The sequence below is a fragment of the Ornithodoros turicata genome, chromosome 2 (genome assembly GCF_037126465.1).
Source record: "Ornithodoros turicata isolate Travis chromosome 2, ASM3712646v1, whole genome shotgun sequence".
Lineage (NCBI taxonomy): Eukaryota > Metazoa > Arthropoda > Arachnida > Ixodida > Argasidae > Ornithodoros > Ornithodoros turicata.
Window position 1 is genome coordinate 46,679,460 of NC_088202.1, and position 72,089 is coordinate 46,751,548.

Below are 72,089 nucleotides of genomic sequence, written 5' to 3' on the forward strand. Positions count from 1 at the left end.
TTTTTCGCGTGTGTGTTGCAGCACATGTTCTGATGGACGGTACTGCTGTGGGGTGTAAGCGTCATTGCAATACAAATGCCTTACTGTACGTGTATCATGCGTAAAAATAAATCACTTCTGTCCTTTATAGTGATTTCTATATTTTAATTAATATAATGGTTAAAAATCAACAAAACATTTAAATTTCAACATGAAAGAGTAATTCCATCCGTCGTCCGTCACGCATCCCGCATTTTCAAATGGGACCGCCGTGGGAAGTAACTGGGATGTTCGAGGAGCTGACAAAACGGTGTCCGTGGGACGTCTTTTGTCCCGCTAGACCCGTTCCGCAGGATGTCATGAGATCTCGTTTAAGACATCCGTGGGACCTCCGTGGGATCAATTCGTTCTGTCTGGGAAGTAGCTTGCAGGTTCCAGAGATATCATTGGATTGAACGTCGCAGGAACGTCCCGTGGACGTCATTTTGAGATATATGGATAAATTTGTGACATCTTGTTCTGACCAACTTTTGTGTGTGTGCTGAGATCAAGGAAAACTACGCATGGGGGAAGAAATAAAATCATTATGTATTTCTATCGTCCGCGTGTTGCTGTCCTTGCAAAACATTTGTGTGTGCACAACTACTCGTCACACAACAGAGGAATTCGATCACTTTTACAGCTCCAATCGGCAGGTAATCACACTATAGACAATAGCTTGAATTAAAAACATGGTATTTGACAAGAAAGAATGCTAGAAACGCTATTGGGTATACCTTGACATTTCAGATAGACGGGTTATTTGCAATATCGCATACCCTCACCGTTACAAATGCTTCACGCCCCAATACACTTAACGAACGTGCTATCAACATCTTGTATTTCAGTGTATGCTCTATCCATTTGCTCTGGTCTTCCTTCAAGTCCGCGTATGTGGCGGATGGGGAGGGTGAGAGCACGTTGGCTAATGCGGTCTGCTTTGATTGACCGTGTTGCGGTCGCAGGCAGTATTGCTTGAAGTACTGTTTGTGGAAAGATTTGTTGAATATCCAAGTGGTTTCTGCCTCGATTAGTCTACTGCCCAATTAGGGGGTGTGGTATGGCACTTAATATGTCCGTTCCGTACAGAGCCCATCAAGCGTTGATTCATGCTCAGGGATTTAACCACATCCTGGGTATATCCAAATATCCTGTGGTGACGTCTATGCAACATTCTTTGAATGTGGAAAACCGTGGGACAAATTAAGTATCCTGGACGTACATTTGACGTCTACTGGCTCTCTGAAATAAACCCTGGGATATCAAAATATCTTTTTCACGATATTGCACGGACATCGCCGGGATATTTGTGGTTTACTGGGCACTGTGTTTCGTACACCTGGAGATTTGCGATGTGTCCAGCTTGCCTTTCGTGCGCAAAAATTAACGTTATCCAACTTCGGCGAGATTCACTTTTCGCCATGGGCTCCCTTGCCTTCCGCGTCATGTGAGCTTAACCTGCGAGAAATGCAGTTTCAAAAACACTGCTACAGCAGCACGTCACTGTGAAGCACGCATCGACGTATACGCATACCTTTACACACAGCGCCTATGGTTGCAGTCTGGCAGCAGCCTTGCATTCTCCCTATCAACAGCCCCATTGCCTGCGAAGACGGGTAAAAGCATGGATAACCACGTACTAGGAACGTGAATGCCTCACACATTGACTACGTACATTGACAATGAATAGAATCTTGAAAATGACGCCCGGATGACGCCACTTTTGTTGGAGATCCATAATTTACATTCATCCGCTACGACGTTTCGACACATCTGTAAAAGAGTCGATAAGCTGCGACACATTCTACTGCCCTGCAAATTATTTATTTAAGGCATTCAGCATTTTTTTATATTCAATGGCACAGCCGTAAAGGCTTTATGCTGCCGTCGAGCAGATGACGAAGTTGCATGGGTGAAGCGTATGCCCCATCTGTTTCGCAGTAAACACAAGTCACTGAAGAGCTCTGCAAATCACTTTTAGCGTAACTTACCTGATCTCTTTCAAGATTTCTGTGATGTATCTTCCCACGTCGTGTGTGTGCTGTCCCAACCGCGTTGTTCACCGCAATGAATATGCCGAAAGCATCTGAAATTCATAGATTAGACATTAGTAACGGGGCCTGATAAGTGCTAGTAGGGTCACGAGTACACTAACCTGAAGGATAAAGCATAAAGTAATAGGAATCAAAAGGGTAATAATCACACTGCTAGCATAAAGTAATAGAACCCACAGGCTAGCAAGGATACCAAACGAAAGTTGCACGAATCTTACAAACACAGAACTAACCTTTAATTCACGAAATCGCAGGGCTTCTTCAGGGATATTGGGAGAAAGGAACGTCGCGCACCTGCAGAACCAACGCTGTTGGAAAGAGCACATCGAGACCTTCATAACGAAGGCGAACATGACCACGTGGCAGCAACGGGAAGGTTTTTTTGGGGAAAAGCCGCTGGTCCCTTGTATTGGGAGGAGTGTGAACGCGGAGTCCTCTAACTCGAGAACTACTAAATATAGAGAGATGCGGTAAAGTTTACCACGTGCTCCGCGTCGAGGACAGTAAGATCTGCAAATATGAACCCTGTCCGAGGCGAACTTCTTTCCAAAATGGGCCCTGAAGTTGGGAAAAACGAATTTTTGCTAACGCGTCTCCGCCTACAAGTTCGAAGTCACTACAGATCAGCTCCTGTGTAATTTGAGCGATCATAGAGCTATTTCAGGCCCGTTTGAACCTGAATTTTGGTCTCGATCCCACTATCGGGGCGGGACTTACAAGACCTGGAAGGTGTCGGAAACACCGACATATTGTTGAATGCAGCAAGAAACATAGGAAGAACGGAGTTGACGCCACGGCAACTTCGTTCTTCCTGTGTTGTTTCTTGCTGCATTCAACAATATGTCAAGATACCAACTACCCCAACTTCGTACACTTGTGGAAGCACCGACGGTGGCTTAGAATTTTCAAATATCTGGACAGCCGTCAGGATTTCTCACAAGCCGCAAGCTGCACGCGAAGGGGGAGGAAAGGGGAATTCGTCACAAGAAACAGCATCCCGATATGACCGCTGCAGGCCAAGATATTAGACACGGGAACCCATCGAGCAACACCGCGATGTCGCTGTAATGGGGTTAAACCATCACTGGATGGGTAAAAGACGCCGGTTTCAACCGCCACCTCAAGTGGCATGTGCAGTGCTCAGTTGGAATCTCTATGTATATCTGATGTGTTCTGATCGATGCTGTCACTGCGGTGCCGTAGGGGACCTGGAGCACATTCTTATTTGTCCATGCTACCAACCTTCCCGAGCCGCGCTCTCTGAGATCCCTAGTCAGTTGGAATTTCACCCCTTCTCTCTATCAAAATTGCTTCGCACCTGGCGAAATCCAGCCCATTAACACTCTGCGATGAGAGCTTTTTCGGTATTTTTTGACACAACAGGACTTCGACCCCTATGGTGAAGGGGCACATTTCATCGCCCCTTATGTCAGCAATGGGGTAGAGTATCCCCCCTAGCGACGAAACACCCCATTATTAACCTTAGAAATAAAGTTGTTGTTTGATTGATACTGTAGGCCAATTCCTTCAATTGGTTTCGCATTCTTTGAACTGGTGCAGTGTGTACGAAACATGTCGGATCATATTAAATCAAGTGGAAATCAGCGTTTAGTATTTATATCCATTAAGCCAATTCATTGAATTGCTTCTTTATTCCGTGGGCGCGGCGGTCTTCGCCACACAGCATAGTGGAACACGATGTCGCGAAGGTAGCTTCTCTGCAAAACCCCTGATTCCTTCACTGAGTAACTTGTACCTGACGGGTACGTAATGAACGAATTGGCTGTCCGATTTGTCTTGGGATCTCGTTGGAATTGTGGCGAGAATTCAATGATGTTATGCCTTCTCGTTCAGGCAGGGAAGCACATCTGGACATGTAGTTTTGTGTGTTCTGTTCTACATGGAGATATTGCAAGAGATATCTGAGGCCTTGTTGGCCTTCCCAACTACCTTTATTGGTACTACAGTAAAAGGAAACAGAAGCTAGAGACTTTGGTACATCTGTGAAGCTCAGACTATGTTGGGAGTTTCTTTGTAAATTCAGTGGAATAATTTTTGTGTTGCCACTTTGGTACCACAGTTAAAAATTAGTGTCACTGTTTTAGTTTCTTGCTGCACGCTGTTGAACCTTATCATAAGGCTGCAAAAATATATTTAGCATCGAAAATATGCTTGTATTCTACTTCTAAATCAACGTCCGATCGGGACGCAATTTCGAACTCCCAGTGATATCATGAAAACACATCCTAGTTAGACAACGCTAGGACGTTTCGAATGACGTCTTTATTTACATCAACGGACATTTCTTGCGGACCAGGACTTTGGGATCATTTCAGGACGTCCATGGGACATCGGTGGTTTACTGGGAAAGTTAAACGATTCCATCATGGTGCGCGCTCAAGATGACGTTGCCCGTCACAGAAGTGCTGCAATTACTTAAGGAGCTGAAAGCTACATCGTGTATAGTCGCTTAATTGGTATAATCGTAGACTGAGGTGAAATAGGGCCAAAATGAACACTTGGACTGGCACAAAACCTGGCGCTTGAGAACACAAGTACCATACGCACATGACAACGAGAGGCAAGAAAGTCCTCGCACTTGGTGTCGCTTTCTCTCTCTTGCTTTAAAGTCGCTCGTCGAGGACATGGTGTATTAGAGATGGCGGTAGATAGTATTCCTATGGATATTGCAGAGATTTATTGCTCCCAGAGATCCTGAACCGTCAGGGTTTCCCTTCTCAATGGTTGTCAGACATTTAGAGACATTGCAGACATTTACTGCGGCGTAGCAACATTTTTGACCTGAACATTCGATTTCTCGTGACACCATCGACCTCGACAAGGGTGTCTCACAGCGATAACTCCTCCATTTCTCAGCCGACAACCCCCATTCTCGCATTAGCCGCTGTCAAACCGCCACTGTACTGGGACCGGGATCCCGCCATCTGGTTCTCTCAAGCGGAGGCCCCGTTCCATTTTCGTGGACCCAGCAAACCACAAACATCCCGACGATGTCCGCGCAATATCGTGAAAAAGGTGTATGGATATCCCAGGGATTATTTCAGAGAGCCTGTAGACGTCACATGTACTTCCAGGAGACTTAATTTGTCCCATGGTTCTCCACATTACAGCAATGTCGCACAGACGTCACTACAGGATATTTGGATATTCCCAGGATGTGGTTAAATCCCTGAGCTTGTGTCAAGGCTTCGTGAGCTCTGTACGGAGCGGGCATAATTAAGTGCTATACCCCACCCCACTCCACTAATTGGGCAGTAGGGTAATCTCGGCAGAAACCACTTGGACATACCAGAATACATCAAGGAAGATATTTTTAGCAACGGTACTGCAAGCTGTTACCCGCTACCGCGACACGGTCAACCAAAGCAGACCGCGGTAACCAAGGTGCTCTCACCCTAGAATAGCAGACTCCCTTTTTGCCCCATCCGCCACATACGCGGACATGGGGCGAGACCAGAGCAAATGGATAGAGCGTATACTGAAATACAAGAAGTTGATAGCACGTTCGTTAGGTTATATCGGACGTGAGTCATCTGTAACGGTGAGGGGGCACGACTTTGCAAATAACCCGTCTATCTGCAGCGTCAAGGTATAGCCAATAGGGTTTCTGATACTCGTTCTTGTCAGGTACCATGTTTTAAATTGAAGCTATTGTCTATAATGTAGTCACCTGATGAGTGGAGCTGTAAAAGTGATCGAACTGCTCTGTTGTGTGACGGGTCTTCGGCACAGACAAATATTTTGCAAGGGCAGTAGCACGCGGACGATAGAAATACGTAACGATTTTACTTGGTGCCCGTGTCTAGCTTTCCTAGCTTTCTCTTGCTCTCAGCACAAGAAAAACGTTGCTATAGGAACAAGGTGTCACAAATTTATCCCTGTCATGCGTTTATCTCCAAACGACGACCTAGCGATGTTCATGTGACGCTAAAGGGATATCTATCAATATCTCGGGGTAGGTTCATTTTAAATCGAACAACGTGTGAAAGTCGTATTCTTTAATTCGCCCAGAAAAAAATGTACGTTAGAGGACTGCTCAAACGACGCAAATCGCGCCACGTGCGACGCTCGTGCATGGAGTAGTTTCCGCGTGGGAGAGGAGGAAATTCTGAGGCTGCTTGAGCGCACTTTATTCTGGACCGACTTTGACGGGGTCTAGCACCGCTGATTTTATGTCTAGGTAGTGGAGGTTTTTTGTGATTATAGGCTGCACCATACACACCGTCCACAGCCACCCACAGAACTCTGAGAGCCACAGATTTTCTGTTAAAAAATGCCAAACTTGGCGTAAACGTTTAAAAAGGCCAAACTTTGATACCTATTTGTTTCATGACGGAACGTCTGAGAACATCGAGCTTAGTGTCATTCGATAGGACGTTGAAAGAGATTTCGTACTGTGTAGAGTTCATTTTTCTCTGCCCAGTAGTTCCTGTGTTATAAGCTTGAGAATCGCACATGGTAGGCGAAAATTGCCAATGTTGCATCTCAATTTTCTCAAAAATGCCACTTTCGATTTCCTTGATTATTTTTGAAAAGGTGGCGTCATGTCTCTACTTTAGACGCAAAGTGAGGCAATCTTTTATTTTTGCCTGAGAGACGCGCAGCGAATTTTTTTTCGTCAGGCACGGTGCACGAGGCTGCGGCCTTGCGCGCCCCACCCACGAGCAGAGGTCGGCACTTTGGACCGCCGCTCACTCATGCTCACTCACCAGCAACTCGACTCATTGTCCGCTCACTCATGCTCACTCACCGGCAGCTCAGCTCACTGCCCGCTCACTCATGCTCACTCACCGGCAGCTCAGCTCATCGCCCGCTCACTCATGCTCACTCACCGGCAGATCAGCTCATCGCCCGCTCACTCATGCTCACTCACCGGCAGCTCAGCTCATCGCCCGCTCACTCATGCGCACTCACTGGAAGCTCAGCTCATTGCTCGCTCACTCATGCTCACTCAACGGTAGCTCAGCTCATCGCTCGCTCACTCATGCTCACTCAACGGTAGCTGAGCTCATCCCTCGCCCACTCATGCTCACTCACAAGCAGCTGAGCTCATTGCCCGCTCACTCATGCACACTAACATGTTCATCGCTCGCTCACTCATGCTCACCTTCTTCAGGATGCTCACTCATGCTCACCTGCACAGGAAAACTTGTATTACACGTAAGTAACGAGGGCCGTGGTCGGAACTGGGGAGATATCGCTCCTTTTGGGGCGGTGGTAATCTTGTGGGATACAGGTTATAGAGCAATGCAGGACACAGGAGTAGCGACGGGGGGGGGGGGGGCTGAAGCCTTCTCTCGAAACCGCACCTTTGGTAGTACATATCGGAGACGTAAGAGAGAGAGAGAGAAATCCTCCCCTCCCACATAAACCTTCCAATTTTTATTTTTTTATTTTTTTGCTACGCCCCTGATGCAGGACGCTTATCACCAAAATGTAATGGGCTACACTCTTAGGAAAAAGCGAGTCAAAAGGGAGTCAAATGGTGCTCGGACTCGGACACCATCGCCTACGCAGAGGGCGTTGCAGCGACTTCCATGATTGTATTTAATTAAGGGTATTGCGTGCACTTCCGTCATGGATGGGTGTTAGCCTCACTCCCCAATGTTTATGACGAGGTTTTCTAAACTATGCAACAGTGAAATCCCGTACTTTTATTCACTTGTTAAAATGAGCATGAGTGAGCGGCGGTCCAAAGTGCCGACCTCTGATGGGGAATAAAATAAGGAGCCCCTTCACAATAACGATCGAAGCCCGATGGTGTCCAGAAATGTCAAAAAAGCTTTGAGTGCAGATCATTGCTGGATTGGATTGGGCATGGGACCAAGCAATTTCGATAGGGAGAAGGGGCGAGAGTCCAGCTGACTAAGGGACTCGGACAGTGCGGTTCGGGAAAGTTGGTAGTGGGGGCAATGAAGAAGAATGTGCTCCAGATCCTCAAGAGCGCCACAGTGGCAGCAGGTGGGAGAGTCAACTCTTTCATCTCAGTTCAGGCAAGCCGGTCCCCTTTGGTCCTCCGATTTCGTTGATTCTTTTTTATGCTAAAGCCACACCTCTATGATGAACAGTGCCACTGGTCCGAAACTTGAGATCGCAGCAGTTGCCGAGAAAAAAATTGACGAGCGTGCTTGGGTGGCGTCGTGCGCTTCACAGAATCTTTCTCGGGTGGTACTTTGAGGCTGTCTTGTCCGCACCACGAAAGCGCTAGAGGAGCGCGAATTTTTTTGCGCGTTTTACAGATGCCGGACTACCAGATAATTTAAAAAAAAACGGGCATTTCCTCTCACGAACTGTTCTATAAAAAATCTCGAAAACGCTCGTGAGCGCGATTTTGCGCACATTTTAAACTTTTATTACGGAAGAAGTACGCATGGTAGAATTACGAACTCTGCACCAATTGAAAGATAATTAATTGCTCTTTCCAACGACGTATTACGCATAAATGTGAGCGTTACTGGAGAATAGGTAGAATGAGACGAACCATGCTCGATCCGTGAAAATACGCGAAGTTCGTAGGTCAATTCCTCAAAAACCCCACCTATAATTTTGGCAAAAAAATTGCATGGAATCCTGATTATATTACCTTTCCAATGGTGTAAAATTTGTGTATTCTAAAAGTTTAGAACCGAAGTGCCAGCGCGCATAAGGAGAGCAGATACAACGCAGCCATGCGGTTCCAACTCCGGCCACCCTCCGGCGTTTGTACTGATCGTCGACAAAGGGAACCTGACTTCAACGTATCTATGCTACACTTCATTTCATCACCGCTTGTGCCTATGATGGAGATTTCATGCCATATCGTATTTCGACTACGGACAGGCTGCAAAGAAGAAACTTTGGTATCAGGTTGCGTGACGCGGAGGCTATAATATCTTTCACCCAAACTTTGTGCCCGCGTCCCATCGCCTTTGCCGGATGTACATACGGATTATAAGTAATAAACAAACCCGCACTGGGGACACCAGACGCCAGACTTCCTAACAAAAATGACCTTGCTGCGGTGTGGACAGGTTCATTTGGTCGCCGTGTGTGGCCAATAATGCACGGAACTGCCGTCGACGATGCAGCGGTTGAGTGAGGTGTCTGAATAACTTTGGGTTCGTCAGCGTTGGAAGTCGTCTCCATGGCTCGGAACATTTATAGTGAGGAACGTGTGTTTTGTGCCGATTATGCACGTCGACATCGGAAAAGGATTCTTCGCCAGAGTGGATTCACAACTGTGTCAAGCCTTGACATCGGCGCGCTGAAGGCGCTTCTCGACCCTGAGCGACGTGATGAATTCAGCGGTGAGGACCAGCTATGTAAGAATTGTGCTGCGCACTTTCGTTCAGCAATTAGTGATCTATCGCAGTCCTCGCCCGTTGCTGTATCTGACACAAACTATGTTCAGAGCAAGAACATTATTGAAGAAATTAATAAGAGTATTTCGACGGAAAATATCGACGTAACTCCGCTGCGGAAGCCGGCGTCTCTCAAAAGGAAACAAATGCCGTCGTATGCGTCAAGGAAACGGAGAGAAGTTGGCGACGCATTGAGCAGGTCAATAAGCCGCAGAATACGTGATGCATATGACGTAGACGAACCGACCACCTCCGGAACAGACTGCACGAGATGTTCTAGCCTTTGCGCAACATCAGGGCCGCTTATCAGAAGTGCACCTCCAATCAAGAAAGATGCCAGATTCTTACGCTTCTTCCTGAAAACATGACGAAAAAAGAAATAGTAGGACTGATCCCGGATGCAACGAAATATGTGATAGAAAAATCAAAAAGTATGAGAGGGAAGCAGGGCGTGTGGGCCGATGCCGGACAAGTATGGTGGGCATGCTGTCAGCGAGAACGACGTACAGGTTGCACTCCGGTACTATCTTGAAGACGAAAAGGACTGTTCTGTCCAAAGTCCCAACAAAAAAGACGTAATTCGTGTCACCAGAGGCGGGAAGAGAGTCGCTGTTGCAAAGCGCTTTATGACTCGTTCAATACGGGAAACGTTTAGCCTGCTCAAGAGCGCTCATCCGGGCATCAATATAGGACTGACGAAGTTCTACACACTTCGGCCTAAGTGGGTTCGCACAGACCCACGTCCGGAACAGTGCGTGTGTTTGTACTGCGCAAACTTTAATTTGATCATCGCGGCCATAAACAGTGCGTCATCCATCCAGCTAAGCAGAGACCAACTGAATGCGATGTCTGTATGTCCTGAGTCACAAAGGACATGCTTTTTGCAAGAGTGTCGCAGTTGTCAAGGGGCCAAAAGGATCAACCTACAGAAGCTAAGGATGGACCGTGCCGACGACGTTGATATGGCTCTCTGGGAATCTGGTGCCCTCATTAGGAAGACGCTAAAGGCATCGGTAATCCTGAAGGCGGTCAGGAAATGTGCTGCTCTATACACCAAGCATGAATATACAGGGTGTCCACGCTAAGTGTGAACAGATTTTTAAAAAATATATCAATCACTTTTTCCGAGATGAAATCAATTGCAATATAGCATATGCTGAAGGGCACTCCCTAGGGGGGCATTAACAGATTCCTAAGGCAATGTCTTAATTAACTTTCAATAATTAACTTTTTAATTATAAAAGCTACGTAGTTGCTCCAATGAGAACATCTGATCTCTTGGGTCACCAGATACCAAAACCGTTTTCAGAACAAAAATCCGTTCGGTAGATCGTCCGCAAAAAATTCGTGAAGGAACGCCATTTTTTTCTTTATTTGGTTTATTGCGCATCTTCAAAGAAGCGGCTTTCCTTTACCCCCAGTGTGAGATTGGGAAGGAGCACAGTGCCGCCTCATGCGTCGAAGATTAGCTTTAACTTGCGGAAACAAAACAAAAACACAAATCTATCGGGTGACTCTATCGCGACTGCCCTCATCTTGGGCTGCATTTTCTGTTTTCTTTTAATCTTTTTCCAGGACGCAAGAGGCGATAGTGTGCTCTTTCATCCTCTCGTATTGGGGGCGAAGGAAAGACGCTTCTTTGAAGATGCGCAATAAACCAAATAAAGGAAAAAAAATGGCGTTCCTTCACGAATTTTTTGCGTACGATCTGCCGAACGGATTTTTGTTCTGAAAACGGTTTTGGTATCTGGTGACCGAAGAGATCAGATGTTCTCATTGGAGCAACTTCGTAGCTTTTATAATTAAAAAGTTAATTATTGAAAGTTAATAAAGACATTGCCTTAGGTGTCTGTTAATGCCCCCCTAGGGAGTGCCCTTCAGCATATGCTATATTGCAATTGATTTCATCTCGGAAAAAGTGATTGATATATTTTTAAAAAATCTGTTCACATTTAGCGTGGACACCCTGTATATACAACATACAAAGAAGCACCATTTGGAACGAGAAGGCCTTCGTGGATCCAAGACATGTCGTCATGCACTTCGATTTTGCAGAAAACTGGAGAGTCAACTTCTCAAGTGAGGTCCAAGGGCGCTATTGGAAGACAGATCAAGTATCCTTATTCACCTGTGTTGTAACCACCATGTCTTCGACAAATAGTTTCGCAACAGTGAGTGACGACCTATCTCACGATACTGCACATGCCCTTCTTGCCCTCCAAAACATAACCGAGGCTATACAAGACATACTGCCCGTGTTTTCCCATGTGATATACGTGTCAGACGGTGCTGCAGCGCACTTTAAGAACAGGTTCCAGCTCTATGAAATGGGGAAAAACAACTTGTTGCTGCGATGGATTTTCTCTGCCAGTGGCCATGTAAAAATGCGTGCGATGGGGTCGGGGGCTCTTTGAAACATAGAGCAAGCTTGGATAACTTGCGATGTCCACCTGCTGAAGCTATTCAAACCGCTGAAGATTTTGTGTGCGCTCTCAAAAAAAAAAAAAGGAACACGCCACGGAACTGCTGCACATTCCGTCGGCTCAGGTTGCAGCCTTTCGAAATTCGAAAAAGGATGAATGGGAACTGGTTCGGCCAGTGACAGGGATCCGTTCATCCCATGCGTGGTACAAAGCATCTGACAGTCATGCAGTATCTGGAGTTCAGCTAGGAAGAACCGCCGAGGACATGTTTGAACCTCGGTTATAGCTGCGATGTTTTCAGCACGTCGAACGATCAGCGCACTACGTCTGGCTGGTGATGTTTTCGAGAATGTGCATACAAATCTGTGTTTTCCAACAGAATCAGTTTGTGATGCCGCTCACACATAGGTGACATTTGTTCCCGATTCCGCTTTCGGAGCTGTGTTTTGTGTTTAAAATGTGTATTTTAAATGGCTCTTTCATGCACCGTAACTACATTTTACGCTTGTTTTAGTGTCTTTGGTAAATTCTCTCCAAAGGTGAGCAATAGCAAATCCAGTCACCAAATAAACCACTCTACCGGCTTGCAATGTTGTATTATTCCTGTACTTCTATGCGTATCAATGTATTAGGCCAGCTGCCCTGCTTCAAGAAGGTAGTTAAATACGGACCACATCTTAAGCGCCTGTCAACAGAAAACAAAAGATTAGAACGAAAGATGGAACCGTCGGACCGCATTGTACCTGCTCTCCTCATAGACGTAACATGATAGCAACGTTTGTTCTTTGCACCCTGTCCTTAGTCGAAATACGATATGGCACGAAATGTCCATCTCAGGCACAGGAGGTGATGAAAGCCAGGTTCCCTTCGTCGACGATCAGTACAAACGCCGGAGGGTGGCCGGAGTTGGAACCGCATGGCCGCGTTGTACATGCTCTCCTTATGCGCGCTGGCATTTCGGTTCTAAACTTTTAGAATACACAAATTTTACACCATTGGAAAGGTAATATAATCAGGATTCTATGCAATTTTTTTTGCCAAAATTAAAGGTGGGGTTTTTGAGGAATTGACCTACGAACTTCGCGTATTTTCACGGAGGGAGCATGGTTTGTCTCATCTTACCTATTCTCCAGTAACACTAACATTTATGCGTAATACGTCGTTGGAAAGAGCAATTAATTATCTTTCATTTGGTGCAGAGTTTGTAATTGTACCGTGCGTACTTCTTCCGTAATAAAAGTTTAAAATGTGCGCAAAATCGCGCTCACGAGCGGTTTCGCGATTTTTTATAGAACAGTTCATGAGAGGAAATGCCCGTTTTTTTTTAATTATGTGGTAGTCCGGCATCTGTAGAACGCGCAAACAAATTCGCGCTCCTCTAGCGCGTTCGTGGTGCGGACGAGACGCTCTCAAAGTACCACCCGAGGAAGATTCTGTGAAGCGCACGACGCCACCCAGGCACGCTCGTCAATTTTTTTCTCGGCAACTGCTGCGATCTCAAATTTCGGACCAGTGGCACTGTTCATCATAGAGGTGTGGCTTTAGCATAAAAAAGAAACAACGAAATCGGAGGACCAAAGGGGACCGGCTTGCCTGAACTGAGATGAAATCAAGAAGTTGTATTCCTGAAGATCTTGCTCACTCATGCTCACTCAACTCGCCACTTGCTCACTCACTCACTCAACTTGCCGCTTGCTCACTCATGCTCACTCATCATGCGCTCAACTCTTTGTTTGCTCACTCATGCTCACTCATCCTCTGCTCAATACTCTGTTTGCTCATTCATGCTCACTCATCCTCTGCTCAATTCTCTGTTTGCTCATTCATGCTCACTCATCCTCTGCTCAATTCTCTGTTTGCTCACTCATGCTCACTCACTCGTCCCCGGCTGTCCATTCGCTCACTCATGCTCCGCTCATTTTCCAAAATGAGCATGAGTGAGCATGAGTGAGCATGCTCATGAGTGAGTTTTGCCGAGGTATGCCCACGAGCACGCGACCTTCAACCTCTTCTTTGCTACAGGTGTCCCGCTGACGGAGAAATCAATGACCACACTGCGTGAGCTTGCTGTAGTGTCCCCAGAGCATCACTTTACGTTTACCCAACGGTCTCCCAGTTCCGTCAGGCTCATTCAAACCGTGGGAGAGTACATGAGTTGCCTGTACGCCCTTGACGAGAAGCCCCAGTTCGACGAACATACCGACTGTTCCGAATTAGCGAAACGAAGTAACGGGGACCACGACTGCTCGCCTTCTTGCCCAACGAAAACCAACAAGTGATTTTATTCCCGTGATCACGCGCCCTACTCAGTTCCTCCTCCTCCTTTCGCAACATCCTCCCGCGCCGCCGATGGCTCTATATCCGCTTCCAGGCGATGCAGTAACTGTACCGGGCGCCGAATTTGCGATCCGTTCGCTTCCCTATGCTCTTTCTATCGAAACATGTTCCCTCATGGCTCTTGAAAGCGTGCCAGCTCAAACCTAGACACATTATCTCGAAGCTTGTATACATTGTTTCCTGAATGACAGCTGATTTGTATACGTAAGCTCATACTTCTCCACATGCTAAGTAGAAGCTCTGAATTTCTCTCAGAATTGGAACTACACCTGTAAAGGTGGTTACAAGTACGCTGCATCCACGGGTTTGGCTCAACAAGTGCACGGAACTTGACCACAGATTCAAGCTTTTTCTTAACCCTCTATTACAAGATCCTCTTGTGGACTACATGGCCACTAAGCATTCCCGAGCATGGCATTTGCATATTGCAATTGTACGAGCTTGTTCTTTTTCCCTTTTACTACGTGTATCTTTTATGTCATTGTTTCAGATAGAATTATTGTAACAGAAAATTCAACTACGCAAAGCCTGTGTGCCTTGTTTTGTATTATTTTTTCGTGCCCTCAATACTTTCTAACAAGAATTTGGATTTCCTCCTCACTACCTTCTTTGTTCCCTTTCTCTAATGTACATCACTATAAATATCTGTACCATGTATGTCTGTATCATGCCTAATGAAGGACAGACTCTATTCGAAAGCTTGTGTTTCAGTAAGACTATTTGGATGTTTCAGTCTCTCATGACTGTGAGTTCTGATAATCCTACCTGTGTCGGTAAAGGGAGCCTGCGACGTTTCTGGTAGGTGTTGTAGGTGAGGTCTGTTGAGGTGACTTTAATATTAATCAGCTCGAATAGCCATGGAACCTGGTCAGCAGCAAATACTACAAGGTGTCATTTGAATCTGTGAAAACAAAAGGCGCTATGAATTGACACCTTGGCTGCACTGGTCCCATAGAAAAGGATTGTGCAGGACAGCAGGATGTTCCCTGCAGCCATCTTGTTCACTTCTGGCCGAAGTTTCCAAAATAAATTGTGTTCACTTGGGCACTCGGCTTTTGTGGTGAGAAGCGTGACGCGAACATCTGTGACCACTTCGTGAGATGCGCCGGAAGTTCTGAATATGATGCACGTTTGATGTACTTCTTCTGGTCTGGTGAAGCAGAGCGCACAACACTGCAAAGTAGAAGAGCTTTTGGTATCTGCAAACTTGTATCAGCAGGCCATTCAAAACTGTTGTCTTCAGATTTCCAGAATTACTCAACAGCTGGTTCCACCAGTGGTGCAGATATTGTCATATCATGCACCTGCAAGGCATGCAGAAGTTAAAATGTTAAACAAATCAAGAGCTTGACCCACCTGTGAGCATGAGTGTATATGGACAATAGGTGTTGAATTCATCACTGGATAAAGGTTGAGAGGTGTTGACGGTAAATCATCCGCTGACACGGTTTTACTTCCGAGTTTCACATTCTTGTCAGTCACGATGGAAGCCTGTGTCGCTGATATGAATGAAGAATGCGGTCAGTGTCTATAGCGCATAATTTATTTGACACTTATGTTCTCCTGCGAGAGCTCAGGATTCCCCAGGGGAAGGGGGATATTGCGTTTGGTACATTACGCAGGGTAGGCATCACAAAAATCTACTTGAATTTCAAGTGAACCACATATATGTATCATTCCTGTGTATCGGTAAATACATACCTCGTCTGCACTGGTGTTCGCATCGTCAGTGTGACGATCGTCAGACGTCACACGTTGAAACACTGGTGTTGGGTGAGAAGTTTTCGTACGTCCGCTGCTACCATTTCGTACAACTCGTCAGAGAAATGGGTTGAGCAAATACGGCGTGGCTCACGAATGTCTTGACCAAGCGCTTGCAACAACTTTCGTTTCCGTGCATTTTCCGTTGGAATCATGTGGTACACAACGTCCCTTTTTGAAAGAGCACACTTGGTGTATCCCCGCACATTACAGTGGATACCTGGCATAACTGTCAGGTGAAGCTTTGTTCAATTTCGGCAGGAAATGAACTTTTTTGCGTACACAAACCTCGCAACGCCGTCGCCGTGCAATATGGTTGGGAGGAGAGCAAAGAGAGGGCGCTGACCGCGCTGACAGTATTTTGGTATACCGTTTCTTCGATATTTTGAAGCATTGTCTCAGTAATTCTTGTGATTCTAAAAGTAGTGTTTATAGGAGATTAGTAGCCGGTCGTAAGTTCATTGTGTATTACTTAGGTATCACGTGACAGGAGTACTCCCATCATGACTTTTTTAGCTGTTACGTGGCGCAACCTACCGTCCGATTTAATTTTTCTAATTTATGTTGTGTAATAATTAACCCGATTTGAGTGCTTAGGCTCTATGTGTGGCATCACACAGGCAAACACTACCAGGTCGCACACAGAAACAGGGGGTCAAATTTCACTTTACAGTTCCTTTAAGAGCTTCTTTGACCGAGCGTATTATCCGCTCCCAACACCCGCCCCACCAGGGTGCCCTTTCGACGATGAACTTCCAACGAATTCGATGATTGGCGGCGAAGTTCTGCACACCAGGTGACGAGAGGACTGCGAGAAGACGGGACAGCTGGTGGAAGGTCCTAGCGTTGTCGGACATGATGACAGAGGGTAGACCACGTCGTGAGATGAATCTGCGGAATGCTGTTAAAAACCGCTCGGTGGACATCTGATGTACAAGTTCAAGGTGAACGGCGCATGTGACACCACATGTGAAGACAACAATGTAGGCCTTTTGTTCGCGAAGTGCGGCATGCGAGACGTAGAGAGGCCCGGCGAAATCAATTCCCACAACATCAAACGGATGAGTCTCCTTGATTCTTTCTCTATAGGCAGCGGGGCCACTGGTGCGGTTTCGGGTGACAGCTGTCTGTACTTGCATGGACAAGTGTGCAGCGTGCGGCGAACTGTTTGACGACCCTTGAGGATCCAGTACCTTTGACGCAATTCGCTGAGGGTGTCTTGAACTCCTGCATGATGCAAACGTTCGTGCGTGTCCAGGATTACCAGAACACTGAATCGGTGCTTCGACGGGAGGAAAATCAGGTGACGAATATCGATGGAGTCGTCCATTTGCTGGAGCCGACCTCCTACGCGAAGCACGGCAGTCTCATGGAGGAAAGGCTGCAAGGTCAGTAGGGTAGAGGTGCGCGATACTGGCGCGGATCTTTGAAGTGCTGCCACCTCCTCAGGAAACGCTTGTGCTTGCGTGTTGCGTACCCCGACGAGTTCGGCTGACGTCAATTCATCTGCAGAAAGTGGACCTGTCGTCCTTGACTGCGGGTAGCGCAGATTGTGGATGTACCTGAGCACGTGAGCCGTAAGCCATAGGATATGCTTCAGTGAATCGGCCAACCGCAGCGGGAGGTCCATTCTGGTCGCGACTGCCACACAGCAAACTTCTTCCGTCGGGAAGACCTCTGCATCAACCACGGGAGCAGCCGCTGAGTCGAACTCCTGCGATAGCCACCGCGGACCTGACCACCACAGCTGGCTGTCGAGCAGAGCCTTCGCGGATACGCCTCTGTTTAGCAGATCCGCGGGATTGTGTTTGCCTTTGCAATGGAACCATTGTTGCGGGTTTGTCAGCCGTCGTATCTCGGTTGTGCGGGCTGCGACAAACGGCGGCCACTTGTCAGTGTCATTCTTGACCCAGTGCAAAGCTATTGTAGAGTCCGTCCAGAAGGTGGCCTGGAGTGCTGCGATGGGCAGGGAACTGATGATGCGACAGAAAATGCGCGCAGCGAGTAGGCACCCGAGAAGCTCTAGCCGGGGTAATGTTAGAGTCTTCAGTGGAGCAACGCGGCCCTTGGCGATGAGCAAGAAAACCTTGATGCGGCCGTCGCTTGTTCGACTGCGAACTTGTGCGACTTGTTCGACTGCGTACACTACGACACCGTACGCCCGTGGGCTTGCGTCTGCAAATACTTGAAGATCGAGCAAGCTGTGCTGGGATCCGAGTACCCATCTTGACTGCCGTACCTCCGAGAGAGTTGCCAGATCGTTCACCCATGCGTGCCATGCGTCCAGCAGTGGTGGCTCTAGAGGAGAGTCCCAAGGCCATTTTTCCTTCCATAAAGTCTGGAACAGTAGGCGCGCAGTAATGGCGAACGGAAAGAGGAAACCCCAAGGATCATATAGTCGAGAGAAAACCTGCAGTACCCCACGTTTCGTGGAAGGGGCGTCTTTAGCGGAGGCCTGGACGGACCGCGCGGGGACCCAGATCCCGTCGAACTGTCTGTCCCACGGCACATCGAGTACCCGAAGAACAGACCCCAATTCAGAGACGTTGTCGTATGCGATTCCATCATTTAGATATTTCTCTTGAAGGACTGGGGAGTTTGACGCCCATTTCCGAATGTCCATCCCTGCCTCTTGCAAGATGGCTCTGGTGTCCTTGTAGAAAGTCTGGGCTTCTGCGACATCCCTGCACCCGACTACCAAGTCATCCACGTAACAGCTGGTGGAAAGTCGTGCAGCAGTGGCTGGGTAACGATGGCTGACAGATCTGAAATGGTGCTGCAAGGTGGCCGCGAGGAGGAACGGGCTGGAGGCAGCCCCAAAGGGCACGCGTGTCATTCTCCACTCCTGCAATGGCGGGTACGGGTTGGAGGCAGATGGAAGGTCGGAAACTCGGAGGAAACGAAGAGCGTCGCGATCTTCCGGCCGAATTAATATTTGGAGATATGCCTTCCGGATATCGGCAGTGAGGGCTACCGGGTGGTTCCGAAAGGTGAGTAGGAGATGCAAGAGGTCACTGTTCATGTTCGGCCCTTTCGACAACACGTTGTTAAACGACGGTTGGCCAGCGATGTAGGATGACGCATCAAAAACAATTCGGATCTTGGTTGTGGCGGTCTCGCTACGTACTACGGCATGGTGAGGCAGATAGTAGAGATTACGGTCGGGATCAGGGCTGGTAACTTGTTCCGCACGGCCTTCTACGAAATATTCTCTTATTGTGTTGTCGTATTGCCGCAGAACCTCTGGTGCGCTGCTAAATCGTCTGTGCTGGGCTCGGAGCCTATGCACTGCCGTGGCTTTGTTGTTGGCATCCGGCGGAAGCCCAGGCTCCTTAATCATCAAGGGAACCTCATACCGCTCTTTCGACTTTGCTATGCGCGCCTCGAAGACCCGGAGGTCCGTGCTGCACACGTGGCTGGCTGTGGGTTCGGGACTTGTGATTCCGAGCGTGTCAAGTTTCCACAAGTCTTCGGCATTACACTCAGGCTCTGGGTCTCCGCAAGTGAGAAGTAGGGCACATGTCGATTGGGGGAGCCGGGTATGCACGGTCGTTGAGCCCTGTATAACCCAACCAAACACCGTTTCAACGGCAGTGAGATCCTCCGTCATCCTCTATCGTCCCGTTACAAGACGCCAGTAGTTGTCTGCTCCGACCAGGATGTCAACACTTCCGGAAACGCCTGATGTTGACGCAGGTTGCAAGTCACACTCAAGTAGCATGCGTGTTAAATGCGGATCCAGCGAAGGGCTCAGGGACTTGCATATCTCGGGAATCTTTAGAGCTTCTAACTCGAAGGTGGCGTCACGGCCTGTAATGTTTACAGTGACCTTACTGCATCTGCGGCGGGCAGATTGCGTTGATCCAAACGCGTAGATGGCCAAGTCCTCAACGTCGATAGTCGCACATTGTAGGCTCATAGTGCGGTCCTCTCTGATAAAGGTCCGTTTGCTTCCGTTATCAAGCAGGATCTGGACTCTTGCCTTTCCTCCGGGGCCAGAGGCATCCGCCGCAGCACTTTGAAGCAGTAGGACGGTACTGTCCATAGAAGCTGGTGTTGCTTGCGCTGGAGACGGCGCTGCGGCCGTTGCCGGATGGGGTTCAGCGGCTAGAGACGCTGCCACGGGCTGTATATCACAGAGTATTGTGAGATGGTGACCGCTGCACTTCCTGCAAACTAAACTGGCTGAGGTTCGACACTGGGGTGCATGATGGTAGCATTTTGCACATCGATAACAGCATCGCGTGGAGCTCAGCAGCCGCCTTTTCTCTTCTGGTGTTACGGGAACGGGGCAATCTTCGGTGAAGTGGTCGCTTGCACAACAAAACGCGCAATTGCTCTGGGAAGCTGGAGCCCCTGGACGTTGACAGCAGCAGGGAGGGCTGCCGCGGACGGTAAGCGTGCTTGCAGGGTGCTTTCCGTATTGTCCTTCTGAACGTGCCGGGGACGGTGAAAGGCAGCTTCTTCCCTACTTTTGACTTGCACCAGCAGAAAGGTAAGAAGAGCGGTCACCTGTTCCGCTGTCGAAAAAGTCCTTGGGCCGTCAGCGGAGGGAGCCCCGCCGCCACTGTCCCCGCCAGATGCAGCGTCCGCTCTCCTGCTGTGCTGAAACTGGACGAAGAGGACGGTAGGAATGCAGCGCGTAAGCACCCTGTATAGAACGACATCGTAACTCGATCGGGGTATGCCAAGCGATTCCAAAGCCTTTGTATGCCGTGACGCCTCGTCGTACAGATGATGCAGCTGGGCTACGTCACTACAGCTATTCACCGAATGGAGGGCCAGTAGCTTGTCTAGATGTTCTGCTGAGAGTAGATCTGTGCGCCCGAATCGTTGTTTGAGAGTCAATCTTTGCCAATCCTGCAGTTTTCCTCCGAATTTGGGGATCTGCAGCTTCGGCAGCGATACGGTGCGACTTGCTTGAGACGGCGGATCCCCAGTCGTGTACAGCTGTACAGTCGTGTACAGCTTGACTGACGGCTGCTTCGATCCGCTTTTCGTGCTCCAACACAGCGTTGTTCTCCTCATCGAACCCAGCATCGTCGTCGATGAGTTCGAGAATCTGCTGATCGAGGTTGCACAACGCGGCGTTCCGTGCAACCAGGTAGTCCACGTCTACCTCAACGCTGGCCTTTGGAATATCGGGGCGCGCGAGGCATTCTTATAGATGCGCGATGGTGCGGGTGTCTTTCATTGCACTGGCATGCATAGATGCACCAGCATCTCCCTTTCGACGACCAGCCATTCGGTGGTTCACTTTTCGTGGCATAAAATGGAAGGAAACTGATTCAAAGGGTATCCATACGGTGACACTACACTATCAGTGCACGCAACCAAGAAAGGGTACACTGCACCAAAGCACACTCCACACCGTGCTGCTGGCGTCACCCTAAACTTAAAGTTTTTTTTTTTAATTTTCACGATTTTCCGCAAAGGACTGAAGTGTGAGACGTTAGAGCGAAATTTTAGCTAAAACGTTAGAAAAATGGACCCACTATATTGGTGACTCATCTAATCAGTCAACAATACAAATTTTAGAGCATCGTATGTCCCTCAACCTGTTGCTTAGTTCCCATACTCTCTTTTCATTCCCTTTATTTTCATTTCAAAGTCCCGTACCGCACTTACCAAGGCTTTCTTCAGTAATCCTAGAAGGCAGCTGTGCACACGATAAAGAGCTTTGTGTGAAAAGAGAACCGCGAGCCCGCAGTTGGTTCCTCAATGAGTTTGAGGGTCGTACAACACGGTGACTCCGCCTGCATGTCCTTCGAGGGGGTCATAAACGAGCTTCCTGCGCGAGACCAGTGGACGCCATGCGACTGGTGAGATTATTTTTTCTTACAGCGAGTAAGATGACCTGTGCTTGTACCAGAGTAATACTATTGCGTGAAAATAAGTACTGATATGTTTTACGGAATCATAATGAATCGTAGTGGATGATGCGTAAATTATACTTTTTTTTTGCTTCCCATAGATTGCTAGAGCCATTGATTTTATTGATCTGAGGCATCGACATGATACTTGTGGGGATGACGACAAGCCAAGTGGGTTTACTGTAACGCGTAGACAACCGCCGCCCAAGATAGGGAGCCCGAGAAGGAACGCTTGTTCACGTCGGTAGCCCCACACCACGAAGCAAGACGTCGCTCTCCCGCCTTGGCAGTCTGTCATAAACGCTTCACTGTCCACGGTTCCCGTGGCGTTATCTATCATCCGAGATGAATTTTCCGCGCAGACCAAAGGAATTTTTGAGGGAGTGGCCCAATAACGCTATCGCACTAATATTAGTCTTAGGTGAGGTCGACTGTGCGCTTAATACAAGAGAAGGCAAATAATCGACGAGGACCAGCCCTTAGGTATCCTGGTTCGCTGGAGCGACAGCGTAATAATGTTGCGTTATTTTCAGATGTGCCAACAACAAATTTATTTGATGATGATGTGTCTATATAGCTGAGCGCAGGTGCGTTCAATGACTTATGCTTGTACTAGATACTAATATAATACATGCTCGCCGATTCTGGATGATTTTGTTTGCAACCCTCTAGTATGGCTAACCTTTCCCTTAGTTTTTTTTTTCTCCATTAAAAATATTCCCCCCTCCGCCCAAAGTCCTTGTCTGTCAGGCCCACGAGCCCACGTTTATTTCTTATGCCTTTCGGGGGTGGTGTTTGGATATCATAGACGCTACAGGTAATCACTACAAAGTACTATAAAACACAGAACCCTGAATAATTATTTTTTCAATTTAATAGTTAAACTGTTGTGGCGCCGGGGGTTGCGGCCAGAAAAGAAAACACAGCTGAGGAGAACGAAGAATACCTGCAAGGACGGAGCGATAATTTCTGTCTGGAGGCATAGCTCGTGGAAGCAAGTTCGAGGCTCGTGGTCGAGGATTCCACGCGAAGACACGGCTTCCTGCATACGACAGCTACGACGGGCTTTCGGAATCTTCCTGATGCTTCCAAACCTGTGGAGGGCCGAAGCTACTTGCCCGTCGCTGCTGCTGGTGCTGACTCGTGCCGACTCTCTGTGCCTACCATCCACTGAGTTCGTTAAGCCTGCAAACTCTCCCGATACAACGAGGGCGTAGATCCAGTCCGGTCTGGCAACGCTTCACACCAGGCAAGTTATCCGTCAGTATTAAAGGCGCTTTACTCGCTTTGTGTTTCCTAGTCTCTTACCGCGTCCTCCTAGACCCGACCACCACAATTTCTGGCGTCCCCATTTCTAGCGGCAAACCCCATCCTCTATACCAAGCGTTACGCATTACGCGACCGTCTACCGTGGCGTTGATCGTACGTCTTCCGTTGGATGCACCGTTACGTACGTCTTGCGTTAAGCAACCGTAACGAGTCTTGGATTTGGGTCAGCTCGCCATCACGTAAACAGACCCATTCACCACATAAACAGCATGTCTGAAAGGGCACGCAGACAACTTCAAAGTACCAACGAACTGAGGTACGCCCCAAAATGACAGCATTGGAAGCGAATAGAAATTTATTCAGAACACTTACGACATTGGTTTACGCGTCATTTGGTAGCAAAGCACATCAAATCCGACTCACGTCGGACGGCGGAAGACCTCTGACCCCACATCGCCTTACTCTAACTACCCCAGGAAAATGACTACCCACTAAGGAATTATTTAACAAGGAATAGCAAGCCGTCCTTTCTGGGTGACTTTTCCTGTCCCCCACCCATATATAGATCCCCCCCATATCATACGCCAGTAAACAATTACATGTTCCCCAATTTTCGATCATTTTGTTTGCAAGCCTTTAGTATGGCGAACATTTCCCTTTGTTTTCTTTTTTCTTCATTACAAATACCCCCTTCCAAACAAAGTCCTTGTCTGTCAAGCCCACGAGCCCATGTTTATTTCCTAGTGCCTTTCGGGGGTGGTGTTGGATATCATAGGTACCGCAGGTAATCACTACAAAGTGCTATAAAACACAGAACCCTGAGTAATGTTTTTTTTTTTTTCAATGTAACAGTTAAACCAAAAACAGCGTGTCTGAAAAGGCATGGAGACAACTTCAAAGTACCAACAAAATCAGGTAGACTCCAAAATGACAACACTGCAAGCGAATAGAAATCTATTCCGGAGACATATATGACATTGGTTTAGGCGTCATTTAGTAGCAAAGCACATCAAGTCCGACTCATGTAGCGGAGTTGTACCAAATGTCGGCAGCATGAGCGCCACCATTCTGTTGTAACACTTGGAATGCAGGTCTCCGTCGATGCATAATCACAGTGTTCAACACGCATGCAACAACGCGAATTCTGAAGTCCCGTTGGAACGCGAATTTACATATGTTAGGGCGAGCACGCCATACCTGGTAATTCATCTACGGAAAGCAAGACGGAGGATAAACAACGGAAGAAAAGCAGTACGTTGCAATTGCTTCAATAGCACCGGGTCCCAATTATGGCGATGACATACAGTCAACCCTCGATTTATGAACACCCTTCGTTTCTCGAAGAATCGTTCATAAATCGAGGGATTCATAAATCGAGGTGCGCGGAAGAGAAATGGGCTGAAATACGACGGGAAGTGCACTAGACTACGTCTATCTGTGAAAATACTTCGTAATTGCGCTCTCCACTCTACATTCGGCTGTAGTTGTCTTCTTCGGAAGAGACGATCGAAGCCTGGCACCTGACTCGTGCGCCTGGTACTCAAAGCACTGTATCGTACTGTGAATGTGATTCCAAGCTGAGCGAGCTGTCACAGCTTCGGAACAGTCCTGCTAGTTATCTTCACTGTCACTATGATCACCCTCGGCACCATCATTTGACAACTGCACTAAAGTACCATCATCAAGCGGCTTACATATGTGTTCACCGTCAGCACAGGAAGAAATGCACTCCTCTGTTCTCACGCTCTAATTCTTGTGGTTGCGGACACTGTACGGGTGCTTGGCCTTTATGCTTTGTTCATCTTTATTGACGCGATCCCAGTACTTCCCCGTGCGTCAGCAACCCCGTTCATAAATCGAGGTCAGGACACACATGTTTTTGCGGTTGGTTCCCTGAAAATCCGGTCACAGTTCGGATATCGAGGGTTCATAAACCGAGGGAGAAATAGATGGAAAAAGTATGGTTCCTCGTGACGCCGTTCATAAACCGAGGGGATTCGTAAATCGAGGGTTGACTGTACATAGATTCATAATAAAAGCGTAGGATTTTGCAGTGCAAGGGAGCTTTTTTAAATCTCAGTAATTTGAGCAATTTGCTTCATCAGAGTTGTCGCCGCAGTCGTCGTCTCCGTTGCATTTGAAGGTAATAATAATGCACTTGTGGTTTGCACATTTGAACCTTCCTTCGCCGCACTCGTACTCTTCGCAATTTCGCTCGTCAGACCCGTCATTACAGTCATCGTCCCCATCACACTTGTAGTTTTTGTTGATGCACTTGTTGTTAGCGCACTTGAATCTCAACTCTCCGCAATCGTATTCCTCGCAGTTTTGTTCATCTGAGCCATCGGGACAGTCGTTGGCTTTATTGCAGATATCCGCTTCCCGAAGGCACTTCTTTCTGGGCTCGCAGAGCAACTTAGGGTCATCACACTGTGGAACAGGGCAGTTCTCTTCGTCGGAACCATCTCTGCAGTCGTCATCGCCATCACATTGAAAGCCGCCGTTAATGCACATGAAGTTCTTGCATTGGAAGCCGTCGCAAGGACGACTTTCGCAGTCAGTTTCGTCGGACCCGTCGGGACAGTCAGTGTCCAAGTCGCAGACGTACCGTTTGGGCAAACATCTGTTCAATGGCTTGCACAAAAACGTTTCCTCGTCACAGTCAGGAACGGGACAATCCTGAAGTTCATCTTCGCCATCAGAACAATCAGCGTCGCCGTCACATTGCCACTCTTGAAGAATGCACTTACCGTTGTCACAAAGGAACCCTGAGCAACTTTCGCAGTTCTGCCCGTAACTGCCATCCGGACATCCAGACTCCAAGCTATGAACCTGTGTTCAAATGCGAAAGTTCGATGTTAATTAACCGAATAGAAAATACTCTAACACTGTAACATAATTTAATTTAAAGTTGCTCGAAATTTTACACGCATACCTTTAGCAGCGAGGCTGCAACGAGCAAGAGTACCCAACCGAATGTTTGCATCTTATGCAAGTTTGCGCTAATCCCAGCTCCTCCACTACTCAGGATGCCCGATACTAAATTCTATATGCGCATTGGAGCTGTGATAGAAACGTAGCGGATGTCCGCGTTGTTACCGGTGTACGTTCTAGAGATTGCTTGTTGCTAGGAGCAAACGCTCATGCGGCAAGTTAACGACGGGAATAAAGTTCTGTACGATCATATGTCGTTCACTTACCTCTGCTAATCTCCGCTAACCATTACAGTAGATTTCACTGCCTTCAGAAACTTTCGTGGATTCTGTACCCACAGAACGATTAAGCGCACATTCATATCTAGGGAACGTCGCTTTGTGGATGCTGGGTTCGTCTCAAGTACGTACCCGTTTGCTCCCGGACACGTTTCGAATACGCCCGTACAACGCTGCTAATCAAGAGAAAATTATGCGAAATGGACGTCGTAGGACCTCCGATGCGGATCTTCGAGGGACATGTGGCCTATCTATTTTGTCCCCATAGGATAAGTCCCCATAGAACAATAGAAGGATCGTAATTTTAATCGTGAAGTGAATAAAACGACACCAGTGTGCACCCAAAACACTTTATTTCCACTAGCTTTGAACACTTTGAGCTCATTGGGCCTTACACGAGGTTTCATCATTTGTAAGCTAGGCATTTGGACATGGCTGCGTGCATACGTAAGCAGTACATACACACGTAAGCAGCAAAAATGAATGTGACAAGGTTCCATCTGCAGATCAGTTAGCTTGATAAAGCCACAGGAGGGGGCTTCCCATGTGAAGTTGTTCAGACAGCCTTTTTTACATTGCCATTGCGAATTGCCTTTGCGTACAAAGTGGTACTACAGGCATGTAGGCTCGGACCCCTTCGCGCTTAATGAACAGCTATCGATTCCTTTTTTCCTTCATTCGTTGTCCAGTCTCTGGGACTCACCGGCCAAGTAGAAGTTCTGCCGCCGATGTACACTGATAGAACGACACCGACATGATACAGGCATCATCGAGCTCAGTCTATGGCAAATGCGGCTTATTAATGTTTGTCAATACTTCCCATTTGCCTAGCACCCCTATGTGTAACGCGCGCGCGCGAGAGAGAGAGAGTTTATGCGTTTAATGGCACAAAGGCAACAAAGGCCAAAGAGCGCCAAAACTATGGTAAGTGTGTGGGAGATGATGATGGGAGAGATGATGTTGGGGATATGTGGGACGATAACAACAAGTGATAGTGAGTGTGGTAGTTAAAAGCTATCTACAGGTATAGGGGTGGGAGCGATGAGATGGTCCAGGACGACAGAGGAGGACTACAAGTACGAGCGATGAGAGATTTACACGATGATCGAGTTGGGTGACAAAGGCTAAAAGCGGAGCAATGCTGAACATCTATATCTGACTAAGTAACCCACACTTGGTCAAAATTGGATGACATAATCAAACGGCACAAGAGGAGTGTCACCCAGTAGAAGGGCTGGGTGGAGTGGGACATGCTATCTGTAGAATGCGGTGAAATACTGTTGGCGTTGGTGTTCGAAGTGAGGGCAGGATGCCAGTACGTGCAAGACAGTCAAGCTGTCACCGCAGTGCGCGCAACCTGGTGGATCCTGACCTCTGATTAGGTGGTGATGCGTAAGCCATGTGTGCCCAATCCTCAATCTCGCGTAAAGAACTTCAGAGGATCTGTTGATGTGTTCAGTCCGATGCGGGGGGAAAACGTGTGGCTGTGTGACGTGTACCTTGTTGTTTTCTTCCATGTCCCACGCCTGCTGCACTGTGTGTAGACAGCTCTCTTTAACACTGGCAGGATGTCTTGGTAGGGTGGTCCTAGAGGTGACTCCTCTTGTGACAACGCTCGCCGAGCCTCACGGTCGGCTCGTTCATTTCCCGGCATCCCAGTGTAGCTGGGGACCCAGCAGAGACAAATTGAAAAGCCTCGGGAACAAAGTTGAGTCGCAAGCGCCCGTACTCGCTTGACGAGGTGATTCTGGCTGTCATAGCATGAAAGCAGCGCACGCACAGAGCTTAGCGAATCGGAGTAATTTACTGAATGCGTTACATGGTAAATTATTGCAAGCTCGCTCAAAGAGAAAGCATCCGACACTTTCCGAAAGACGCTGAGAGGCATAGCCGTTAAGGCCTGAAAGAACATGTAAGATGAAAACAACAGTGAGTAGACCACAAATAAAAGTAGCAAACACGCTAATATGCCTATATTAGAACAAAATAGGCTAAAACAAACAGTAATAAACAAAGGCACCACGGCCGTTTACCTGTATTTCGGTAGACAGTGGCCGCCTGTGGGGTATCCGTTACCTGCGAGGCATACTCACTGAAAGCTTGACAAATTTTCTAGCTGTGCTGATGCTGTTCGCGTTCGAAAATTGCCGCATTACTTCAACATATCGGAGACGCCATCGTGTTTGACAACTGCAGCAGGCACGAGCAGCTCGTCCGGGGCAAGGTAAACGTGAAGCGACCCCCCCCCCCCCCCATCACAGACGACAGAATCAGCGTAAAGATTTGAAAAAGAAAAGAAAGAAACCGCTCATTCGCACTGCCGAGCTCATAACTTCAAATACTTTTCATTCCTGCTTTATACTGTACAAACAGCCTGCCAGGAGAGAACTGATGTTCTGAGGCTGGAACAACATAGAAAGGACAAATACATACAAAGCCTCATATTGCCTAAGAAATTAACAATGAGAGGTGGAAGTCACAGAAAACGTTAGCCAGCTGTAGGACTCGAACCCACACCTTCTCGATTTTCGGTCCAGGGCTCCACCAATTGAGCTAAGCTAACACACCTCCCCAGCCACTTCCAAGGGCGCGTCATCTGAAGGGACAAATCAACCACTTGAACCAACCAACCGGTTCGCTCGGATTGCTCGCCCATCTATGAAAGAACAAAGCAGGATGTGATTTTTCATCGTAAGGGGTAAGCTGATAGTATATGATTGTTTGTCGTCTTTCAGGTTTTACAAGCTGTGTGATCAGGCTTCAGGTCTATTCATCCACGGATGTTGTGCTGTACTTCCAATCAAGCAGCAGCTGCAGGCTTGCGCTTGTGTCCCGTCAGTAAGCGTGTACAAGAATAAGTTCGCGGCCGGCGTTGCTTCTGCTAATTTCAGTCTTGATTTTACAGGCTGCGCCATGTGAAAGAGTAAGTTGGTCAACGAACTTACGGTTCGAACATTACTCATTTCTGATTGAATGCTCCATTCAGACACCTTTTTTTCCAGTGCTTCAGAGACTTGGTTTTCTTCATGCCGCAATGCAAATGGATCTTGAAATGTTCCGAGATCCATCGTAGCTATCACAGTAAATTTGTTACACCTCTATGAGTGTAAAATGAGTGTTAGGTTACTCGCACCCTTATGAGTGTAAACGCTACACCCCAATGATGGGTGTAACAGGGGTGTCACCTATTACACCGAAAAGAAGGGTGTTTATTGAGTGTATCGACCCAAAAAATGGCAGGTTCTTAAAAAAGAGGCTTGCTCCCAAAATTCACGGAAAACTAGTTGCACTGATGCACTGCGACTTGCATTCCAAGAGTGAGCATCTTCACTCTTAGAGCTTAGCTAGCTGTGCACTCAAAGGGCTTAGAGGAGCTTAGCTATCTTCCCGGTTAACCACGAAATGTAGAATCAACGTTGAAATAACATTGCAAATCTACAATAGCATCGTAGAATCTGCGATGGCGTGCAACGTAGGTTCTAATAGAAAATGTCCGCTCAAAAACACGTACAATCAACATAATCTTATAACGTTATTTCTACGTTGACGTTTGTCTTTTCTGCGCTGATATAACATTCACCTAATATTGTGCATTACTGTTTATTCTACATTGTCTACTGCTACTTCATCATACTATACATGTATGTTACGTCAACCACTTCTACTGGCGCAAGAGCGCAGGTATCCTGAAACCTAAATTTTGTCCAAATACAATTCTACAAATATGTAATAGTGAATATTCAAGATGACAATGAGGGGCATGTCCTTTTATGTGCACGTTTATTAAAATCTTAAATCAATTAGTGAAACATGTACAAAAAGATAATCCCTGATAATGGTAATAATAATAATAATAATAATCACGTGATTGCTACACATCTTCGGAACGGTCATCCCTGAAAGATAACCAATAACACAGTTCATTTCATCTGTTAGGATAGCAGCTCAAACACCCCCATAAATAGGCATAAAGAACACAAACTGTGCAACAAGTGATAACAAATGCCTGACGGTGACTCACCGCAGCTTCCTTATAGATGGTTAGATGCGGAAGCAGCTTAGGCAGACCCAAGCGACGTCTTGTGGTTTACGCTTTACTCTTCGTTGTTGTAGAGACACCAGGTACTTTACACATGTGTGATGCTATCCATGCGTGTGTGTGGATGCTGCAAAACAGTCATCTTTTATCAATCCAGGGTCACCTCGCATCCATATGACGAAAACACACGCAGTTCAAGCTTCCTGACAACTGTTACTGAAGCTATATTTAAATAAACAATCCAAAAAAGCGCAACCACTTCACTCTACTACAAAATTAGTGGTCATACAAAAAAGAACGAACTTTGGAGAACAGCACCGTCAGATGTCAAAAGGTATGCTTTCCTTTATATCAAAGGCCAGTGTAGCTTTGCCAAGCTTGTCTACTAGCAGGCTGCTCACAGTTCACAGAATATGCCACCATTGCTTTCGTCACCTCCAATGCAAGATCTCACAAGGACCCTAAAAATAGTACCTGAATCAACGAGGTGTGAAGAAATATATCATTTTGCAATATGCAACATCTGAAATAACTGCGCTTTGTACTGTTCGAACGCACGCAAAGGTGCATTTCTCACGCACACACATCACACACAGACCCACAGTTCGCACGAATTCGTCAGTTATGCGCACCAGACTCTGCAGGTAAAGAAAACGATAGCTGTTAACTTCGACACTAAGGTGTTATTGTGCCACACCTCCACCACATGTGATTGTTGGAAAAACAACAATGCAAGAACGACAAGGAAGAAGGACAACTCACCTCAACGTGAAAGCCGGGGAACAAAGGAACGCTGCCTCTCGCACACCACGGCTTCGCTGTTATGCTCAACGTAGTTCTTCACCGTATTGGCCAGTACTGCATCGATGCTCCAGAGATTCCAGTACAAAATACGCGTGATGCTGAAGTTCCAAAGACTCTTCCATGTAACAAAATGTCATTCCCTACCGAAGCACGACGACGACGCACCTCGTCACTTTGAAACGGCGGTTGGAGAATGTCGATGGCGATGAGGCAGAGGTCGTTACGCGTTACGCTTCGGCTCGCGCTTGTTGGGAAATTCGTTTCTTGCTATATTCCTCAACCTACGTGACAGATCATTATAATTCCCGTTTTTTTTTTCATTTCGTCTCATAAACATATCCTCCCCATTATAATTCCCGCGTAAACGGTAAAATATGTTTCTCTCTCTCTCTCTCTCTTAAATTTGTTTATTGACTATCGTGAGATACGTGATGAGTCGTTTACAAATATGGTTAAAAAAGGTTATAGGTATGAGGGTATCAAATAAATATTATTAATGTCAAATAATAATAATAATAATTAAACACTATCACAAAGAAAACTACACCAGCTTTGAGGATTGTGCGATATACACCCTGATCTGATATAAGATAAGTTAGAGTATGCCTCATCCATCTGGAACCCTCACCAAGACTATCTTTCCCGTGAGCTCGAGAGTGTTCAAAACCGCGCCTGTCGCTTCATATGATATAATTATGCTCGTCACTCCAGCATAACAGAAATGAAATCTAGCCTTCAGTTACCTCCACTTAACATATGTCGCGTAACGTAAATTCAACGTTTGTGCAAATATATTTATTTCAATGTTTTCGCAGTATTTCAAAAGATGCGTAGAGCTAACAGTGTGATTGTGTTTCCGAAGGAATTTCCGTGCGCTACTTTGAAGAAATGTCGCAGTTACTTTGCTGATGTGGTGTTTGGCAATCAATTCTAATGCAATGTTGCAATAGCATTGCTCACAAAACAGTGCATCAGCGACCTAATCTTAGCTTTGCAGCACTATCGTTATATCAATGTGTCTGCTGCATTTCGAAGGATGCGTAGAGCTAACAGTGTGATTCTCTTGCGAGAGCACTGTTGCACATGGTACATTGAGGAAACGTTGTAGCTTAGAAATGTTACCTCTACGGAACGACTGAAACATTGCAGCAACATCGAAACAAACATATTGCTGCAATGCTGCACGTGTTGCATGCATGCAGCATTTCCGAGACACAATCATCACACTTGCTCCGAGTGCTCCAGTAACACAATGTTTGCACGATTCTTGTTCTGTGTAATTCCCACCAATAAACAATGAATAAAATCTTCGGAATTTCCCGTGACGTTCACCCTCATCTGTCAGTTTGTTTTTGACGACGCGTTCAAATTTAACGGCAACGTTTCGTTCACAAATGGAATGTTACCACAATGCCTCTAGTTCAATGTTGGTACAGCATTTTGAGACGATGCATTTTACAAACAATACGATTGTGTTGCTCAGGCAATGTTTCACTTACCGCGGTGAGGTAACATTACAATTAGTGTGACCATTATGAGGAGAATTAATTCATACTGTGAGAGGCATATTCTGGGGCAACACTGCGGACGTACCATGGGAGATGACTATGGACAAAAGGATCGAGGCGAGGACAACATAATCTCAAAGAAAATTAATCCGGCCGAGAACTTGAAATTAATTACAATCCATTCTTACGCACGTGTGACTGCGCGCTGACCCTCGATATGGCGTTCTTCCATAGCATCAGTGCGACCAAAGCCCCTGAGCCCTCGCGTGGCATAGTGGTTGTAATGATCGCCTTCTGAATCCTGTCTGTGCTGTCTGCGGTTTTCCCAGAGCTTCCCGGTAGACTTTCAGGGACGAACGTCGGCACCATTCCTCTGAAGTCTGCCCAGGAGCAGGACGATTACTGAATATGTAAGCATACCGTGTTCACTTGCACATATTTCAACAAGACTGTAGTGATCCCCTGGCGTTGCTTTTGTAACTGTGCTACACTGTAAAATAAGTGGTCATTGGCAGTGTTGCATCAACAGTTGCATCAACATTACAATATCACATTTTTTGCAATATTGTTTCTGTAATATTGTTGCAAAATAACGAAGCCGGTCTTTAGCAACGTCACACCAGCATTGCAATGTCACATTTCTGCAATGTTGTTTCAATAACATTGTTGCAGCATAACGAAAGCGGCCATTAGCAACATAACATCAATATTGCATGGCAATATTGGTGCAATGTCACTGCAACAATTGCGCTGAGTGGGTGGGTATGTCCTGTCCCGAAATTTTTTTTTTATTAAACAAAGATATCAAATTCTGCATTAAAACACTTTTCAGGAGAATAGCTTTTTTCCTTGGCATTTTAAACTCTTTTTAAAGAAAGGATGCGAAAGATTCGAGATTCGTAAGATTCGTGGATTCATTCACGAAAGGGGATCATAGTAGAGCACCATAGTCTCATCCCCTGTGACAATTAACTTCAATATTTCTTCTTCGTTCTCTTGACAGAGCTCCAAAAACTCTTTGGCACAGATGACGCGCTGTTGCTTTTGAACTGACGAGAGAAGTCGTGGCACCCATCTCGCACTGACCTTTTTCATGTGAAGGCCCTCGCCGATGATGCGAAAAGCGGTTGTTTTGGAAAGCCCCAGCCTTTCTGAGATTTCCTTCACCTTCAGACGCCTGTCGCTCAGCACTTCCTCCTCGACAAGAGACAAATTTTCTTGTGTCACCACTTCCACTGGACGACCATCGCGTGGATCATCTTCAATGGACTGTCGCCCCAGGCGAAACTGCTTAGCCCAGTCTTTTACCGTTCTGTACGACGGAGAGGCTTCCCTGTACACGTTGTCCAGTCGCGTTTTAATTTCTTTAGGCGAAAGTCCCTCTTTCGTCAAGAATTTTATCACAGCGCAGTACTCGGCTTTTTCCATTTTAACTGAAGAGTGCTCCCTAGCTGTTTGAAATGCCGCTCTCCAACCGACAAAAGCATGGAGAGGGTTGAGGGTGGTGCTCCGGCCCTCCAACAGATGGCGCCACGCATCCTTAATCGCATTTTCAAATTCGCGCGCATTTTCTACCTCGGGCCGGAAACTTGTGGAACCACCCTCGTACCAGCTCCTGTGGCATAGTGGTTAGGATGATCGCTTTCCACGCCGAGACTGGGAGGTGACACGGGTTTGAATCCTGTCACCGGCTGTGCTGTCTGAGATATTCCCTGGGTTTTCCAAAGACTTTCTAGACGAGCGTTGGAACAGTTCCCCCTGAAGCCGGCCCAGGACACATACTAACCCCCTTGTCCCGCACTCCTTCCTGCTGTCCTCTCTCCATCTGTCTACGTCTGTACGCCGCTCATAGTAACAGTTGCTTCGCGGTGCTAACACGGAATTAATATATATATATATATAGATTAGAAGCTTAGGAGGGCGGTTGACCGCGAGAATGAAATAAGCAGGAAAAATCAGAAGACGACAAAGAGCTTACAGGAAAACACAAAGGGGAGTTTATTAACACATATAGGGATAGGGGTCGACGTTTCGGCAGTCAGCGCTGTCGACCAGCGCAACGTCGACCCCTATCCCTATATGTGTTAATAAACTCCCCTTTGTGTTTTCCTGTAAGCTCTTTGTCGTCTTCTGATTTTTCCTGCTTATATATATATATATATATATATATATATATATATATATGTTTAGTCAAGCGTTCCACAATCCCAGCTGTGGATTGTGGAACGCTTGACTTGTAAACATATACTTCAATTGCAATCATGGAGCATTCGGTAATTTTTATATTCGTATATATATATATATACGAGGGGTGTTCAAGTCAAACCGGGTCTTTCTGTCTCCTGAGTGTACAAACGGCTCGCGCTACTTCTTTTTCGTCATTTTCACACGCGACAGGCCTCCGCGTTCACCACGTGGTGGTCCAAAGTTTGTGCAAAACAGAAGACACGTGCTAGACAAGATGGCCGACAACGAGGTGAGCGCGCACATCGAACTGCGAATTGTCATCAAGTTTCTCGTGAATGAAGGCGTAAAGTCATGTGAAATTCACAGAAGACTTTATGCTCAGTATGGCCACCATACACTTAGTCGCAGCAAAGCGTTTGAGTGGTGCAAACGGTTCCGAGACGGCCGTACATCAGTGCAGGACGATCCCGGCCGGGGCGGCTCAGAGCCCAGTGTCAGAGTTCCTGAGAACATCCAACTTGTGGAGCGCCTGATCCTCAAGAACCGACGGATAACATGTCTCGAACTGGCTCGAAAGACGGACCTTTCTATGGGAACGTTGAATACTATCATTCATGAACACCTCCAGTTTCGGAAAGTTAGTGCCCCTTGGGTCCCGAGGCAGCTCTTCGTAATTGACCGGCAAAGAAGATTGGAAATCTCCCAAGAGCTAAGGTACCGTTTCGACACTGAAGGACAGCCGTTCCTTGATCGGATCATCACGTGCGATGAAACGTGGGTGCACCATTTCACTCCTGAGTCTAAATGCGCATCAAAACAGTGGAAGCATCCAGGCTCGCCAGCTCCCAAGAAGTTCCGAAGCACCCCGTCTGCGGGTAAGGCCATGGCCACGGTTTTCTGGGACAAGGCTGGCGTTGTTCATGTTGATTTTCTGCCCAGTGGTACCACCATCAATAGTGCATATTACTGCCAGGTTCTCAGGGATGTGCATAAGGCGCTGAAGCAAAAGCGGCCGGGTCTCATCACCAAAGAAGTTCTCCTACTACAGGACAATGCACGCCCGCATACCGCGCATCTCATGACACGCGCCTTACAGGAGCTTGGGTGGAGTTGCTGCCACATCGCCCTTACAGTCCAGACCTCGCCCCCAGCGATTTCCATCTCTTCGTGCCACTGAAAGCCTTCCTTGGGGGCCGCCACTTCAGCTGCGACGACGCGGTCAAGAATGCGGTCCGATCATGGCTGCTACGCGCCGGTAAGGATTTCTACGCTGCTGGCATCCAAGCCCTCGTGAAACGTTGGGACAAGTGCATTAGTGCAGCTGGAGATTACGTTGAAAAATAAAACTAATTTCTCGCCTGTAAGTTTATTTTACTTTTGCGAAAAATGAAAAGTCCCTGTTTGACTTGAACACCCCTCGTATATACGAATATAAAAAAGAGTAAAAATAAAAGTAAAACAATAAGACGTGGATGACAGATTACAGGAAAGTGAACCAAAACCGGTTCATTTAGTGGGTAATCTAACACAAATTTTATAATGTACTATGAAAGGTTTAAAAGAGCGGTCGACGTTTCGACAGTGGCACTGTCTTCATCAAGATATTTGTCCTGACGAAGGCAGTGCCACCATCGAGACGTCGACCGTTCTTTTATATGAAACCGCACCGTGTGTGATGAACAAGTTCACCAGTCTTTCAGCAGTCAGGGTCGATTCACACGATGCAACTTTTTGTTGCAACTCCCGATACAGTTGCACGCAACCGCAGTTGCACCAAAGAGGTCCCTTTCATACGGCGAGCAACTTGGAATGCCGTAGCTGTTCCCGAGCTCGCCAGATGGCGCGAAAAAACATCATTGTCATCATTTTCGTCCAATCGCACTGCAACTTCCGCTCGTTGCAACTTGAATCCTTTGCGAGTTCGATAATTTTGCATAATTTCCACAGGCCAGTGATAATTTCATCGTCTCCCGTGCCGCCGCTGCAATAACTGACACATCGAAGTCTTCCTGATTGGTGTGATTGACAGGTTGCAGCTAGAGTTGCAGGAGAAATCGCTCTTGGAGCGATCGGCTGTGCAACTCCTGCAACTCGACTTGCGCAACCAGAGCTTCGCGTTCACAATGTGCAACTTGGAGCCGCAACCTGGTTGCGCGAAACGAAAATTGCATCGTGTGAATCGACCCTCACCGAAGTGTAGCGGTCGTGAAAGAAAAGAATGGAACGCCTCCGCGTGCAGAACAATGCGTGCCCAAACTGTGCTCTCCCTGCACTTTGAGTATGGTGAGGACACCTCAGTCACCCCGAATAGAAGGCACACAGTCACTTTTTTCTCAGATATTCTATGCACAACAGACTGTATACAAAACAATATTAAAACTTGTCCGTACTTCGTTTTACAGATTGCCGAAAAACTGCTATCTAGTGTGATTTTTCTCAATATGTGCAGTCGGTCCACATATGATGTATACATCTCGAACAGAAATTTTATATCAAAGGAAGCTTATGTTTTGCTATTTTTCGGAGTGAATTTGTTAACTTATTAACGCTACTGCAGAAGTGGAATGTGCGTTAGAATAGACCGTGCTTCGGAAAAATGCACCGTATTTATAAACCTGTTTTTCAAAAGCAGCACATCCGATCTTGACTAAAAAATCTGGGAAATGCAGTAACATGATACATTTCTAATGGTCCCACTTTTATGCAGGCAATAAAAGTAGAACGGCACTCACAAAATGAAAAAAAAAAAAAAGACGACTTCCAGAACCGCCGGTCACTGCGCTCATGCTGGGGCATCACTGCAGCGCAAAAACATGCGTATGCGTTTCGCAACAAGGTATTCGCATGCTTCTTGCCCTTGCCAAAGAAGGGACATTTAGCTTATGCTTTTCTTAGCAGTTTTTCCGGTTCGCTTTTATGTTCCAAGGATTTCACAACAGTCACACGAGACATATAACGATGTTATGGAAGTCACACAATAAGAGCGCGCCTTCCCAAGCAGCACGCCGATATTGGACCCATATGGGCTGCCAAGATTACCAATATTGGTCCAATATGGAATGTCAATATGGGACCAATATGGGGAGTGCAACCAGGCTCCATATTTAACCAATATCGGCTGCCCATATTGGCAAGCCCATTTTGCCCATATTGCGCTAATGTTTCCGTGAGAACGCCAACAGGGAGTCCGTGTAATAATAAAGCATTATCCGGTATACTATCCGCCACTGATATTACTTCTTCCTTCTTTTTGCTTTTTCATTTCTGCAGTCTTCTTATTGATCAACGTTCCATGGCGTTTCAAAAACGACACCACAACGCGCTAAAAACGAAGAATAGGTGCCAGGCCCGTCTTGCTAAATGCCCCAGGGACTCGTATTGTCAACTGTATGATGGGACAAACGAATGCTTCCCCACATGACATTTAAAAAATAGTACTGTCCTCGCCCTAAAAGCAGAGAGCAGGATCAACTAGTGATAGGCAGGCAGTTCCACGGAACTGCCAACCATCCCTCAGAAGCCCTAATTGATCGCAATATCGTATGAACCAAACATTTCCAATCCGCTCGTACCAAGGAGCGAAACACCTTCGCGGCGGTGACCTACATACGCCTCAGCAACTCACACTGCCTGTAGTAACTTGAAAGCACCTAGCGTTACAGACGAGCCATCCCTTCCTATCAGACATTGTGTTTTTCACTCGACCTGCCGCAATTCCGTTGTCATTAGAAGAAGCGGCGACATTTTAGCCCGAATGAAACGTCCGATCCGAGTGGCGCGCATGCGCATTAGTTGTAGAACGCGTGATTTCGCTCAAACGACCACGCTCTCAGTCGGTTCGACCGATTGGCATTGCATCGCGAGGTAAGATGGCGGCTGTTTGCAGCAAGTATACCTGTGCGCCGACGCCACTTTGACTGGCGGCGGCGTAGAGCCGGTTTTGCCACTGGCGGCGGCGTAGAGCCGGTTTTGCCACTGGCGGCGGCGGCGTCAGCGGCGCGAGGGCGTAAACGCGTAAGCCGTCCACAAGCGTACCCAAGCGCTGGTAGCCTGCGAGGTATATACTGTTTAGACTACAGTCGAAACCACATCCTAAAAATGTTCCATTTTTTATTTGAAGACAAAAAGTCTAACCGTAACAAATTTATCACAAACAATAGATCTATTTCGATCACATTTTGACTAGAACAAGCCGTGAAAGCCCGTTGTCTGTGCACAGTAACATGGTTGCACACGCGCTGTACCCTCAGCGGGAATTTTTACAGATGGTATAGTTGTCATGCACAAAAATCAACTCGGCCAGCGGGAGGAGGAGGGGCAACGGCCCCGGTGCAACGGTGCCCATGGGGATCAACCTAATACTATCACGAATGAATGAAAACATTAATAATAATAATGACAGTATAAGAGCCACAAAGCTCGAGCGTTTTCTACACGTCTGCTTTTGCCAATGTTTTGCATTCGTTCAGCAACGGTGGGAAGATTTTCATGTATAATATACTCACTTATCGAAGGGCTTATCTCCATCCTTCTCTTTTGCGTTTGTCAGGCACTCATCGCAGAAGAAATCAGAGCCAATCTTCCGCTTCTTGTCACCGTCTTGCAAAACTGAGGTGCCAAAGTAACGCCACACCGCGCTCGTTTCACTTGAGTTCTTATCAACAGAACAACAACAACAACTTTATTTTCGACCTTGGAGAGTGGGGAGTTTCATCGCCACAGGCGATACTCTGACCCATTGCTGGATGGAATGGGGGGAATAAAATAACGAGCCCCTTCACAATAACGATCGAAGTCCGATGGTGTCCAGAAATGTCAGAAGAGCTTTGAGCGCAGAGCGTTGCTGGGCTGGATTGGGCCAGGGACCAAGCAATTTCGATAGGGAGAAAGGGCGAGTGTGTGGTTCGGGAAGGTTCGTAGTGAGGGCAATGAAGAAGAATGTGCTCCAGATCCTCAAGAGCACCACAGTGGCAGCAGGTGGGAGAGTCAACTTGCCTCAAGCGGTAACGCCACTGAGCTGTAAAGGCCACGTCGAGGCGCATTCGGTGGATTAATGCAGCATCTTGACGAGAGGTGTTTCGTGGCATGCGGAAAGCGAGCGTGGGATCAACTCTGTTCAACATAGAGGGGGGAAGAATGTCGGTTGTCCGTTGGCGGGAAGCCAGGGGTGTCACTAGGCGTCGCAGAATGGAACGGCGGTCTCTTCTCAGCGGAACAATACGGGTCCGTTTCCGATACGAGAGTGCTGCTTCTGCGGCGCTGTCGGCCTGCTCGTTCCCCACGACACCACAGTGGGTTGGAACCCACTGGAGAACTAGCCTGTGGCCTGCGGCGTAGATAGTGTGGTAAGCCATTAGCACGTCTGTGACTAGGGGTGCGGATGGGCCTCGTATGCCGGAATTTTCAATTGCTTGAAGGGCAGATTTGGAGTCTGTAAAGACTGCCCATTCCCGGGGTGGAAAATCAGCGATGTGTTGTAGAAAGAAAAGAATGACATAGAGTTCCGCAGAGAACAACGTTATCAACAGAGAACAACGACACGCGCTTCAAAAACGGAGATCCAGTCTCTGATGCCATGACAGTTCAATACTCGTGAGGCCAAGACCGGCAGAAGTGCAAGAAACCACTTTGAGCTTCCCGCTCCGCAGCGGAACCGATCGGAACACGGAACGCGCGCGGTATATCGGTGCGCCGGGGTAGCACCAGCGGCGGCGCACAGGTCTAGCAGCAAGTGGAAAGTTGAGTTCCACTGCATGTTACAGTGTGACTGCCACGTATGTTGACTGTTTCGAACAATGGGTATCATCTGCGGAAAGTTGTTGGATGTACACAATAACAACAACAACAACAACCCATAGGCCTCTGGGCCTAACCAGGCGGCGCCACCGTTTCTGTCTCCTATCGGCCAGTCGCTGCAAATCTTGATAGATGCCTAGCAGACGCTCGCACCCCGTTGCTTATGGAGGATGGATGTTGTCGTTTTGCGCGCGGGATTTCAAGAAGTTGATTGCAATGGATTTTTTAGGAACAGTACCATTAAGAAAGGAAGCGCTTTGGCAGATGCACGACATGTATATGGCGTTGAGGAGAGGCTGTGGGGGAGTTCTCAGACGTCATTGCAAGATGTACGGCAGAAACCATAGGCAGAAACAAAGCTCAACTGCTCCTACGACATCCTGATAGAAGTAAGGACGTGAAAATAACATTTTTTTCCGTCGGATAATAGATTGCCATATGAAGTTCAACATTGTCAATTCCGTAAAAGCTGTCGGAATCTCGCCAAATCAAGGAAGCCCGATGCACCTGCAAGGCGGGGATTGACGGACGCTGCAAGCACGTAGCTGCAGTGGTTTCCCGCATGAATGGAGATGATGACGCCACTTGCACCAGCTTGCCACAGCGCTGGGGTAGGCCAGCAAAAAACGCCCTGAAAAAATCTGCGACAACCGAGGAGCTTTTCTCAGGCAAGTGACGTACTTTTACGACGGACGGATACATCTAAGCCCTACATCCTTGCAGTTATCGATGGTGCTGTAACGATATCAAAGCTTACGTGTTCGAATGTTCGAAACAGCGACAATCTCACACAAACTCTCATCTCTATTACATAAACTGGTGAAACATTTCCAACTCAACGGTCACTTGAGCCGGCTTCCCAGGAGGACGTACTGGAGAAGTTTCCAGACATCAAGTGCTCCATTCGTGACCTGTTGCAAGCGGAAGCTAAAAAAGAAGGTGATCTTCAAGTGTGCAGTGTGCTGGACGACCTGTTGAATGCAGTGTCGCAGAATGTTCAACATGAGAAACTTTGTTGCACGTAATTACAGCAGGGAGAGGCAGTGCTGCGAAGTTATGCATCACACGTTCTCTGATCTGAGTATCAAGCACTACACGGCAAATGTAGCCAAAGACAAGTCACATTTAATTGAAATTTGCTGCCAAACTGCACAGCAGCACTTGTCGGAGGAATGGCACCGCGAAAGAGCTTGCAGAATTTCTAGCACTCAGGCCCACGTCATTTTGAAGAGCAGGGCTCAAAATGCAACTACAATATTAGAAAGACTAAGGAAAAAATCTAAGCATGTGCTTGTCCCTTCAGTGCAGTATGGCAGCAAAATGGAAGAAGCTGCGCGGCTATGTTTCCAGGAAATATTGAGCGTTCACGTAACATGCTGTGGCTTTGTTTTCTGCCTAGACCAGCCCTGGTTGTGCAGTAGCCCCGACGGCATTTTCATGTTTGGTGAGGATCCGGTGTTGCTTGAAATTAAATGTCCCTACTCGAGAAAGGACCTCCCTATTGTAGATTACAAAACGCGAACTAGTCATGTGGACTACTTCATTTTTGATGTTGGACTGAATCTGAAGAAAAGCCATCAATATTACACGCGTATTCAAATATCGATGTACCTGTTGAATGTGGGGTTCTGCCACTTTTTTGTTTACTCGTCAAGGCAACAAGTTTTGGTGATCGTCGAAAGGAACAGTGAGATGCTGCAAAATGCCGTTCCAAAGCTAGCAATTTAATAGCTTCTTGCCAGCCCTGCTCCAGCAGTCTTGAGATGCTGTCCTGCAGATGGCATTCTCCTACTGTGCATGTACACAACCCAGCAATGTTTCTTTATTATATATACCATCCCACTGCTGTACATATTCTCCCCATCCCAAATGTTACAACTGTCTGGATTATAGAGTTACTTCAGATTACTGAAACAGTTTTATTCACAAGTTGGTGATATTGGCTGCTAGACTAGACTGCATTGTACTATTAAACTTTATTTACAAGGCAATAAAAGGGACAATGCAATAGAAGACACATGGTCATACAGTTCGATTAATCACACTTCAACAGGCACTAACGTCAGGCATATGAGCCAGCAGGAATCGGAACCAATATTTTTTTTCGGTCCTGGTTCAAGCATACTGGTTCAGTTTGGGTTCAGCTCCGCTGAACAGAAATTATCAGCTTGCACGAGGTGAGGTATATCGGTTCGGGTTCGGCTCGGAGAGATGGAACAAAAAAACTAAAAAAACAAAAAAAGAGAAACTTGGTCAGCAGTTGGGACGCAATTGTAACTGTTACTTTTTTTAGTTTGTTTTAACCGGTTCACCGACAGTAACTTTGCTACATGAAATCGACCCTACAGTCACCGTACATAGTTGCAAGAGAAAGGTGTGAAATTACCGTTTCAGGTAAAAACATAATAAAAGTAACAGACACGTTTATTATTTACGAGCTGCTCCTGCTTTCCAAATGACAATGCTGAACGAACAGTAAGGATGTCTTCGAGAGCATGTCAGGAGAAAGGCGGGCGCACTGGTCGAAGAGAATGTACTTGAGCGCTGAGAAACAAGATTAATAAATAAATGACACATACATGAACAAATAAAAAAGGACGGTAGTACAATTATTTCAGCTCTGAAACGGTAACCATATCTATTTGTTGCGGTTCAGTGGAGGCCAAGCCAAAAAAGTATTCCGTCTCAGTTCGGTTTTCACAGAAAATAACACTTTTCCCAGCTTTTTGGGTTCAGGTTCAATCTCGGTTCCGATCCCTGTCAGCGGCGCCCTACGCTTCTTCAGGCCTTATAATGTGTGGCTGGTAGTTTGCAATCACACAACAAACATGGACAACTTTCTGCATATAAGGTATGAGCGTCACAGGCGCCCTATGATTCAATATGTTAAATATTTTGATCCTTTGAATCACACGTTCTACGTGTACACGACACTTGGCAATTGCATACGTTTCATTCATTTCAGCAGAACTGAACTGACCGTCACCGGACTGTTCTGATGCTTGGGAAACCTTTGACTGCTAAAACGCAGTCACCAGGCTGAAGAAGATCTAGGAATTCAGACTCAACTGTGATACTGCTATCGGATGTCCGTCCTCCAAAGACCTTGGAAAGGAATGTCACAGCACCACTTGGGGAAATACCAACTAGGAACTTCAGTGTGTAAGCACCTTTGTAGTTTGAGTACATAAGGTTACGTTGGTCAAGCTTTGGCGGTGTTTCAGTCTTGATTTCTGTGCAGTCTATAATAAACCGACAGTTCGGGAAGTGATCCTTCAAGCACTGCGGCATTGTCTCCTTTGCAGCCAACATGGACGGGGGGGGGGGGAATCCAATTTTTAGTACGGGCATAAATGATGTTGAGGACATCATAAAATGTACGTGAAAAGGTGCGCTGGTCAACACTGAACAGTACACTTGGCGCTACAAAGCTGAGACCAAGCTTTAGCTTCATGAGGAAGCCCAACAGCTTATTTTGAACAGTCATGTTTGTTGGCTTCACCCTTAACTCTGGCATCAGACTGAGGAGGAGTGCGAACATGTTGTTGCTAACTGAACAAAGTTCCTGCAACGCATCTTCATTCCTTTCCACAGATTCGAAACCAAGGAAGGCGCATGTTCGTGAGTCTGGTCCGACATGCCTTGACACCTTTTGAGCCTCCTCGGAATGTGTCACCTGGCACTGTGCGTCGTTGCTGCTTGTAGTAGAAAGGAACAAGTGAAGTTGGCCATGACACGTATCGACTGCATCCGTTTCGGTGGAAACCTGCACCAACACATGGCATGCCTCAAGAGAGTGAAATGGTAGTCTATTATAGTGTGTTAGATGGCGCACCAGAGTGTAATAGTGAAATCTAGGAAATAACAGGTCCAAAGGGAATGCAAAGGTTCTCTCCAAAAGTAAATAAAGCATCCACTGAGCAAACTTTCACGCTGTGGTATCAAGTCTTGTTCATGCTCTTACTAAACAAACCAAGATGGGTTACCCAAGGAACAAACAAAGGTTGGGCCAAGCTTGGCAATAGTTAGGCTGGCCTACCTGGCCTTGCTTGGTACATCATCGGCGAACAAGCTTGTTTCTTGATACGGATCTGTACCCTGGCCAATGATTTGCTAGCCTACGTTGTGCCAAGCTTGTGCCAAGATACAGACCAAAGCATTCCTCGCGCTGTAAGGAAACGATATATCATTTGTTTGTTTCGCTCGTATTTCCCACAATGACAAGTGAGCACGATGTTTCAAAATGCAAAAAAAAAAAAAAAAAAACGAAAAAAAAAACAGTTTTTTAAAGGCATAAAAAAGAAGCTTGTAAGATACCCGAGACCACAATACGACCAACCGCACAACGGCATGTGCTTCCTCAGGAAAAATATATACTATACATAGCTTGTCTCGCGAGCTTCCGCAAATTCGAGGGTGCTGTTCGCGTGTGTGTCAAAATGCAGAGTGAGGTGTCTAAGTTTAATTTGGCGCGTACACAAACTACACTGAAATGATGAATTTCTTGTCGTATTAACTCGCCATGAAGGTAACGCTTCTGTTTCTTACTACTTTAGTTTCGAGAAATTCCTCTGGTCCATCGAGAGTCGAACTTATGTAGCGCTACACCATTCTACGTTACCCTCTCCCCCAGGCGAGATTGGTCTAAGCTTTGGCAAGTGCTTGGCCAACAAGCTCGTTTCTTGATACGGATGTGTACCCTGGCCGACGGCTTTCCAATCCTCGCTCTGCTTATCACACTGCAACGTTGCGCCAAAGTTGGATGGCCGAATGAGTCGTTGGCCAACTGCCATCCGACCTTTTGCTAACCGTTGGCCATCGGCCATTGCTTGCTTGGGTATATATTTCCTCGAGCTTGAGGAAAAGATGAAGGACAAGCACACAAACAGCTTGCTATGTTCAAACGAATGAAATGCCAACTGTCTTCTTGTCACAATCTTCCATCCATTCATCGTCTTCATACAAAGGGCGTTCAGGGCCCGACGTAACATTGTCAGCAGAGAACTGAAAGGACTGCTATTAGTAAAGTCAATTAGTAAATTACCAAACTCAGATAGCAAACTTACAGCATGCAGGCTATCCGTTTGAATGCCGCTAGAAACCTTAACTTTTTTCTGGTTCCGTTCGTGACACCTAAAGCGAGAAAAACACGCATGCAGGCACCTTTCTACAGTCTGGTCATCTCTTTTCCGGCTATAATTATGGTCACACATTACCTGTTGAAATTATCCACTGCCCCTACTGAAGACTGACTGCTTTTGTACACGTCAGGGAATATCGTTGGGACATAGGCCGGACTGCTCTCTATATTAGATTGCTTGCCCGAGACAAAGTGCGGGCTACAGATGCGTGAATTCTTGCTTGGCTCCCACGGCTTTCCGTCTTCCCTGTCGATTGTAAAAAAGCTTACTTCACTTGCGTGCATTGCTTGACGATCTCTAGTTCCACGATGAGATAACAAAGAAACGAAAGGGACAACCATGCATATTTACCCTATTCGGCGGAGGGCTGAGATTCACTTTTGTCGTCGCTCCACTTCGTGTGGTCTCGAGGGAAAGGAATGGAAGCGCACATGAGCCGAATCTCCGACTGCTTTTTTATAGTTCATCGTGCATCCCACGACACAACAGCCAGCACCAGTCCATCTTTTCATCTTTACGTTCGAGGCGTCACACTGAACCGTAGCATCCATCGAACCGCGCTAAGCCGATGATGTGAGGTGTGATTTCGCTGTTTATGTCAACGTTACAATATCTAAACACTGGCACACAAAGTTACGTTCTCGATACAGTCGACCAGTCGGTCAAATCAAACGCCAAAACAGTCACACGTACAGCCACAAATATGGGTGTCGTCTACTAGCGTTCTATCGAGAGTTGCGGTCTCCCTCCGCTTGGGGGCCGGGAAACTTTAGTGCCGGAGGCCTATGTAACACATGGCGGGATAATAGACGTCAAACCCAGGGATACGTTGAGACTTTAGGGCTAGGTCTAAAAGTAGACGTCTACTAGACCTCTATGGGGTTAGATGTTTAGTGAATGTCCGCATGTAGATGTCTAGTAGACCTCTACGGGGTTACACGTTTAGTAGACATCTCAATTTGCAAGTCTACTAGATCTCTACAGTTTTAGGTGGTATTTAGACATGTACTAAGAATGGTCGACGAGACTCCCCCGAGACGTTACAGGCTAAAAATCTCCCTTTTCGCGTCGTATAGTAGCTAATATGAGTTGTAGACCACACTTAAAGACTCTCAATTTCGTGATTATTTTATTTTATTTTTTTACGTGTACAAGGGGGGGGGGATGTGTACAGGTAAAATACGCGGAAAGGTTGACAGGTTTGCGAGAGCTACGAGGACCTACCCCTCCGCGTTCGTTAGCTGAGGCAGCAGGCAGGGCCATCGAGAGGGTGGGGCAGTCAGGGATGGCGCCCAGTGGCAAGGGCCACTTCAGGGCCCCGCAATATCCAAGAGCTGCCGTAATCATACAAAGAAGAAATACTGCACTGTGTTATCACGACGGTATCGTGAGGAGGGGACCCGGGCATGACCCATCCCCGGGGCCCGTAATTTCGCTCGCCGGCCGTGACCGCAGGCAGTACACACTGAAATACGTGGTCACTGGGACACTGGAGCAGTCACAGTCAAAGAGAAACAGTCAACGTTGAAACGCAGTCGAAGCCTAGAGACCCTGCATGGGTCTGTCAGAAATAGTTGCAGGGAGTCTGCCGCAAAGCATTGGGATGGTGGATTGTTCCAGAGCCCTAGGAGAACTTTCTGACACCTTCGTATGTGGGTACATTTCTTATTTAGAATCAAATTGAAATTGTTTTTCACATGTCACACTACACAAGCAGAAAAGGGACATTGACATGTTTTCTGTCATGCTCCATCTGTGAATGTGTTTGCCTGTGCAGTGAATCTACTGACCCACTGTGAAATCTTCCACGAGAGACATCAGCTAACAGTGAATGCGAAGTTGCGTCGGCATATTACTCGAACTTCAGAAACAATGTTCATGTCAAGTTCGTGTTTGGCGCAGATGCGGCAAACTACATATGTGTGATTTGGAAATATCTATCCCGAAAACTAAAGCACCTTGTGTAACAGAAACAGCCAACGCTTCCGCGTTTTATTTATTTCACTCGGTGCGAACGAAAAACAACAACCGCCCAGAAGCGCCAAAGCGGGGTGAGGGAGAGAACAGATAAGAAACGGAAAGCATCGCCAACGTCACAGGTCACCCAGGGAGACAAAATTAAAAAAAAAAGCAAAAAACTACTCTACCGAGGCCCAACGATTGGCCCGACGTCAGAGGTCACGTGAGTTTTTCCCAACAATAGAAAAATACTACACGTTCATTCCCCTGCATAAGTTCTGCACCACGTGACCATCGCCTTTTGAATTTGCAAGTCAGTACACGCCCTTTTCGCGCTGAGAGCAACCTCGTCCGCGTTGAAAATAGTTCGCGTGATTTCAAATGTTTGTGAGCAATTCCTTCATGGTACAGGCGCTGTTTTAACTTCATGCTGAAGCCACTGAAGCTCTTACTTCAAGCTATTGTTCTTGCAATCTCTGTGACACTGTACTGCATATGCGTGAAAGCGTTTGAGCGGTTTGTCTGTCGGTTCTGGAGCGTCGAAGTTTGCGGTTGGTTTGGATGCTAATTCCGAATCTGAAGCTATTCCCGGGTACGTTTACGTATTTGAGCTGTTTTCGAGGTACGTAGACGATGTATTGGATATGCTTTCGTGAGTGACAGCAACAGGGGGACATTCCCATAGACACTAATGGGGACGTTTTCCAGGCAGCAGCAGCGCCAAATACGACCCCAGTGGTCGCAAGACCAATTCTGCGCATGCGCATTTGCTATGATTTTGGATATGGCGGCGGATATCGCATTCGTCTGAGGACGCTGTTTTTCATGCCTATCCAACATGGCGGAGCGCTCTGCAGTCAGCTGCGGTTCAGAGCCTTTCACTAATTATTCTACTGGTTTATGAGGCGGACGCCAGAAAGTGACAAACACAGATACTGGAACCGAAATACTGTTTTCATCAAGCATATTCATAGATATGCAAATATGACGTCACTACTTTTTTCGAAATCGCTGGACAAGCGTTACAAAAAGTATAATTACATAGCTAACAAACACATCACAGAGGCAACAAGCCTCTCCTGGAAGAGGCATGCTTTGTGACTTGCTTTCCAGTGTCATGGAGCTTGGCTTTCAGGCGGTCATTATATATTTGCCAGGTTCCTCGGCATGACAATGTGGAGTTCCATACGAACACAACGCTTCCGGGAAAGCAATTCCGGTGTTCTGCACCCCGGAGGACCTGAAAATAATCGATCAAATGTGAATACTGCAATTCTGGTTTCTGCACGTCCTAACTCCCTTCGCAAAGATACGAGTATTCTTATTCTTACCAGTGCGACCGTGCTTGGAGTATATCCGTGTATGCAGAACTGGTGTCTATCACACCTCTGCAATACAAAATCGCACAACAGTTCATGCACCCACCCAGGCACATTCATGATAACGCATAATATCTCTACGGCTGCTTACTTCCAAAAATACAGGTTTATACAAACGCACATTAACGCACCAGCTTCCAGCTTATGCCTGGTTCACACTGTTGTATTTTCATGCGTTACGGATGCGGCGCGACACGGTTGTCATGACAACGAAGCACGACACTCCGAAAAGCACACGCACCGCAAGAGTTGAGCTCGACCGAACTCCATGCGGTACGGGCTACCTGCGGAGATGCAGCTGACCAATGAGCGAACGCGCTCCGCGCAAGCGCATCACTGCTGTGCTGTCGCGTGCTTTTCCAACATGGCTGCCTCCGGTGAAAGCACGTTGGCAAAACAAGAAGCTCTAATTTCAGAGGTCGAGAAATACCCGTAGCTCTACGACCCACGCCGAGCCGAGTACAGAGATTCATTCAGAGATTCAAAGTTTCGCCGACCACATCACGTTGCCCGTTCATGGCTGCCTGTGGAATGGAGACGTGGTGGAGTGGAGACGTGATTGGTCAACCACAAGCGTTTGACGTATCAAGAACGCATATGTCTGAACAGCGTGTCGTACGACAGCCGCCTCCGCACTGGATCCGCACCGTAACCGCAACGGAGAGAAGTTGTAGTGTGAACCACGCATTACGCTGCTGCCACTCCAACCGTCAACGGTTCAAAGCTCGCGCTCGCTCGCGCCCAGAGTGTGTGTGGATTGCTTGCTGACGGTTGAGGGAATGTGACCACACACACATTCTAAATCCAAGAGCACGAGTTTACCATAGGCTCGCACTTTGTCCAGTTTTTATAGAATAAGTACATCTATTAAGTCGGGATTTATTTTCGTGATGAAGAAGTCTTGCGAGGTGTTGGCGCCCCAATCGATACTACCGTGGTGACACACTTGGCGCGGCCGCGAAGCTCTCGCAGTGACCCCCTGTTGGTGACAGGCATTCCCGTTCTTTTTTTTGTGTGTGCCTTTAACTCTGCTTGCAGGCATGAGCGCTGACGTGGAGATCGCAAGATGCAGTGCCGTGAGACAGTTACTAACCGCTCTCTGTGCAACGGTATGTCACACGTTTTGATGACTACTTCACACTGACATGCAGTTCTAGCAATGTGTTTTGAAATTGTCTTTCTTGCAGGTTAAGTTCGTACGTAGCGACAAGCAATGGATGGAGTCGTTGCGAGCTGGTAGAGAAACTCTTTCTCGCCGATGTTAGATCAAGAAAGGCAAACTGGACGGGAAGTCACCAGTCCCCAACTTACGAAATGGCAGAAGAACACCATCGCCGAGGATCTGACTGCTTAACGAAAAAGTTTAGTCGTCGTCACTCGTTGGTTATTCGAATACGTGCCCCATGAATTTAAGATTTGTTGATTACGGCGTGTCTGTTGATGATCAAGTGTGACGTTTTCAAAGACGTGTACGTGCTGAATCAAGTTTCTGTTGTAATTAGTTACTGTTCCGTGTGGTTGCTGTGACAGCTAGCTTCGCCCCCATCGAAACGGATTTGGGGAGGCAAGGCACTAAACTAATCTGATATACCATAAAGTTTGTTAGTTTAGTGATAGGTTAAGTTAGTTTAGTGCAGCTGTGGCAGCCTGCCTTTACTTCCCAAATCCGTTTTGGATTATGAGGTGAAGCTAACTTTCAAATAGTGACGCCTAGCAAGGAATGCCGTTGTGTGGTTTGAGGCTGCTTTGAAACTGCTACTAATTTGAAGAAAGTGCAAGAGGACCAGTGCAAAGCAATGAATTTTGACCTTGCTGTTCCGACGTCACAGAGCATTTAGCTAGCAAACTGCGGACTGATGTTTACCTCAGGGTCATTCTACGCTGAATGATCCAAAGGTTTTACGCCCCTGTCTCCCCCGTCCATCAGTTCTTTATAAAGAAAAAAAAAATACTTCGTACTACAAATAGGCATTTGCCGAAGTTTCACTAAAAAATATCGAGCCTTTCTGCAGTTACGACGTCTACAAATTTATGCATTCGTACAAGTCAGCCCTCTCGGCTTCTCCCTTCGTAGTATGGTTTGCGTGATTTGTCCCCTCATAACTTTTGACGCCTTGCTTATTGGTAGGACGGATTATCTATGGTATTTTTTAAAGGGACTGTAAAGTGAAAAATAACCCCCATATTTTAGCCCACTATCGTGCACAACATTATTGTTTGATAACACATAGAAAGCATTACTTCTCAGTTCGGCATATTTTTTACGTTTAAATATTTAGAAGACTGCCGGAACATGGACGGTGCTGTCAACGAACGGCGAAAAGGAGCAACTTGGGTTTCGGGTCCAGGTCTCCCAGGGATTGGTCAACCCTTACCACGTGAGAGTTGATTTTGTAGAGAACAAATTGACGCACATTATCTTAAAGCTAAACGCCATTTTAGAAATGACGCTCACTTCCATAGTTTCTACATTAATAAAGCGCTCAGCTACTTCGCAGCGACGAGCTACGATCCGCCGCGGCATCTGCAAGGCCGTCTGTGTTATCGCGTTTATGCGTTTATTGTCTACGTCGTGGGTGGTCATGTTGGTCGCGCGAAGCAGAAAATGGAAGTGAATGACATGTCTGCGTCTGCTGTGTCACGTATTCGAGAGACCTACATATGCCTTGTGTGGTTTTGGTGTTCGGGGATGCAAAAACATCTTCGTTCATCTTCGACGATGGGCGTTTTCTACCACACGATTCCACAGGAGAGTGCGCGAAAACGAATGTGGTTCGAAGCACTCGGCTATTAGATACTGCAGTCCTGTCGTGCGTGCTGAGCTCATTTTACTTCCGATGACTACGAAGATGCCGTGGAGGCGAATTGCGAAGACGTCCGAAGCAAACTGCCGTTCAGTAACCAGTAAGTTTGCTTCATCGAGGTGACGAGTTCAACACAACGTCTCAGTTATGTACAGGTATCACACCATTTAACTTATGTTATCTTACTTGTCCCGTACTGAACGTTGTCAACATCAACAACTTTAATTTTAGGGCTTTCCTGTGTTGAAGTGGCGCAAGACTGCTCCGTGTGTGTGTGTGTGATCCAGGCACTCAAGTTGACATGACAGAAATAGCTGAAAGCAGGTATGCAAAGTCCACAGGTGGAATTGCTAGATTTGTTACGTGTTGCAGACTTTGTGACATTTTTTGAGTCTTTGGACAGATGCAGAACATTTGTGTGACGTCAACAGTAGGAGAAGAAACCGATGAGGACTACTAGCTTCTTTGAAGGGTAGAGGAATACTTCCTGTCGAGATATCATTATGACTAAGGAACGCTAATGAATTTTCTAGAGATGCATTTTCTACACTTGAATGCCCGGTGAAACAGCAAAAGTTCATTGTCTTTGAAGCCCCACTACTGGAATTGTTCAAAGCGTGTTGCAGCTACAGTGAGCCATGCAAAGTTACCACATCATATTGGTCCTAAATTTGCAGAGTTCCCATATCTGGGACACAACGGTCATTTCAAACCTTTATTGCTTTTCCGATCCTACCTTCTCAGAGATTAATTTGGTTCTCCATGCGTTGTATTGGCACTGCCTTTTTCTACTCACGATTTCAGTTTCTGGTTCTGTTGAATAAACCTTCAATTGAGAGCTTGCAGCCATCACGCTGTCTACTGTGTTTGCACCTCATCTATATTGATGTGCTATAACGGTATAGCACATCAACATGCCAACAACCTACCAACAACAACCAAACAACCTTGCCTTGCCTTATCAACATGCCAAATCTTTTTGTTGCCGTAGATCATAACTTCAAAGAGTTTTCCTCTGCACGCTGCCACGAGTGAAAAGTGTAGGGTAGTCCTACCTTTCGATGGAAACTACACGATTTGGTAACACCCACATATCTAAAATTTTAGTCGACGGAGATTTGCTGTTTCTGTACAAACTTCATTGAGCATTTGTTCTCTCTCTCTTAGCACACGTGAAGAACAGTTCTCATCTTCATCAAGGTGACAGGTCATTGTTGGATCTGTTTGCAGCATTATTGCTCCTGTACTCTTTTCATCAACAGAGAAAACAAAAGTGCAAAAATGGTAAAATATAACTTGCTCGTTAAATTCAAAAGGAAAAGACAAAGCTGTTTATATTTCTCTTGTTTATTTTGTTGCAGGTTTTACAACTCTACCAAGTACGTCAAAAGATCAGGGGGCAGAAAGTCCTACTCCGTCTCCTAAATCCCTGGACAATAAAAAAGAAAAATATAGTTTGAGTTCTGACAAAATGTTGCTTCTGGTCTTATATTGTATTGCAATTAAATGTTACGATGTGTTTGTCGTGTACAATGAAGCCAGTTTCAATTTGCAGGGCTGTCAAAATTACTTTACAAAAGTACATCTCAATTACAGTAACAACGAGCTTACGCAATAAATTATTTAGCCATTTTGGAGTACTATTGCCCACACCAATGCTGCATGGTTAACTTTGAACTCAGATCAAGGGTTGCTAATACTTGAAGTCAGCCCCCAAGTCCTTCTTTACAAATGTTAGTTTGTGATATGATAATGAATCAGTTACAAGTACTCTTTTTAGCAAAACAGAGTTAATTAAGTGTTAAATTCAAATCGCGGTTCAAACATTAATTGACATTTGGAAACCTGGTCAAGAAGAATTATATATTAAAATGTTATGAACACAGTTCAGCTGAAACGACACTGCTGAAAATTATCTTATTTATTCCTCATATATACAAGACATGAGTTTAATCTTCAAATACAGGTATGACCCAGATTACTTAACCCTCCAGGAACAAACTAATATTTATAATATGCTGTGACTGCAAAGAAAGAGCAATGAGAAAAACTTGCAGCAAGCAAGAAATGAAAAATTGCATTTCTACAACTCTGCACAATGATGGGAAAAGCATCTCTAATAGCATGCACGACGGAGGCAGGAAGAATACTTTCTATTGTACTTTCTCAGAGCTCCCCATATCCTTCTTGTTAATAGCATTCGTCATACCATCCGAAGGCGTAGTGCACGGAAGACGCCTTTCACATTCAACCTCCTCCACAGCTGCGGAACTCTATGCCATCCTTTTCTTTCTACAACACATAGCTGATTTTACACCCCGGGAATGGGCAGTCTTTACAGACTCCAAATCTGCACTTCACGCAATTGAAAATTCCGGCATACGAGGCCCATCCGCATCCCTAGTCACAGATGTGTTAATGGCTTACCACACTATCTACGCCGCAGGCCACCGGCTAGTTCTCCAGTGGGTGCCAGCCCATTGTGGTGTCGTGGGGAACGAGCAGGCCGACAGCGCCGCAGATGCAGCACTCTTGTATCGGAAACGGACCCGTATTGTTCTGCTGAGAGGAGACCGCCGTTCAATTCTGCGACGCCTAGTGACACCCCTGGCTTCCCGCCAACGGACAACCGACATTCTCCCCCCCCCCCCTCTATGTTGAGCAGAGTTGATCCAACGCTCGCTTTCCGCATGCCACGAAACACCTCTCGTCAAGATGCTGCATTAATCCACCGAATGCGCCTTGATGTGGCCTTTACAGCTCAGTGGCGTTACCGCTTGAGACAAGTTGACTCTCCCACCTGCTGCCACTGTGGTGCTCTTGAGGATCTGGAGCATATTCTTCTTCATTGCCCTCACTACCGACCTTCCCGAACCACACTCTCCGAGTCTCTTCGTCAGCTGGACTCTCACCCTTTCTCCCTATCGAAATTTCTTGGTTCCTTGCCCAATCCAGCCCAGCAACGCTCTGCGCTCAAAGCTCTTCTGACATTTCTGGACACCATTGGACTTGGATAGTTATTGTGAAGGGGCTCGTTATTTTATTCCCCCCATTCCAACCAGCAATGGGGTAGATGAAATGGGCGATGAAACTCCCCGCTCTCCAAGGTAAAAAATAAAGTTGTTGTTGTTTCTTGTTAATAGTCAACAGGTGATATAACGGAATTTCATGTAGAAATAAGGGTTTTCCGTCCAGTTTGCCGTTCAAGTAGCGCGTAAAGACCACACGACACTTGCAGGACTTCGGTGTCCGTGTCCAGTCCGTGTCCAGTCCGTGTTCATTGCACGGTCAGCTACTGGTGAGGACGAAGGTGACTCCTGTAAATCTCTGGAAGAGGAATCTTCTGCTGCGAAGCACACACTTTCCAGCACGCTATCGCACGAACAGATGTTCTGTGTGGGCGATAGTTCTCGAATGCGGAATTCTAGCGCACTCATGCTCAAGAGGTTCGACATTCTCGACGTAGAAAGTGGTCACAAATGCCCACTGCCATTTTCGTTTTGGCCGGATCAGCGAGAGACGCGCGCGTATTAGTGCGTACTCGTCAGATGGCGCGGGGTGATGCAATTGTTGCTCGGCTTCCTACTAGGTCCCTGGATATGCAATCATCATGGAAAATTCGATTAAAGAAAAACTACAGCGATTTCAGCGGAGTTCTTTGACATTTGAACTTTTGAAGGTTCAAGCTTTTCGCTGAACATAAAGTTTCGACAGGTTTGTATTCACTTTTCAGTGAAGGGAACCGAGAGGTGTCGGGCACATATCTGGGGGCCAACTCTCCTGGATTTCGTTCAGTCTCCCAATTGTACGGACCAGCCCTTCAATCTCTCGCAAAATTGGGGACCTGGGCTTTTATTATCTAATTTTCATTTAAGTGCTGTGCGAACGTATTCCTGGAGAATTAGACAGCCCATAACACGTGATTCGCGGCATGACCATCCATGGCTGGAGGTGGCGGCAGATAGCGGGTTTGGTTCTGTCAGTGTTTCTCGAACAGACGTGCTATTGTCCTACCGTCAGTCCACTCTGGAACAGCAGTTTTGTCGCCTCCGATCGCGCTCTCCAAACAGAAGAAATATCTGTACGTGTTCGTCATAAATGTCAAGTGCCTTTTCACAGGTTCTCTGGTTGAACACGACCAGTCGCAGAGTGTAAGCGACAACGTGTGATCGCTGTTCCAGAAGATGTTCCCAAATTGTGACGGAGCGAAGGGCTACAGGTGTGGAAGAATGAAGACTACTGCCAAATGAGTGGGGCTGCACGAAATGCAGTGTCCTGAAATTATGAATCTTCGCAACTGCGGTTGACGGAAGCAACGATAGCACCTCGCAGCTCCACCCGATAGTGCCAACTTATGACATACAGGAATTGCAATACAGTGGCAGTACGATTTCAAATGCAACACGATTGCAAATGCAATGAGATTAACGTATCCCCTCTCCCCAGTCGCACAGCAGGCAGTCTCCCAAATTGGCTGGTATGCAACCAAGACGTTTGAATCATTTGGCAAATGAATTACCCATAAAGACTGCCTGGTGTCGTTTTTTCAAAGGGTTAATTTACATTAGTCAAATATTTGTCAGCTGAACATATCAATGTTCAACTGACAAATATTGGACTGTGGTGTTATGAACATAGCATTACTGCATTACTATATGTGGTCAATCGCTTTCTGTGTGCCACTTGAAAGGCACTAAGCGTGCAGGCATGCTACTAAATAGGTAGCACATTCGACAGCTACATTTGGACACTCAGCATCTATTGAAATTTGTTCATAAATTATTCGAACTTGATATTTTGCATTTTTGAACTTAGACTCAATCTACGGTAGTTGAGGATGTATCATCACGGAACACAAATAACTGGAGAGAGAGAGAGTGTGAGAGAGAGATTCATGATGACGATGATATGGGGATGGCTTCCGCTCATTGAGCAGAATGCTACCTGATTGCTATTCGGGAAAAATGAGAGGACGGCGATGAGGATGATGCTGACGACGCTAACGGGGTCTTAGAGGGAGTCAATCAGGCAACGAATTTGATAAAGCGTCGCAAGACCGACATCTGCTTTCGTTTGTCCCATGGTCCCAAAATGAGTCTGAGGTCAAGTGGTCGGCTGTCAATCCGCGCAAAAGCGTTTGCCAACAAGTGACGCTCCCTCCTGTAAATGGCACATGCCATGATCACATGCTCCGCGGTCGCTGGCACACCACACTCCGGGCACAGTGGGCTACTGGTACACCCTATCTTGTAACGGTAGTACGGCGTAGGTAGTATTGGATCAGCTCAAGTATCCGGAAACTCACACAGTCATCTGGACGCCATTAATTAGCAATTAGAGCAATTTGCGACCCCCCACAGTAATTAGGATCATTCAGGGAGTCATTACACTAATTGGGAAGCATCTAAGACGTGTCCAGACCACTGTGTGAGTTTCCGGCTACTTGAGCTGCTAAAAAAATAAAAAAAAGGTAGAAAATAAAATAAATAGATAGAAATAGAGTGGAGAGAAACAATTTATTCGAAAATCAACGATGTCGTGGCGAAAAAAACCGCTCCGGTGTGACCAGCGGCAGCCATGTTGGTAGTTGGCACCCAGCAGTTGCAGAGATCGACGACAGGTGGCCACTTAGTTGCAAGGCATCACACCAGGTGGCGCCACCATCATAGCTCTATGCGAGAAAGCCAGACCAAGATACTAGCGGCAGGTAGAAAATGCAAACACTGTTGAACAAGTCAAGGCATGCAAGAGAAAAGGTCTAACCGCTACTGCTAAACAGCACGGAGAAAACAGTACACATCGGGGAAAAGGCAATCGACTAGGCCTAACCACAGCGCCTCAACACTATACACCTAACACAAGGCGGGAACCGCTAAACGTGCGTCAACAAGGAGAAAAGGCTTGGTCACTGCTGAACAAGTCTAAACATGCGAGAAAAGGCTTAACACGAGCGCAGTCAAACATCGGCAAATCACTCGTTGGTCACTGCTAAACACGGGGGCACGGCAAACATGCGAGAAAAGCAGCGCGGTAAAACAATGCGGCAAATCACTCACCTTTTCCCCCGCGGTGACTGCTCATCAGCCAGGCAGAAACTGAGCGGGCGCGGGGACTGAGGAGCAACCAAGCACACGTCTGCTCTCCGCGACAGCCAGCCAGAAACTGAGCGGGCGCGGGGACTGCGGAGCAACCGAGCACATGTCTGCTCCCCGCGACAGCCAGCCTGCAACTGGCTGGGGCGACGCGACGCGGCAGCTACGCACGCGCGCGCGCTCCTAGCGCCCTCTGCGCCGCCCGCCCGCGGATGGTTTCGGTTTCGCCTCTCCGCTCCTCCCGCCGCGCGCGCGCTCCTAGCGGCGACGGGTGGCTTCTCAGTTTCGGTTTCGCTCTCCTTGCTTTGCGCGCATTTATCTGTATAAAGGCAGCGTGCACCGCGCTCGCGTCATCATTCTGACCGATACGTGGAAAACGCCATGTGCGGTTTATTCTCCTGCGTTTCTCGTCGGCGAGGAAAGACAAAAACAAAGAAGCATCGTGGAGGAAGCCTTTCAAGTCCACCGCCTGGAATGGTTGCAAGCACGTCTAGAAATGTGTCAGGACAAGATGAAGATGCTCGACTGCATCTTAACGGTGGATAGACTGACGAAAAAGAAGTCCAACTTTAGCCTGGATAATCTGTATTGGGAACGCAGTTCCGATCTAGAGGACGACGACGACGTGTAAATAAAAGCGATGCATCCCTCTTTGAGTCTCAGTCTCTTCTTTTTCTTCATGCAACATGTACACACACAACATGTCTTCCCCCGAACCTTTTCGTTTCTGTCATCCTTTTCGCTGTATCTTAAGCGGCCCCTCCATGTGCGCAAATCTACTTTCGTTGCGAACGTGCTGAGGAACCTGAACGACATGGTGGACAAGCCTCCGTTACAAATATTCTACGTGCAGAAATATGCTTCGCCGAGCATGCAGGATGAATTTGGGGACTCCGTAAAATTTACCAAGGAGCTACCGCGAGAGTGGGACACGTCGCGCGCTACGCTGATCGTCGTCGACGATCACATGACCGACGCCGGTTCCTTGAAGGAGGTGACCGATCTTTTCATTTGGGGTTCTCACCACGCCAACGCGTCGATCTTCTTACTCGTTCAAAACATCTTTTTCGACAGTAGCCATTTTAGAACTATATCCTACAACGCCAGTTACGTCGTCCTGTGGCGCACCGTGTGCAGCGTGCACCAGATGGAACATTTCGGGCAACAGCTATTTGGCAGGAAAAGGTTGGAGTATTTTCTGGACACATATAAACAACCGATGTCGTTGCCCCACACTTATTTACTTGTGGATCTCCACAACTATACGCACGAGGATCACAGCTTGCGTAGCAATATCTTTCCAGGTGAACGTCAATATATCTACGCCCCGAAATCAATCTCCGCCCTCACCTCACTTTACTCAAAGTACTCTCCACTCTACCCCCTCCACGCCGTCGCGACGTCTTGAGATGTTCTTCCTCGTCCTACATGAAACACCTCTCCGAAATTTGCCTCAATGTATTGAATGGAAAGGTGGCTGTAGCTCCAGACACGTTCGCGCGTTTGAAGAAGCACAAACGCTTCTTACGACGGCTTGCCTACAAAGAGATTCACAAGAATCCGCAACGTTTGAAGCGCTATCTGTCTCAGCAGCGAGGACAGGGCGTTCTTTTGTCGGCGGTTCCTCTCCTACTTTCCGCCGTGTTGAACCTTTTTGCCAATGGCCAAGAGAATTGAAGTGACCACCTCCTCCTCCATCGGAAACATTCTTTCCTCGAAGGAGAGTGACGACGTCAAAGTGAAGCTCATACTGCAAGCACTGTATCATATACTCAAGCAGTACGGATTTGACCCTTACGACAATAAAAACAAGACCTCCGACGCTACAAATGACTTTGACTGTTTACTCCTCTTTCCAGAGGTGGACGAAGAGGAAAGAATCGCCTCGGAATTAAAGAAGGTTCTTTCCTGGGATCGCGAAGGTTGTGTCTCCGTGTCGGGCAAGCCCATCAGGCACTCCTCCGTTTACGAACTCGTCAATTATTTGTTGCAACGTAGAACGGAAAAGAAACCTTCCTGGTTCCCCAAGGTCTCGAAACTATTGCGCCTGATTTCTCTACCCAAATCTCGCGAGCCTCAACAGCAGCGGCAGCAAGCCTCCATTGCGTGGACGACTTATGGAGAGATATGAGAAACCAGCGGGTGGTTTGGGGGGTGTGGACCGCTATAGAAAAGCGCATCATTTGAGCAAAAAGAAGGCTCTCACCATTCTCAGAAAGCTGGATGCCTACACGCTACACCATCCGGTCAGAAGAAAGTTTAATAGGAGACGCATCACTGCGCTCAAGATCAACGACGTGTGGCAAATGGACCTCGCCAACTTTTCAAAATACAAGAGATTCAACGGCGGCTACCGCTACATTCTCGTGGCAATCGATTCCCTCTCCCGCTTTCTGCGCACCCTCCCGCTAAAGACGAAGCGCCCCGCCCAAATGAAAAGGGCCATGATAAGACTTTTTCGGGGAGGTAATGCACCTACACGCATCTTTTGCGACAGAGGAGGGGAATTCTACAACAAGACCGTCAAGAAGTATCTGTCACGAAAGAAGGTCTACATGTATTCCACCTTCTCTCCAGTAATCAAAGCATCGCAGGCTGAACGGGTGATACGCACTTTACGCGACAGAATATTCTGCTATTTTAGAGTAACCGGAAAATACCACTTCGTTTCCGCGCTTCCCAAGATGGTGCGCGACTACAACAACACCAAACACAGGACCTTGGGCATCAGCCCGTCCAAAGTCACACCCGAAAATGAATTGGAGCTGTTCAATAAGATAAATGGGAAGCCCGTCGTACCCTTCGTGAAAAAGAAGCTCAATGTGGGAGATAAAGTGAGGGTCCTACTACACAGAAAAGGTTTTCATCAGAGCTCGGACGGGAGTTGGTCGCCTCAGATTTTCACCGTCTCCCGCCTAAGAGACACCTCCCCTCCCGTCGTGCACCTGGAAGATTACCGGGGTAAGGAAGTGGACGGATCTTTCTACTCGTCTACTCGTCGTTCTTGGAGGTACTCGTCGTAACCCAAGACGCCAATCAGCCTTGGCCAGTAATGAAAGTGCTGAGAAAGAAGCAAGTGAACGGTCAGAGCTTCTGCTTGGTTCGCTGGTTCGGTTACAACAAAGAACACGACAATTGGGTTCCGAGCAGCGACGTGGTCAAGATTGGGAAATGACGTCAGACATCTACGTCCACCTGCTCTCGAACGGCAGCGTGGATAAGTTTCCCTCGAATAAACTCAACGCCTTCACGGTAGCTTTCGATAGTCCGCTTCAGCTCTCGAATCGCTATAAAGTCGGTCTGATGGATCTCAGCATAAGCAACGATTTTCTAAATATCGGGTACGAAAGGCAAGATGTGAAAATCGAGGTTTCTTTCGAGGACACGGTCGAAGCCGGGAGAACTTTTTGTGTCACGTTGGATCTCAAGAGGGATTTGGGAAAAGCCCTTTCGGAATTTCATGTTTCTTTCGCGTACAATAAATCGCGATACGACTTTGTCTTACCCGTGGACATGAAGGCCGTGGAATTGGACCCTCGGCTCGCACAGGCGCTCGACGCCTCGCTAGCGTCCCGCGAAGCAGGTCGTGCGGTGAAGCCTCCCAAATTGAGCAAACGCGAAGCCACCTCCATGTTATTGGAGCACGCCGTACCAGTCGCTTTCAGCGACGTCACTTTGAATTCAGAAACCATGTTCCTACGTAACACACTCAACAAGTATTTCCAAATGCACAAGCTGGACGCCTCGCTAGAATTCACGGATAGCGTCTACTCTCTGAGAACGCCGAAAGGGTTGCACTTACCGGAACCCTTTGTCAAGCTGCTACATGTCATACCCGTCGAGGGACACGGAGAAACGCTACGCGTCTGTCTCCCCATAGCGCGCCAATTGTCTTTCACGATCAAGACGAAAATTCCCCAATCTTTGCAAGTACATCTGCCTCCCGGCTATTATGCGACGTTGCAAGCACTTCTGGATGCGATTAACCAGCGCGTAGGCGAACGCGCGCGCTTCAGCTTCAACGGAACCGAACAGAAATGTAAAATTCGGCTTTTCAAGGGCACATCCACCTTAAGACTTTCCGAGTACCTGGCCGTGCTTTTGGGCTTCGAATCGCGTACCGTGTTCACGGGTGAGGAGGATGCCACGAGCTCCGTCGAGGTACTCCTGGAACCCCCGTTTCACAAATCGTGTACACGGATATCGTGGAACCCACGTACGTGGGGAGCGGGAAAAAAATATTAAAAACACTACCCTTTTATTACAAGAAAGACGAGCACGTCGTTACCTACACGTTAGATAACATCCAGTATTTTAACCTGTCTCAATTCGAAATTCCCTCAGTGACGATCGTTCTCGCGGACGAAACGGGAAGACATTTGCCGTTGCGGTCCAAAGGCAGAACCAATCTAACATTGCATTTCAAATATGTACCGTAATTCCCCCAAAATAATTCCCGTGTACACGGGGCCCCTTTTCCAACGAGGGGGCGGTGTGTTGAGCAACATATACAAGTTTATCGTTCCCATCTGGCAGCAAATAAAACCGATCGGCAAGAGAACGTTGAAGCGTTGGCGCGGAATTTGGCCGATGGCGAAGGAATATCGCGCGCAGTAAAAAAGACGGCCATAGCAACGGGGAGAGACGTGCTGGATTCCATGGAGGGCTCTGGAAACAACAACAACAATGGAAAGAAACGTCGCAAAAGACAACAAAAGGCGCCGACACACGACGCACCTGCAGATATCTTTGGTAAGCCGTGAAGGTCACACATCCGCTGCGCGCTCTGTCCATCATGACGTCAACGAAAAGAAAAATACAGACGCAACAGTCACCGCATTGTCTTACGAGTGACGTGATGATATTCGAACCCCCTTCCATTCAATACGGCGTGCAAGATACTTCGTACCAACTCATTTATCCGGTCAACGGGGTAAATAATTCCGTGATCGAATTTTCTATTAAAAATTTACAAAGGGCACACTTGGATCTCTACGGTAGCTTCGTGCCTTTGACCGCGCGCATTGTTCGCGACGACGGGGAAGAAATGGATGAGAAAAATGTCGTTTCCCAATAAACCATCTGTTGAGCAGCATGATTAAGACGCTGGCGGTCGAACAGTACCGTCCGACAGCCGAGACACAGGCGAATCTATCAGTCCGTCCAATGCTTTTGCTCTGAAAAAAATGTGATCGATTATGGAACGTATTAAAAATAATGAGGAAGCGTACCTTTGGACCACAATCCACCGCAATTGGTGCAGAAGAAGCGGGCGCTGCCAATCTCCAGATATATGTGAGGCGGGAAAAAACTGACTTCACGCGCAGCAAAAGTGTTGTAAACTGGAAAGGAAACACTCCAAACATTTCGACGATGATGACGTCATGGGTATTACTTACGAGGATCTACCAAGCTGAGCATGATGGCACGAGAATGACGATCGAACGTTCGCTTCGATATTTATAGTAAAGCTTTTCCTCTCACTCTCTATGACGTCATTGAACGTGTTTGGACATGTTAAGACGTGTTTGAAAATGTTTGGACGTGTTCGGATACGGGCGAACCGTCGAAGTCGTCCCTGGGCACACTAGTTCATCTCTCTCCCTCTCTATGACGTCATTGAACGTGTTTGAACATGTTAAGACGTGTTTGAACATGTTTGGACGTGTGTAGACATGAGCCCTGCGATAAGAAAAGCGTCACGCAGCATGAATTAGACTAGTGGTAAGTGTATCACGTCCAGTGTAGAAGGTTCGTGGGTTCGAATCCCACACCGGATCTTCTCGTCGTCATATAGAAGTCGGCCCAGAGTGTTAGCTAGACAATAGTGTAATGTTTTATGCAACGTCGATGGTATCATTGTCATATGCGACATCGAAAAAGGAAAAAGGCGCGAAAGACGCAAGGCGGGGGTGGTCAAAGTGCAAACGGCACCGTCGCAATGCGAGGAGGAGGAGAGCGATGTAGCGACTATAAAAGTTGCTCTGGTTCTACGACGATTGATAGGAAGCCCACGAGGGGCATTCATCCACGACGTGAGACGTTTCGTGGAGCAAAATGTAAGTTGACTGGTTCTGATGTGAGAGTGTATTCTATGTATGGCATTGTTTTTCAGGAAGCGATAGCCGCTGTCTCCGCATGACACTGAACACACACAGGGACTCATCCCATCCTCTCTCACCATCATCAATCTCAAGCATTCCTCAACTGAAGGGAAAAGTGAGCATTAATTGTTTCGTGAGGGGAAATCTCGTACTGATTTTGTTTGACCGCAGTGCCACGCTGCTCGTATGTCCAATAACCCGTACCATACAGGACCTCCACGAACGAAAGCTCATCACACGTGATGACCTCAGATATCTCGCCCCATCAAACACAGGCGCAGGTCGTTTCTATTTACTGCCCAAAATCCACAAGGTACACGCCAACGAGCTCTATACGGCTGACATCCCCGGCAGGCCAATTGTATCTAATAACAACACACCAACAGAAAGACTCTCGAAATTCCTGGACCACTATTTAAACCATATTCCGACAACACTGCCATCGCATGTACAAGACACACCCCACCTCCTCAGAATAATCAGAGATATAAACAACACTCGTACATTTGGTAGGGACACAATACTAGCCACGCTGGATGTGACATCACTGTATACTAACATCCCACACAACGACGGAATCACAGCCCTCTGCAATACCCTTTCTACAACAAACACCAGAAAAGACACGGAAACCATACTCGCTCTATTGTACTTGTTCCTTAAACTGAACTACTTCGAGTTCAATGGCGAACACTACCTACAAGTACACGGTACAAGTATGGGCACACCTGTTGCACCCACATACGCAAATATCTTCATGGGGTTCTTAGAAAACAAAGTTCTCAGCACCCTCTCATTGAAACCCACGGTGTACCTTCGATACATCGATGATATTCTGATAATATGGGAACACGGGGAACATGAGTTTCAAAAGTTCATAGATCTACTGAACACCGCGCATAGCAACATAAAGTTCACATCACAACAGTCAACTCACTTAATTAACTTCCTCGACACCACAATATCACTAGACAACGGCAACCTCATCACAACCCTGTACAAAAAGCCAACTGACAAACAACAATACCTTCACTTCAAGAGTCACCACCCGCGTCACTGTAAGGTTGGAATATCCTAATGGGCAGAGTGTAAGACTACGCAGAATTTGTTGAAACGACACAGATTACGCTGAGAAGCTTGACGAACTCTGCAGTACACTTGCCCAAAGGGACTATCCAGACTCCCTCCTAACCGAATTCCGTCGCAAGGCACTCACACTCGACCGAGACGAGGTTCTGGAAAACCGAAAAAAGCCTGACGCGTGCCAAATAAGCTTCATCACAAGATATTTCAATGCACTTCCAAACATCAAAGCCATTCTACAGAAGCACGAGCCCCTCCTTCAAAGCAGTGACCGACTTAGCAATATACTCACAAATCCCATACAGGTGACATACCGACGCGCAAAAAACCTGGCAGACTCCTTGGTCAATGCCAAAATCAGCAAAACAAGCACCCCGTACACGGGAACACGACCCTGCAACCTCCCGCGCTGCAAAACATGCAAGCACGTTCAACACGCTAACTCCATCAAAAGCACTGCGAGCAATTACACCCACCCCATTAACCACGCATTCACATGCACAAGCTCCAATGTCATATACTGCATTGAATGCGGCGACTGCTCTATGCAATACATTGGTGAAACCGGCCAACAAACGAACAACCGCCTTACCGGACACAGAACCGACACGTCCAACAAACTCCCCAAAGCAGTCACCGAACACTTTAACGTTCCTGGTCACAATTTTGACAACATTAAACTATATATTCTAGAAACCGGTTTTAGATCCACACGTGACAGACGTGATAGGGAGTCTTATCTCATATACAAGTTCAACGCTCTTCACCCGTCCGGTATCAACAAATCACAAGGCACCCTAGAAACACTTCACAAATAAAATATGCTTTTCCCTTCTACCTCCATTATCATCTGTTATGTTCTGAATGGCCACTGCTTTCTACTTTCTTTATTGCTCGTGCAATAAAGTTTTTCTTTTCGTTTAAAATTCGTTTCTTTATTGCATGCCACAACTTTGCATTACAAATATAAAAAAAAAAAACGTTGCTGGTTCTGGAATTTTCCCCACGTAATCACTAACCTCCTTATCTTTCGCTATGCTTGCCAATTCTTGCCTATTGTCCCGTTTCGCCCACGTGTTCGTGAACCTTCCATTTTTCTGTAACCGGTCTGTAGCCTAGATCACTACGTTCACATAATCCCCTCCACACTCTAACAAAGCAGCCATTCACTCCGGCCGTAAAACCCCATATGGAACCTTTCTTCCCTCCGGGCTGTTGACCCACAATTCGCATGAACCTTTAAACACGTCACACCTAACCATTTAAATACCATGCCAATGATGAGGACAGTGCCCAGAAGAAGAACAGTCTCTGTTCGAAATATCGGCGGCTTCTGTCCTGAGGCAACTCCTTCCTACATTCTACCGGTTCGCTGGATTTCTACCCATCTGTCTCGTATGTCAGTACGACCCCATCGATGCCATGCTCGCGGCCGTAGAAAGAGAGCACAAAGCTAGAATAGAGAATCTCGGTAACAGTCCAGTCGTCCTTTCAGATGACGATGGCAGAGTCAGTAGTCCACCTTTCGTAATAAGTGAAACGGACGACGACGACGAACCCCTGGATGGGCACGACAATGCAGACGAATTACTCATGTGGGAAGGGGATCAATCCTATGCACATTTCATTTCTCTGTCTGGTAGGGTTCGAGACGAATCACCAGATGCAAGCCCAGAATTTTGAAGGGATGAGGACCCCGTCGAGGGTCGTAGAATCGTTGAATTGAGAGAACACGTCGTAGAGAATCATCCCTCCATAACGGAGAGGCGTTTCCTTCCTTTCTTTGTCACAGATGAGGCATTTGACGGAACGGCTACTAGGTACACAATTCTCTGTTCCCCGCACGACGACAACGTCGACGATTTGCGACTCTATCTACCGAGCATAGCTGCAGTAATCATGCGCGTCCTCGAAGCTTATTCCATGCCTTTCAAATTTTGTGCGTGCTCGAAAGCGCTCATGGTTATGGACGGAACCGACGGGTTGACTTGTCATCTCCTTCATGTGAACCTTCACTTGAGAGTGGTTCATAACCGTCAAGAAATCGAAGGCGCGATAAATGCAGCGATCGCGGAGTCCTCGCAACACGTCGAAAACTATGCGAGAGAAGGGTCTGGTTTCACCTCGAACGACGTCCAATGTGTTGACTTAAAACTAACGCGCTTAAAACCGAAGCGGATTGGGTGCACGGTCGAGCTTCCCAAGCTGCTAAAAAGAAAAAGAAAGACTCTCACAAATGTCAAACTTCCACCGAATCACGAAAACGAGTGTTTCAAGTATAGCGTGCTGGCACTCTTGCATCCGTTGAGGAGCAAATGAAACCTTCATGTCAGATACCACAAATACGTGAATCCTTTGAAGCCGGAGACGCGCGTAACGTACTGGCCGCCCTGCTTCCCAGTCACTTACGAAGACATTACCCTGTGGGAGCAAAAAAACAAAATCTCATTGTACATCTACGTGTTCGACGAGCAGACGAGTTCGATATCTACCGGGCGGATTCCCTACAGGCTCTATTAGGATAAAGTCCACCTGCTCGAGGTTAGGGAGCATTTCTATGGAATCAGAAAATTTAGCACTTTCATGGGACGAAGTGACTACTTTTATTGCGAGAAATGCACGAATCAGCAGATGCGCTGCACGAAAATGCAGCGGTTATGGAACGAGGGAGGCGTTGGAACAACACGAACTTCTGTGTCGAGACGTAAACGAAGTAATTCTCGAAATGCCAAAAGCGAGGGAGAGCGTCTCCTCTACCAAGACACAGCACATGCATCCCTACCCCTATTTTGCGGTGTTGGACACGGAAAGCATACTGGAAAAGGATGCACTCGTTAAGGACGCCTCGAGTGTGCACAGCATGAGCTCGTATAGCATCGTTCTAGTGAGAAGTTGTGACGGGAAAATAATGGGCGTAGATGGTTATTTGGGACCAAATGCGGCAGAAAAATGCTTGCTCACGCTCAAGGAATTTAGCGAACAAATCGATATGCTGAACCGTCTTCTCTCACCGTTGGTCATGAGTGTGGAAGACCTTGTTCGACACGAGTGCGCGACGCAATGTGAGTTTTGCGGTTGCGAATTTAACCGACATACGCGGAAGGTGTCGCATCACGAGCACACCCGTTTCGTAGACCCCGGTTCCTCGAATTTTGTTGCAACGCTGTGTGATACGTGTAACCCTACGTGTCGCAACACCAAAGAACTTGTCGTGTGCGTACACAACCTGCAAAATGATTTGAGCTCCCTTCTCCGCCACATGCTTGTTCTAAATATGGGAGAACCGTGGATCTTGGCATCTACCACAGAAAAAATACGAGGCTTCAATATTGGCGAGCTCCATTTCCGCGATACCACGCAGTTTTTCAACCTCTCGTTGTCTAACCTGGTAGAAACGCTGGTCGCCAGCGGCAGCGAGAGCATGTTTCATTGCACACGTCAAATGTTTGGTGACCGTTTCCGTCGCCTTCTCAGGAAGGGAATTTACCCGTACACCTTCGTGGACAGTTTCGAAGCCTACAATTTGCCCACGCTACCAACAAAAGAAGCTTTCGAAAGTGACCTGAACGACCAAGAGATCACGGACGACGACTATCAGTACGCTCTCGAGATTTTCGAATTGTTCGAATATAAGGACCTAGGAGATTACACGCGTCTCTACGTCACGCTCGACTCCTGTCAGCTGTGCGACATCGTGCTGTATTTCAGAAAGATTGCGCTAGAGACAGATCTGAGACGGAGCTGGATCACTCATTCTGAGTGAGAAGTTCATCTTATACGAGATGAAACAGCGTCTCATCAAATGCACGCACCCCCATTACGTGGGCTTTGCCATTCTAGAAATATCCGAAGTCCGAATGTACAGCTTCATCTACGAGTCTCTCTTTTCTCGCTTGACGTGTCCAGTGCAATTGTTCTATAGCGATACGGAACAGCATAATTTTTTCTCTCACGTGTGAAAGCCTTGAAGAGCAGCTGATGAAAATTGAGGACGACTTAGATCTGTCCTCCTATCCAATGTACCACCCACTTTTCAACGACGAGCACGCTAATCAGATGGAATACTTCAAAGACGAGACGGGAGGTGGTGTTATTCAAGAAGTCGTAGCCATCCGAGCGAAATTGTAGAGCATTCTCTTGGCTGGATCACACAGACAGATCGCGAGAGCGAAAGGAGTTAAGGAAGACGTGGTGAGGAAACATTTATTGCACGAAGTGTACCGAGATTCTCTGTTCAATGAAAACAGTCTCTCAGAAGCAGTGCACCATCCAGAGTATAAAGCAAACAATGTACAGCATTTCAAGACTCAAGAAGAGCTTGGTCCCCTACGACGACAAGCGCTATCTCGTGGATGCCGTACACTCCTTCCCTTACGGAAGCTGCGAATACGGTAGGCTGTAATGGTGATTTGATGCGTATAGGATTACCATAGCACTCTCTCTTTGTGCAGCAACGGAAAACCCGGAAGAGAGCCCGATACCGTTGTCGTTAGGCATCAAGTGACAGTGGAACAAAGAGCTGCAAACGCATATAGTCGAGAATAAAAGTTCTAGTCGAGACATGCTTCTCTCTCTTTCTCTCTCTCGCAGACAGGAGAAGCACGGGTCATCGTGGCAGTGTGGTAGCGGAATGGGTATATAAAAAGAATGACCGTTCCCTCATCGTGCTGGTACCGTGACTCGCGCAATGACGACGCTACGATGAAGATTCCCCGTTCCTCTTCTGGCACGTCTGATCATCTCGTTCTGTTCGTTAGATCAGACAAGTTAGGGAGGGTGCAGGCATCTACCGTCCAACTCCTTTGTTTGTATTCAATAAAGATGTTTCAGTGAAAGAAAACACAGAGTCTCGTCAAAGTTATTCGGACTGTTTAATGTGTTGCATGTCGATAACCAAACGGTATTTCAATAAATCGTCCGAATCCGAAATCAACCACCAATCAAATCGAAACCACCCGCAGACGGGCGGCGCAGAGGGCGCTAGGAGCGCGCGCGCGTGCATAGCTGCCGCGGCACGTCGCCCCCGTCAGTTGCTGGATGGCTGTCGCGGAGAGCAAACGTGTGCTCGGTTGCTCCTCAGTCCCCGCGCCCGCTCAGTTTCTGCCTGGCTGATGAGGTAAATTTTACGGAGTCCCCAAATTCATCCTGCATGCTCGGCGAAGCATATTTCTGCACGTAGAATATTTGTAACGGAGGCTTGTCCACCATGTCGTTCAGGTTCCTCAGCACGTTCGCAACGAAAGTAGATTTGCGCACATGGAGGGGCCGCTTAAGATACAGCGAAAAGGATGACGGAAACGAAAAGGTTCGGGGGAAGACATGTTGCGTGTGTACATGTTGCATGAAGAAAAAGAAGAGACTGAGACTCGAAGAGGGATGCATCGCTTTTATTTACACGTCGTCGTCGTCCTCTAGATCGGAACTGCGTTCCCAATACAGATTATCCAGGCTAAAGTTGGACTTCTTTTTCGTCAGTCTATCCGCCGTTAAGATGCGGTCGAGCATCTACATCTTGTCCTGACACATTTCTTGACGTGCTTACAACCATTCCAGGCGGTGGACTTGAAAGGCTTCCTCTACGATGCTTCTTTGTTTTTTGTCTTTCCTCGCCGACGAGAAACGCAGGAGAATAAACCGCACATGGCGTTTTCCACGTATCGGTCAGAATGATGACGCGAGCGCGGTGTGCGCTGCCTTTATACAGATAAACGCGCGCAAAGAAAGGAGAGCGAAACCGAAACTGAGAAGCCACCCGTTGCCGCTAGGAGCGCGCGCGCGGCGGGAGGAGCGGAGAGGCGAAACCACCCGCGCGCGTGCGTAGCTGCCGCGTCGCGTCGCCCCAGTCAGTTGCAGGGTGGCTGTCGCGGGGAGCAGACATGTGCTTGGTTGCTCCTCAGTCCCCGCGCCCGCTCAGTTTCTGCCTGGCTGATGAGCAGTCGCCGGGGGGAAAAGGTGATTTGCTGCGTTGTTTTACCGCGCTCCTTTTCTCGCATGTTTGCTGTGCCCCCGTGTTTAGCGGTGACCAACGAGTGATTTGCCGATGTTTGACTGCGCTCGTGTTAAGCCTTTTCTCGCATGTTTAGACTTGTTCAGCAGTGACCAAGCCTTTTCTCCTTGTTGACGCACGTTTAGCGGTTCCCGCCTTGTGTTAGATGTATAGTGTTGAGGCGCTGTGGTTAGGCCTAGTCGATTGCCTTTTCCCCGATGTGTACTGTTTTCACCGTGCTGTTTAGCAGTAGCGGTTAGACCTTTTCTCTTGCATGCCTTGACTTGTTGAACAGTGTTGGCATTTTCTACCTGCCGCTAGTATCTTGGTCTGTCTTTCTCGCATAGAGCTATGATGGTCGCGCCACCTGGTGTGATGCCTTGCAACTAAGTGGCCACCTGTCGTCGATCTCTGCAACTGCTGGGTGCCAACTACCAACATGGCTGCCGCTGGTCACCCAGGAGCGGTTTCTTCGCCACGACATCGTTGATTTTCGAATAAATTGTTTCTCTCCACTCTATTTCAATCTATTTATTTTATTTTCTATACCTGGTTTTTTATTTTTTTAGCAGCTCAAGTAGCCGGAAACTCACACAGTGGTCTGGACACGTCTTAGATGCAATTAGTGTAATGACTCCCTGAATGATACTAGTTATGTGGGGGTCCCAAATTGCTGTAATTGCTAAATAATGGTGTCCAGATGACTGTGTGAGTTTCCGGATACTTGAGCTGATCCAATACTACTGACATAAAGGCAACATTCAGCCGTAAGCGTTGTAGGAGGGACTTAATGTCGCGCGGTAAAGATGACGGGAAGCGGCACGAGAATGTTGGGTCCACCATTCCCAGTATCGTATACTGACAGGGACATCCCGACGCCTTTGTTCGGCGGATAAGGA

The 72,089-nt window shown here is 47.2% G+C and overlaps 2 protein-coding genes and 2 long non-coding RNA genes across 4 annotated transcripts; 2 read left to right on the plus strand and 2 right to left on the minus strand.

Annotated features, from left to right (window-relative positions):
* Window positions 1-16,858: 16,858 nt before the first annotated feature.
* On the minus strand, window positions 16,859-19,564 carry LOC135384591 (uncharacterized). The gene has a single exon (XM_064613787.1). It carries the CDS (start codon window positions 19,562-19,564, stop codon window positions 16,859-16,861), a length of 2,706 nt encoding a protein of 901 aa, XP_064469857.1.
* Window positions 19,565-22,782: 3,218 nt separating this feature from the next.
* On the plus strand, window positions 22,783-26,280 carry LOC135385365 (uncharacterized). Its single transcript, XR_010420391.1, has 2 exons — window positions 22,783-23,076; window positions 25,423-26,280. It is a non-coding gene; the product is annotated as an uncharacterized LOC135385365 (long non-coding RNA).
* Window positions 23,901-26,124, minus strand: LOC135385364 (very low-density lipoprotein receptor-like). The gene is made up of 2 exons (XM_064614654.1): window positions 26,032-26,124; window positions 23,901-25,928 (listed from the first exon to the last, which is right to left on the minus strand). The coding sequence occupies exons 1-2, from the start codon at window positions 26,080-26,082 to the stop codon at window positions 25,173-25,175; spliced, it is 807 nt and encodes a 268-aa protein (XP_064470724.1). The 5' UTR covers window positions 26,083-26,124; the 3' UTR covers window positions 23,901-25,172.
* Window positions 26,281-51,781: 25,501 nt separating the features above from the next.
* Window positions 51,782-52,612, plus strand: LOC135385366 (uncharacterized). Its single transcript, XR_010420392.1, has 3 exons — window positions 51,782-52,080; window positions 52,157-52,249; window positions 52,329-52,612. It is a non-coding gene; the product is annotated as an uncharacterized LOC135385366 (long non-coding RNA).
* Window positions 52,613-72,089: the final 19,477 nt, after the last annotated feature.

Bases quoted from the DNA above. Each gene is read 5' to 3' on its own strand.
- LOC135385364 (XM_064614654.1), bottom strand. From the start codon at position 26,082: ATGCAAACATTCGGTTGGGTACTCTTGCTCGTTGCAGCCTCGCTGCTA. The intron at 25,929-26,031 runs GTATGCGTGTAA...ATTTGAACACAG, and splicing joins TTGCAGCCTCGCTGCTAAAG to GTTCATAGCTTGGAGTCTGG.
- LOC135384591 (XM_064613787.1), bottom strand. From the start codon at position 19,564: ATGACGGAGGATCTCACTGCCGTTGAAACGGTGTTTGGTTGGGTTATA.